Consider the following 58,202-nt stretch of genomic DNA (forward strand, 5'->3'; position numbering starts at 1 on the left):
TCTCGGAGTTAACCTGAATTTAAAAAGCATAAAAATGCAATCAGTGTATTTTAATTATCTTCTATCTATGAGAACCATTCAAAAAAAATTGCAGAAAAATTTGGTTGGCTGCGCGATGTTCACAGGACGTGGCGTAAAATTTCTCGTCGGATTGTACATGTTCATGCGTTCTGGCATTTGATACGGCTCATTGCACGTTCGACGGGCTCTTCCGTGGAGAGGGAAAGAGAGAGAGAGAGAGAGAGAGATAGAGCAGAAAGAGAGGGTAAAAGTTCCGCTTCTTGGCCGTGTGCCTGATTATCGCGTTGTAATTGAGCCGTTCGCGGAATTAACAGCGCATTAAGACGCTTTGGCTGTTTACGCCGGCACGGACACGACAGGGCTGTTATTACCGGCTCGCGAAGCACATCGGATCGTGTCCCGAAGACGACGTAAAATATATATCGAACGAGTCGATCCATCGACGATAACGTCGCCGAGAATTCCGCGGACAGATCCGTGGTTCCGTGGACCCGTCGTCGATCGTTTATAGTGAAAGGTAAACGATCATCAGGATCTCTGTAACCTTTTGTGGCGGTTTCCACGGGAATTACACGGTTTGACGATGTTTGCCGTCGTCTTCAGCATGCACAATGCCATGATTGATGGGAAAAAGTAAGAAAATCTACGTGGCAATTCGTAGATACTATACAACTGGGTTGGCAAGTAAAGTAAGTCCGGTATTTTAAGGTGAAATAAAGCTTTTTTAAGGAATGTACTTTAGTCGATCAAATATTTTCCATTTTGTGTGATGATCTTTCGCCATCCTTCTGGTAGCTTAATAAAGTTGTTGATTATTTTGATAAAGCTGGGACAGCTACATATTGAATAACAAAATTGGGCTTTACATTTCACCTTGAAATACCGAAATTACTTTCTTGCCAACCCAATAATAATTTTAACAACGCAGCTTCATCACGCTGCAATTAATGTTGACACATCATCTACTGCAGCTGTTCCACAATACATATTTCATAATTCTCAGGCTAAGAACGTCTCAAAATAAATTGTTCAGTAGCAATAGTAATTTAAATAAAGTGATCCAATAACTCCTCTTACGATTATTATTTCAACGAAAATTTTCAGGCAGCTGTTTTACCAGTAGCTGATGTGTTAACCTTATATTTAGGAAGGACAAAGTCACTGAACAACTCGGAAAGTTTCTAGGGAACAGAGGGCATACATTGTGTACATCATGCCTGTCCAACTCGACGTCCGCGAGTCACATTTGGCCCGTTGTCCCACTTTTTCATTCCACTGACGTTGGAGTATATGATATTTGTACTTCTGACGGTGTGACTCGCGACGAACAAGAAGTTGGACAGGCCTGGCGTACATAAACAAGTGTATTAATGTGTAAATGAGTGTATTAATCATGGAACAATTGATCTCGTTAACAAACATAGTATCCGATGAAAATACCAGATTCGGGCTTCCCGGGTGCCTAAGGAGGACAGAGCACAACAGAAGAAGAAGGAGGACAAGATGGGCGACGAGGAGGATTCATTTTAATCGACACACATAGGTACACGGTTAAATAATTTTCCTTTATAATAGGTATATGCCTTAAGTAACGGTGGTATAATTGTACATTCTGGGTCGACGAGTAGAAAAATGAATGAGAAATTAGTTCGGGCGGGTGGTAGATCCTCTTCTCTCGTTTCTTCAGCGTTTCTTCAATTCTCTATGTACATAGTCCTCTCGATATATTATGGTTGTGTATTGGCCAGTCACAGGACTCTGTGTGTAGTAGTCGGGAGACGAATGTGCATTCTCAGACAAAAGAGAACGAGTAAACATACAGGAGAGTCGTCGTGGACAAGACAAAGACAACGATTTCTGCGTGCAATTCGGGAGCGGTTTTGGAACGTTCGATTAATTGGCGATTTTCTCTTTTTTAAAAAAAGAAACGAACGGAAACAGATAACAGACAAAGTAGTAACGAGGAAGTTTCTTTCGGCTTTTTTGTGGCTTTTTGGTTGGTTTTGTTTTTTGGAGTCTCTTGCGTCGAGATGTTATCGGGTGGACGGATGGACGAGCCCTTCTCGAACGCCGAATCTCTCATGCCTCCACCTCTTCTTCCTTTACCTTCTTTTCCTCGCCCTTCTTTGACCAGTCCGGTTTCTTCTGCAAAATTCAGAGAATATGTATGAGAAAGTGGTACCTGATGAATTTTGTGGAGCGCAACGCGGCTCAAATTCGCACACGCAGGATTAGATAGGTCAGGGGAACACCTTCGCAAAGCGCACTAACGCACAGTGGATTTCGGTTGGCTGGAGGGGGCAGCGGCTCCCTTTTTTCGTTTTGGAACCCTTTATACCTTTACATCGGCCCTTTTCTTCCCATTGGGATTCATAGTTTCGCAATCATTAGTCCATCTTTGTGTTAATCGGTGATAATTCCCTATGGTGCCAATTAGATCAAAGTTTCCTCACTTTGAAGAGATGTTGAATATTTTTCAGAAAATCCATGAGCGTCACGTACATGATATTTTACATATGTACGTGTTCTTACATGTTTGAAGCAGTGTCAGGAATTTTTGTATAACCATTCCTATTAATAAATCTGAGCAACCTTCTGTAAACAAAATTAGTACCTCGACTAATTCTATACCTTTCTAGCTTAATATCACTGTATTTTAATTTAGTCAACAGAATTTTGATATGATAAGAATGTTTATAAGTATCATCAGTAACAAATTGAAAAGTTATGGCTTCTTTGAACTGAGTGGTAATAACTGTTTAGGATCGAAACTTTGACAGAAAAAAATTGTTCACAGGCAATAAACAAAACTGCAAGGTACTAATAATATGTATACATAATGCGTGAACCAAAGTGCATCTTGCTCCATCCACTGTCCCCAAAAATAAACAAATTGTGAACTCCAGTCGTAAATGAATCGACGCAAGTGTATTTCAGCGAAACCATAAGGTTCCATGGGGAGCTCATAGGGGGCCGCTGCCAGTGGGGGTTGCGCTAAAATTCGGACATGGTCGACCATGAAAAATCAGTGATCCCGACTAAAAATCTTCCGTTTCTGAATCTTCAAGAAATCTCTCCTAAAAAACCTCAATCTTTCGAGATTCTCCTGTCAAGTCATTTAAAACAGACTCTCCTTTGTGATCAGCCGATCTGAATCGATCTTCTCTCGGTGATCGTCATCCAGAAAGCCGTGCAAATGGTTAGTGAAAAAAAAGTTGGCGAGAGAAGAGTGCGAAAAAGTGTGAGAAGTCGCGGAAAAGTACGCGTCGCGAAAATACTTGGAAAAACTGAAGACAATCGCGTGAAATACCGGTGTGTATATCGATAGAGAGAGATAGAGAGCAAAAAAAGAATGGGAAAAAATCGTCAGATAGATGGAGTCGACGCGTCGTTAAGGGTAGCAAGCGTTTTCTATCTATCCTATCCGCATCGTTGCATCGTTCTTTCACACCATCCTGGCGATCTATGTGTTTTTCTAGCACACACGCACACTCTCCCCTAAAGAAGCATGCCGATCTACGAGTTGATCGTTTAAAGCTTTACCTTATCTTTTGACGCGTTCTGCGAACATAATGCAAGAGCAACATCATTAGTCAACAGATCAGACGTGGACAATTATTAGAGCGTACGTACTAATTAATAAACTTAACGATTAACAATCGCTAGTCGTTCGTAATCCATGCTCGATCCCCACCGGGCATGAGTTATGATCGACCGCGTGCGGTTGAACCGCGCATCGATCATTTGCATTCTTTCATTGGTGACGCGATGGAACACTGGACCAGCTATTATGTAATCATTATCAAGAGATTGGCAATTACATGGTTTTTAATCTGCACCTCGTTTTTTCGGTTCGTTTCTGCCCCGGTGTGAAAACGACTCATTGTCAATCTCAATGAGAAACAATTTAGTCTGATGAAAATGTGAATAATTGACCGATTGCGTTTTTGTAATTATACTGCGGACTATTGTGCGAATTCCAATTTTTCTAGATTATTTGATAAAAATAAACGTTAGACAGAACTTTCTCGTGTTGATATTCTAAAATTTCATGTGATAATAATAGAAAAGGATTTACATTACATGTGTTTCGTTGTATTTCACTAATTTGGAGGTTCTATGAATGCATAAAAATTCACAAACTACTTGTAATTAAATCTGGAAGCTGAATAAAATTCTCTTAGCAACATCATAGTTCTAAAATGTTGGCTGTCTGAAGTTTAACAAAACGAAGAATTTAGTTTCATTTTTACTAAAGTTTAACTCTTCGACAGTGGGCTCTTGGTCTAGATTTACAGTATGAAAATCGTCATTCAATTATATTCGAATTACATTTAGCAATAACGAGAAGACTAATGTGTCCTAAAGAAGTGACTACGAGAAATATCCAGTTAACAGGCTTGAAAAAATTGATAAATGAAGCTGTGAATAATCCTAATCATTATCAACTGCATAATTGTACAAAGAATCCACTAAGTGTCTAATTGCGACAGCGTTCGAAATGTTCGTAGCTTTGAAACGTATGAACCGCGTTAAATGTTTGTGACTGATTTTTGCGCCCAGCTGGAATCTGACAGCAACAACAAGCGCACGTTGACAGCGCAGTCTCGACAGGTACAACTGCTCACAGTTCACGAGGGATGATCGATGCGCGATTGCGAGTGCCTCAAGAAAACTCCAGACGGGACAACAATCCTACACATGTATAGCCTGGAAGCATGGCAGCCGAACGAATGGCGGCAAAAGGCAAGCTGCGAGTGAGCTTATCGCGGGCGTGTCTCGGAAAAGGGCGTCTGTTCGGCAAAAGTGTAGTACGCGGTCGTCTCGTTTTTATTGTGTCCGCGGAGGCTTTTCATCTTTTTTAATTGCGCGACCGAGAGAATCTGTCCTCTTTTTCTTCTATTGCGCGATGAGAGAGAGACAGACGAAAGAGCCTGGCGCGATCATTGACAATACACACAGCGAGAAGAGTGACCGAAATGAGTGCAGACACGAATCGAAGAGAAAATTAGAGACAGTGGCAGAAAGAGATAGATAGAAAGAGAGAAAGACAGAAAGAAAAGAAAGTAGAGACAGGTAGAAAGAAAGAGAGAGTAGAGAGAGAAGATAGTGTGTGTGTGAGTGTGTGTGAGTGTGTGTGCGTGTGAGAGAGAGAGAGAGAGAGAGAGAAAATAAAAGGCACTTGTGAGTAAAGCGCTTCTGCTATTACGTACGAGATGAGGAAGAAAGTCTGTGAGTCTTAAATATACTTTGTAAGCCATGCTCACCTTGTCATCGCTTCTTTTTATATTATCTTATATTTCTTTCTTTTTTTATATTATGTAATCGTTAATTTTTTTCGTAATCTTTTCCCGGTTTCTCTTTGTCAGTTCGAGCCGAGCATTGCCTGTCTATCGACGTTAATGCGAAGAGACACGGGGATGGACCACGGTGCCATCCCCCTGGCAGTCGTCACCACGAAAAAAATTTGTTGTAAAAACAAACTAGAGATCGCTGGGGAACAAAATTAGTGGAGCGGACGGAGCCATTCTCGATAGCAGTCGACGTGAGAAATCGTTAGTGCCCTGTTATCGCCAGCCCAGAATCGTAATGAGTCCCATATTCGATGAAGACCGTGTATTTACCAAATTACATATACGATGTATTATTAAATCTGTTGAAAGTCTTATAAATATAATATAATTATGAATACATTATATCTATATAAATATTTAGACAGAATTAAAGGTGCAAAGACTTAGAATGTCAAAAAAAGGAGATAAATTCAATTTTTTAATCAAAATTCGCAAAATCTATTTACGAAGAAAGCCCTTAAAAAACTGAACAATTTTTGATGGGACAGTTTCCTAAAATCTTGTATGTATCGAAACTTATAACGCTTCGAACTAAAGTACTACTGCATTACAACGTGTGCATTGGCGTAGGCACTGGAAATTCAAACCACTCTAGCGTCTAGAACGTTCGAAATTTTGAAAAACTTTTCGAACAAAAGTGACGCAGTTTTTCACGAACTTTTTAGCTGTATAAAAATTGACCACCACAAAAAGAGTAAGTAGGGCACACAAAATTAGTTTGCGCAGAATCTTTGAATGTAAAATGGTTGGACCACAGTGCGATTCACGAGCGACTCACAGTCGATCAGCTCGAGTATGGTTCCGCGTGAAAAAATCCAGAGGAAAACGAGAAAAAAACCACGTGTCCGATCGAGGCCAGAGGAAAATGGCTGTGGAGATGAGAAACGAGATGTGTGTGCTTGAGGAAAAAAACATCTGCCTCCATTTAACATGCACTTGCTTCGATCGTTTATTGACACAGATCTTTGCCTTCGATCCGAGAGGAAACTGAAATTCCTTTTGGCTTACAACCTATAGCAACGATCGTCCGTACAAATCATAGTAAAACCGAGTACGTTCTAGCTCGTAGAAGCCTCTGACAGGTCAAACGATAGACAACTATATCGAACAACGTGTAGCGATCGCGAAACCAAAAAAGGAAAAAAATAAAATAACGAAACGAGTGTCCCCGACGATCGCGTTCCACTATTGTGAATACAACATGGAAAACGACGGTGTGTTGTTCGGTCTGTTTACATTACGTTCGTGTGCCCGTTTTTCTGTTCTTTTTTCCGGCGTGTGAGGTCGGTAATATGAGTTCTCTTATAGTTTCATGTATCTTTTTGTGTGTGATTTTCTCGCATTTTTCGTTTTTGTCCGATCTTTTCGCTTTTATTGTAATCTTTCTTTTTTTTGAATCGTAAATCTACTTCTTCGTCTGCCACTCTGCCTTCTCGGACTTCTTGGGCTGTGGAGAACAACACAATTGCCTAGTCAACTATCGCTACTACTGGGGGCGAGGGCGGGGGTTGTACCAAAAAAGAGGCTCAAAAAATTACGGTCCCAATGTCTACTGGTATGTACAGGGGTTGGGGGAGGAAAAAACCTGCCGTTCGGGTTTTGATACACGAAGAAACAAAACCAGAGCCACAAAAACATAGTCTTTCTCAATGGCTGGAAAAAAACACTTGAGTACAGGCCCGCCCGTCGCACGGCGGGAAAATTCAAAATTTCCTGGAAATTTCTGAAAGTATTGTCCCTGATTTGTCAGCCCTGTCGGGAACGCAAGAGTTTCGTGCGTACCCCATACAGTTAAAAATTTGTTGAATGATCGCTAGAATTTCTCGAAAATCTAGCGTTTTGGAGGCTTGTCAAAAAGATAGAATTTGGCCCATCAAAATTGTAAAAACCGAGCCAGCCATCGACGGGTGGGACGATAAAAATCGATCTACTTGAAAAATTGAACAGCTTTCGACTGTCGATTTTATCGAAAACGATCGTCCTTACCTCCTTGTCCTCTTCTTCGAGGGTGAACTCCTTCTTCTTCACCTGTTTCAGCTGGTTACGGAAGTTGAACTCGGCTGCCTTCTTCTGCAGCTTGGCGAACTTGTTCTCGTACTTGGAGACTTTCTTCAACGTTGGCTTCATGCTGCAACATTCGTCGAATTAGTATGCAGTCTTTCGATATGTAAGGCAAAGTAAAACCTCGATGGTTGCACCAAGTTCGTAGACGAAATTCTCGATTTATTTGATCTTGAGTTTATTCGTTGTGAACGAGGTTCAACTATCGGGGTTATACTGTATATTGAGGTTTGTACTTTAGATAATAGACCGAGAATTATTTGGAAAAATTGTGGGGTACAAAGATCTATATTAATTCAATTCGTACATTTAGACTGGAGCTCCCGATTTCGAGTGGAACTCTCAAGAATCGATTCTGTCCTCGACTCGAGCCGATCCAACGTTAAAAAATTAATCGAATCGAAAGGTTTACTTACAATTTACCTCGGAGGTCGTTCACCTGGCTGTTCAAGTCCGAGATCTGCAGCGATCGAAATATCCATTAGTGTCACGCCTCGATCAGTCTCTATATAGGCGATTTTAATCATGCTTGAACTTTCCAGCGGATTTTCATCGCGGAAAGACGAGGATCTTGGTGGGGGTAGTATGATGGTGTTGGGGTAGTTCTAGGATGCGGGGAAAGGGTGGTAGACGGTCGAAACTCCGTCCATTGGAAACTCTTGACAGTTATCTACAGCGAGAGCGCGCTTTTAAATTGAATTAATCCGATCGGTGTGCCGAGTCTGTCGACTTAATCGAGGTTTCCAACGGTCTCGGAAGTTTCGCCGGCGATCTCTCAAAACCAGAGAGAACGTCCGCTCTTGTCGGAAGAAAAGGTGTGTGCTCTTCCTTGGAGACGTCTTTTTTCCCGGCAAACACACGCAAACAAGCGTCGACGTATCCTTTAATAGAAAAAACGCGCACACGCAGGATGCAGCACACAGCAAACACCGAAATGAGAGACGAAATAAAAAAAAAACACTGGAGAGAAAAAAAGAACGTAGAAAAGTAAAATCAAAATAAAAGAGTACGATATACAGGAAAGAAACGAAGAACAGAAACTATGGGGTGTTAACGAGAAAACGCGTGTCGCACACAAACGCACGCATACAAACACACGCGGTCGAAAACGAACGAGCAGCAATCGATTAGCGGACGAAAGAACGATAAAAGAGATGGATAAAGATAGACAGACAGAGATAGAAAGATATACAGATACAGAGAGAGAGAAAGAAAGAGAGAGAGAGAGTGTGTGTGTGAAAGAGAGAGAAAGAGAGAGTGAGCACGATGCACGGGCAGAGATTAGCATGCTACCTGCGTGCGGAAAGCAGGAGAGGGGCAATGGTGGTGGTGGTGGTGCACACGGATTCGCAGCGAATACAGAGATGTTCGGTTAGCAAGCCACTCTACGGGTCGAGATTGACAGTAAATTGGCTTGCTGATTAACTGCAATGCCAGGTAACGGCGATCGGATCGGGAACGGACGGGAAAAATGATCGCGACCGGCGATGGATGGGTTGGTCGCGACGGAAAATGGAGACAAAGTGGATGCGCGAGGTTCAAACAGATAGATAGTTGAGAAAGTCAAGATGATTGGCGGAAAGGACCACCGGTTAGGGCAATTTTACACGTTGCTGCACAACGTCCCACCCGCGGATACACGGAGGAACAACGAGAAGCTAGATACTTTATGATATTTGCTGTCTACGCGTTTTGAGAATGTCATCGATGCGGATCGAGAATTATAGGCGTGAATAGGAAGAGATTTTTCGAATTTTCTTTACTCAAGCTCTGGCAGCCCTGCTACTGGCTCCCTTGATCAATTAACGTCGTTTGACTTGGTTTGACTGCATTGGCTGATCGATCACTTGAAATGGTTTGATGCTTCGATAACCAATTGGATGTTCTTACACAATCAAGATTTTTATATGCTGAACTTGTTTTGATATGTTTTTAAGACATTTCTTTCCATAGACTCTCCCCAATACAATGATGTTCCAATCTTCACACCATCTTGTGTGTAAAGAGTGTACATCAGCCTCAGAGTTTGAAACTGAAAAAAATCGATCTATGAACGAATTTTACTCTTCACTCGCTCCTTCACGTAGAATTATTATTCCCGTTGTACCATAACTTCCACGCTATCCCGTATGCAAACAGTGTACACCAGTATCAAACATCTTCAAACCACGACAAACATAGTGACTGCACTGCCAAAACATCGACAGAAAAATTTCCCAAAAATCTCAACGTCCTCACGTCCATAAGCCAGGCCCAACTTCAATCCGAGTCGTGAAAATCTTGAATAATCTTTTTCCAATGGAGATCAACATCTTCTCCTGTTTCATGACATTTCTCCCTCGACTCGAAAAAACAACTCTTTAACCCGTTGCAGCCAATGTCCAGCCTCAGACAGCCGTTTTTAATAAACAGTTTCAATAAACAAACACCATCCCTTCAAGAACTAAAACAGATTTTCAAATGATTTTTGACTTTAATCGCATAGCTGTTCGAACCGGAGCAAAATTTCACCGGGAACGCAATGCAGGGCTTTTAGAGGCGTGGACGGGTCAAAGTGCAAAATATCGTTCTCGCGATCAATCTGCAGGGATCTGACGGTATCGGTGTGCATCGATCGCAAGAAACCGAGGTCCGGTGCCCGGCGAACATCGCTGTCACCGTTTAACGTCGACAGGCGTGTCCGAGCCAGCGAAACGGAATAACGTGAATTAATGCTCGACGATACGTCAGCCCTGGGGGCCACGGGTGCCCCGGGATCATGGTCGCCGAGGGTTCTGCCCCCCTTTCTACAAAGGTCTCTCGAACGGATTGATTTCCCAGTGTCTGAGGGATAGCTTCCTCAAAGGCAAAACTTCCTTCGGGAAGCCACTTGTCGGATTCTCTCCCTCGATGCGAGAACCTCGGGACCCTCCCCTAGATCTACACCCCAACCACTCGATCGTAGATAGATCGGAGATGATGGAGGATAGTGGGGGAGAACCCAAGGATCGGCAGCGAGAGCGGAAATTGATAGACGTACGCGTTTTAAAGTGAGACTAACATTGGACGCAGGGATTGAAAAGAACGTTTTATTCCTTCGTTTTATCGAAAAAATTATGGTCGAGCTTTTCCCGAATTGCATTTATATTTAGACACTCTTCAACTCTTAGAGAATGAATATTTTCTGTGCAAAATGAGATTATACGCTGAAGAGCTTCAGCTCAGATAATACAAGTGTTCAAATTCATTGTTCACTGTTTTCTCTGTAAAGCTAGATCAAACGTTGCAGAGGTGAATACAAGAGTTGAATAGCTTTATTAACGATTTTCTCAAATTCTCTTCAAGTTTTGTAGTAAATAATATCACAAATGGATATAACATTCGGAACATGAATTTGTAAGAATTTACAAATAGAAAATCATAACGTACTATGGGAAGGTGGTATAGTTCTTTCGATCCCTGGTTGGAGAACGACAGGGATACAGACAGGATCAGCATTGACAGGACACGAATCTCATTCTGGCCAATCAGGGGGTGGGCTGGTCACGATCAGCTCTTTGTCCACAGAGGGTGAAGAGAAAGAAAAAAAGAAAATAGTAAAACTTCCACTACATTCTCGTTCCTGGACCGATGGCAGTCTGCTCCCACCAGAGACGAGTCTGCTGAATTAATTCCCGAATATCGAACAGTGCTTGATAAACCCCGATAGAATAATAATCCTTCTTGCCTAGATAGAAATGTAACCGAGCACTGTGTCGAATAGAGAATCAATTAACAACGCCTGTCTCATTAAAGGAACAGACTACCGCCAGAAATAATCCGCTATTTACAGGCCCAATTGAACACCATGACAAGAGAGAGGACACTGACAGTCGGTGGTGCGTGCGAATCGGTGCAAAATCAATTTCGCTCGTTCCCATTTCGACACCGTAGACGCGTGTACGTGTTCGCTTTCACGTCTCTTCCACGGGGACACAGGGTGGTACGTATATATCTATGGGGTTTTCAAAGGCGTGGGTGGTGCACAGAGGGGGTTGAAGAACGAAGATGTCTTTCCTGTCCGCGTTACTGTGGTTTGGGTTTCGGTGCGATGGAATAATGTACAGGGGTCGGACGAACGAGAGACGAAACAAAACAGAAAACAAAGAGACAGAGACAGACAGAGTGAGAGAGAGAGAGAGAAAGAGAAAAAAGAAGATAGAAAGAAAACAGAAAGAAAACAGATAGAAACATGGGGAGAAAAAACTGGGGGTTTAACGGGGGTGTGGCTCGGAGAATTTCACAGCATGGCACTTCGGTCTCGTGATCTCGTTTCGATCCGGGTCTCCAGGCAGTCCACCTTCGTGAGAGTTAACAGTGGAACAGAAGAGATAGAAAAGCGTGGAGTAAAGGGGGGCGGGGACGGGTGACAATTTCTATATAGATTTTTTCTGTACAGTTTTCAAACACGTGAATCAAAAGAACTGCCGGGTCGAGGCCCTGTCGAATCTGCAAAAAAAAATCAAGGGGGGCTGGGGGCAGGGGGCAGCAACAGATCCAAAAGGCGGGTCTACGTATCTACTATATGTATATATAAATTTTTTTTTCTCTTTTTATAGCGAGACTCGACTTCTTTTTAGTGAGAACCGCCCACACTTTTGCTACGTACTCACGTGGAAAGTTTTTCAGCGCCTCCCCACACCGGTCGGCCCCTGCTTTGAATATTTTCTCTCTCGGTGCGTGACGATTCTCGAATTCGTCGAACGCGCAACAACCTGTTACTTTTTTTTTTGCTTTTCTTTCTTACGGTTTTTTTTTTGCTTTTTTTACCCCTTTCGCTTATTCTTCCCCTTTCTTTTGCCGGTCTTTCGTGGAGTCGGAATAAAAGAACGCGACGAGGGTCTACTACCGGTGTTCGCGCGTTAGTTCTCCGCTGTTTTCCCTTCCCTCGCGGGGAATATGAAGTGCCATACTCTTCCGTCGCGCGAGTCCGACCCGATCGATCGGACTTTCTGATCTCGATTCGACTCGCGATCGGCCCGAGACGAAGTTAATAGAGAGATACTGCGAGATGGCTTCGCTGTAGCGTGAACAATCGTTCCATGCTGTTAATCTCGACGTCAGCTGCGCAAGTGAAGAGAGAAGTCCTCGCGAGATTGTTAATTCGATTCGATCGCGATGTTACTTTAAACTAAAAATGTATCAAAAAGAATTTTATCATGGTCATTCGATCGGGACGTCATACCAAAAACGATTCTTGCGAAGTGTCCAAAAAATTGTTTGCGAAAAAACAACGAACTCTAATGTGTGTGACCGGGGCTTTAAATCAGCAACAATTTTTGTAGCTTAATTTAAAAATTGTTTCTAATTAAAGGATGAATTAGAAAAGGTTTCGATCGAAACTTTCAAAAAATTGATTGTGATAAAACATTTAACTTTATATAAAAACAATTTTGATAGCTCATTGGAAAAGTAATTTATAATAGAACGGGGCTTTAAAATAACATCGAGGCTTATAATAACTTATAATAATAAGTTTCGTTTTTTGGAAAAGATACAATAAGAGTCGTCACAACTCGTTCAAAAATGAAAAATAATTGACGTTTGATAATTAAACAGAAACAATAAGAATCTTTGTGATTTGTCCAAAAAATCATGTGTGATCAGAAAACCTTGGAGAAATAATGGAGTCTTCAAGTAAACTTTAAATTGTCGAAACGCACAATTTCCAATTGATCTGACTTGTCCCAAAAGACGTTTTATAAATGAAAATGCAATCTTTGCAATTCGCCGGAAAAATTCTTGTGATTGAAAATATGAAAAATCGATGACAATCTACCTTTTAAATGAAAACCGTCGATGCTTCCGTTACCATTTAACGTCTCCCGTAAGATCCCTCGACGTCTGACAGAAGAAAGTAGAATAGAACTCGTTTACGCAAGTTTCACGGGTTCTGCGGATTCTACGGCAAGAATCTCGACGTATTAGTAGGTGTTGCAAGCCGTACATGCATGGTTAGGTGCAAGAAGCAGCAGATTTATCAATCTATCGTCGCAATCAAGCTGGCAAGCCGCAACGGGGTGGGCGGGTGGTAAAGATAGATAGATGCAGAGTGCAGATACAGAGGCAGAGATGTGTACAGAGACAGAGAAAGGTAGAAAGATATAGAGACAGAGAAATAGATAAAAGAGAGACGTGAAAGGCGCACAGAAGGGCGACAGAGAGATAAACAGAGAGAGAGAGAGAGAGAGAGAGAGAGAGAGAGAGAGAGAGAGTGCAAGAGAATAAGAGAGAAAGAGATAGGCGGTGAAACGAGCAGAGAAAAACACGAAGAAGACGTGAAATGTACAGTAGTAGACGGTGGCGATCGATTCGATGCGACTGTTCGTCGGCTTCCTTTTTTCCTTGTCTTTTATTTTTCGGTCCACCTCTATCCCGAGACAATCTGTTTCGTTATTCCTCGTATTTTTTTTCTTTTATTTTTTCCATTTTTCAGTCCCCCGTTCGTCGTCCGATTTTGCACCGCACACCCACGCACGCACACGCGACACACACGCGCGGCAATCTCACGCGCACGTTTTTTCATCAATTTTGCTATTTTTTCTTTTCTTTTGTTTGCTACACATTTGATGACACGCGTGAGATAAAGGAGGGGGCCGTGCGTGTCTCCCGGACCCCTCCCCCTCGGTGTGTACATTGATTCTGCTCCCATGACTGTTCGTTTGTCACTTGATTTTTCGTAGTTCTCTTTTTTTTCTTGTCTTTTCTCGTACACAAAAAATTGTCAAGACGAGAGAAAAAAATGGGGCGGTGGTAATTGTGGTCCATGACGGTAATGGCGGTTGATGGTAATGAAGAAGATGAAAATGACGACGGTGGTAATGAATGGTGAATATGAGGTGGTGAAGGCGAATTTAGACTTTTCAATTTGGATGTGCAGCCCCCGGATAATTTATCCACGACGAAACGTGTAAAGAGTATTTTTAATTGAAAATGATCAGTGAACTAAGAGTGGGATCAATTTCTGATGAATTGTTTGATAACTTTGTCCGAGACCTGGTCAAAGAAACGAATTGTGTTCATCTGTTCAGCGTGGATGATTGATCCGCGACGCACGTTCAAAGTGAATAAATGCAAGTTCGCCTGGGGTGTATCGGTGGTGAGAGAAAAACAAAATGGAAAAAAAGAAAATCGCAAAATCATACGAGTCCAGGTGATGTTTCATATAGAATAGAAATCTCTGTATCGTCTGGGGGTGTGGGGGGACAATCGCACCCTTCTCATTTCACGATTCGTTTTCTCCGTCGAGAACGCGTTATGCGGTCCGCAAAATAAAACGCATACTCTTTGTGAATATCTGATACACCGGTTGCAATCTGTCGCGTTACCGAAAACGATCTCGCCGAAAAAGTAACAAAGAGAGAGAGAAACAAGTCGAGAAGACGGAAAAAGAAAGAGTTAAAGAAAGTAGACGGACACGGGAGACGATCCAGCGATCTAGAGACGGATCGGTTGGATCGACTCGGACCTTACGAACGTCTGCTCCATAAGCTTGCCCAGCCCTGGCATTCGAAACTGAAGCGTCTAAACGATACTGCTCGTCTGGCGCGTTAGTACAAAGCTCGGAAAGCCCGACAATTCGGCGTTATACTGTTAGAGACAGTGGAAGAAAAGAGACAGAGACAGACAGAGAGAGAGAGAGAGAGAGAGAGAGAGAGAGAGCGAGAGAGAGAAAGACAGAAGATATTATATGAGAGATAGACATTTGTAGAGATAGATCGTAGTGTTTGCGTTTGGGAGACTGACGTACATCTATATATGCGAGAAGAGACAGAGAGAGAGAGAAAGAGAGAGAGAGAGAGAGAGAGAGAGACAGCAGAAAGTAGAAAGAAAGACAGAGAAGGCGGTCGACGGAAGATCGTCGTGAAAAAAATAGAAAAAAATTCAGTCGAAAAGATGAGAGCGATATGGCGAGAAAGATAGAGCAAAATAAGAGAGAAAGAGCGACGGGAAAGAAAAGTGTTTGCATTGCGGCACTTCATATCCACGCGAAAAAAGACAAAAATTGCTGGCCGCGTCTGTCTAAACATATGTATGTGCCCATAATTATGGAAGTGGTCTAAGTCAGAATTAAAAGTAAAATAAGTTTATCCGTTAATTTACATCACATTATTTTAAACTAAATTAAGTCAATGTAATTTTTACGATATTGTGAAAAATGAACCATTAGATAGTGCTTGTTAATTCAACATTATACGGAATTCATTTAATATTAATATATCCTTTTCCTTTAAATATTTCTCGAAACAAGAAATATATGACTTGGACTAAATTCATAATTATGGGCACATATGGATCCTCTCGATGATCCGCGCGAAACACGCATCGGTTTTGTACCCTCGGAGGATGAGATTCTCGAAAGAAACAAACAAAAAAAGTATTAGCTAGAAGAATGGATATTGGTGGCGGGTCACCGAATCACAGGACTGACCAAGATTATACAGTAGAAACAGGAACGAGCCTGAGCGTCGTTCCGTGGGAACAGAAGGGAAACGAAAGAGAAACAAAACGCGCGATGTTGTTCCCTTTTGCCGCGTGTGGTCCTTTTGTGTTTCTGTGCTCCCGAAAGAGCAAACCAAAAGAAAGACATATAGAGAGAGAGAGAAAGAAAGAAAGAGAGACAAATAGAGAGTGTGAGTGAGACAGGGGAAGAAAAACGGCGCGGCGCGCGCGGTCTCATTTCTTCCTTCTTTTTTTGCATTTCCATTTCTCTTGTTCGATTTCTGGTCTCGCTGAAAAGCCACTCAACGTGTTCTCCAAGAGAAACATCGTGAAAGAGAGAAAGAACTTAGAGAGATACTAGTATTATATGTACAGAAAGAGAGAGGGTTTTTCGGTGGATCGCGGGGGGCGACGCGGGGGTTGCAAAATATAATTGCGCGGAAAAATAATTTCGCAATTGTTCGGAACCCTTCTCGCGTCGCTCGCCCGTTTCTCACCGGTGTTTGATCTTTTCGGTTGTTTTTAATTCTTTTTTTCAAGGGGGCGGGTGGTGGGGTAGGGCTTCGCTCTTTTTTGTTTGTTTTCTTATTGTCTCCTGTACCTCGTAGTCCCTTTTCCGAACTTCACGCTCCAAATCCCACTTCTGACCCTCACAAAGGTAGACGCGGTCGTAATACATTTGGCAAATCTCCTTCAAATCGTCTACAAAGAACATGGAGTGTCTCTCAGATTTCTTCCATCCACGGCTCGTTGTCATCACTAAATAGCCAGGAGGCGAGGGGAACGAGAGAGAGGGAGAAAGAAAGGGAGAGAGAGGGAGAGAGAGTTCTCGAATCGAAAAAATCCTCAGAGCGAAAAACAAAAAATTATGTACCTTGGAGAAAATTGTAAAAATTGTTCACAGAACACCGAGGATATTCTGCAGCTGCTCTTTGGAAATCTACTTGACGTTATTGGTTCGAGATCCCCCTCTCCTTCTCTCAGCCCTCCCTCCCGATCCGCTGATAAAAGACGCGGGAAATTCGAATCGACGCGAACGTGACCTGCTCTGAAATCTCTCCTTTCCGGTCAAATGGAAATTGTCCTATCGGCCTCCATCTGTGTCGGGCACGATACAGTCCCTGCCGTCGCTCCCTCGAGACTTTCATCCCCTAGGATCCCGTGGATCCTCTGGAAAAATCCTAAATCACTCTTAAAAATGTTCAATCTCGCTGAAAAGTTTCGAGAGAGCGTCGGATCGGAAGAAACATCGGCCAACAATCGCAACGCACACGGTCGACGACAATGCGGCGGTTAGAAACGAGCTCCAAAAAACGTCAAAAAAAGATAAACGAATCCACGCGGGAGACCGGTTATATAAATAGGAGAGAGACACGGTTAGGCTTTTTCATTTTTTGGTTTCTCGTCAGGCGAGCCGCTCGTATTTACCTCGAATTCTTTCATTCTAATTTGCCTCTCGAGGTCATACTTATCGCCCTCGAGCGCTTGTAGTCTGTTCCAATATGCCGAACAGATCGTCTGGAGCTCGGCTAGAAGAACAAAAGTTTCTCACAGAAGAGAGAGCAGGTTGGGGGCGGAGGATTAACAAGGCGGAGGACGGTGGTAGTTGTCCTTTCACCGGTTACCATACATCTTACTCGGTTTCGCTATCGCTTGCTATAGTTTCCGTCGGCGAATCGGTACTTTTATCGTGTGAACGTATTTTGGAGGTACCAGTCTGTAATACGGCGAATTAGCTTGCCGATTTGCGCGAGACTCTTATCGGTGTTCATATTGAATTTCGTTCTCTTTAAGGTTATAGCGCTGACTGCTTGGCCTGGTGCTATCATGCCGACTAGAATGAATCGGGTTGAAATCGATAATATGTGCTTCAAGAATTCACTTTTTAGTTTATGACTTTCATTTGTAAATTTGTTTGTAGATCTTTGTCGATATTACACTTTTTTGACTCTGTCCGGTGTACTTGCGAATCTATTGATTTTTTGCAAATATAGTTTCGCAATTTCATTGCGGGATTTATGATCCATCACTGTCAAAAACACTGTTCTCGATAACTACTCCCATTATTCATTAATGTCATTCATAATTCAGTTCACTGATAATAACTATTAAGCACGGCCGAAATAGGATCAAGCTCGCTAATAATGTCTATCGATAACGAAACCAATTTTTAGTCACTTATGATCGTTATCTCCGTAACAAAACCGTTTAAAATCTCAGAGATTTGAGAGTGAAATCTCAAAGAGTGAAAATATCAGAGAAGAATTTCGTGACTTATTAAAACTGCTGAGAGAAGAAGGAAATGTCTATACAGCAGACAATTTTTATTTTGCATAAGAACCCAGAGTCCAGTGATAAATATCCTCAACTCAAACTACGGAACAAGTTTCTGTCACTGATCTATTTTATAAAAATTTCTGGAGGCAATAATTACTTTTACTTCCCGATAAAAGTTGATATTGTTCTTTCTACATGTAATTGAATTTTGCAAGAAAATGAGAAAATCGGCGAGCAATCAACGCGTTAGCGCTCCAGCGACCGTGCGATAAATTACAGGAAGATGACCCAGATTGAATTTGCAACGTTTTCACCGTAAATCGCAGAAATTTCGAGCCGGCGCGGCGTTGTAAAATTCGAAATAGAGATCCTCAAATGACGCGTGAATAGCAATAAATTCTGTCGGTTGCTGGAGCGTGAAGATTATTTTGTATCGAAAGGTTGATCGCGGATAGAGGAAGAATCAAGGAATAAAGAGAAAGAAAAAGAGAGAGAGAGTGTGTGTGAGAGAGTGAGAGAGATTCTCGTGTTTGGAAGCAAGAAGCACGAAGCTGACAACTGCGTGAACGTTAACCTGACACGAAGAAGGATAAATAGTAGGCGTGTGCGAGCTCCCGAAGTTTCGAGTCGAATCGGGTCTGAATGCCGAAAATTTATCAACCAGGTCGAGATTCTGAAAGTTTGCAAAGTTGGAGTATCCGAAAAATTAAAATGCAAAATTAGATTACATATTTTTGGGATCCTGAAACTTGACTGCAGGCTTCGGGTACGCAAATGTTGGAAACTTTCGGGATCCCTAGCCGGCTCGACCACGATTTCCAGTAGCCAAACTTTATTAATTTTCAGGAAACATCCCGACCCGAGCCCGAAATTTCGAGTACCCGCACACCCCTAATAAATAGTGGATGTGGACGTGTTCACGTTTGTGGACTATTTGCCTACGCGCAAAGAAATGAAAAAGAATAAAAAGAAGAGGTTTGGAGCGAACGAAAGATTGTTGTTCTACCACAAATCGCTCACGGAAAAGGATCTAGGTATTTATCAGCGTTATGTATTATGATACAGTATTATTTCGTTATCTACTTTGGCTGCGGTTCTACGATTCGCGGGCGTGCCTGCTTTCTTTTTCAAATTTAGTCTATGTATATTGTGTGTGTTTGTCGCTCTTCGTTGGCGCGTGTGTTTTCTCTTTTTATTTTTGATTTTGGTTCATTTCTGTTCTCGCTAAGAAACTGTACGCACGCTCTACGAAAAAAAGACGTTTCTACGCTACGCAGTCAGACACGATAGTGGCCATACGCTACGTTAGAGTATCAGTTTGCGTAAAATATTAAGTGTGTGATTCAGCCTCGATGCCTAAGTTCAACGTACGTTAACATTAAACAGCCGAAACCTCTCAAAATCTCTGGTCACAAACGGTACAAAAGTAAACAAAAAACTACGATAACAGTCGGAAGAAAATCATTGTTACTCAGCGCCTTGCTCTAGCAACAAAATCTCCTTGCGTAAGTAATCAGAAAAAAGAATACGCACACAGTTCCCAAAGGAATGTGTGTGGGTATGTTGGAAAAAACAACAAAAATTATCTAACAGAGAGAAAGAGAGATAGAGAAAGATAGATAGATAGAGAGTAAGATAGAGTGAGAGAGAAAGTGAGAAAGAGAAAAAACAGAAGAAAAAATATGGTATTCTGCTCTGTTTTCTCTTTTTATAAATGTTAATTGCAACGTCGTCGTTTTGTGCATCGAAAAACATGTCGACCTCGAAATCCTTCTTGGCGACTTCGTACTCAAGGTCGTACTTCTGCCCCTCGAGAACGATGATCCTCTTATGATACTGGGTCAGAACGGACTTCACGTTAGCTGTCAAAATTCGAAGTCACCTTTGAAAAGAATTCGTTCGTTTGGCGGCACGCTTAGCTCTCTACTTCTTTTAATTTGTTCTTTTGTCGGATTTGTTCTGTTCCCTTCCCAGTGACACGCGGACTATTTCTGTTAAACGATTCGTTGAGAACGGGGGTTAGAACGGTGTAGAAAACGGATCTCGTTGAAATCGATTAAAATGATCGATACTCTTTGCTCTCGCCGATCAGAATGCACCAGCAACCATTGACCCCGATGATGACATTGATTTTATTCTGTGATAAGTTTTCAGACACGAAATATATCTAATATGTGTACTCACATATAGAATATGATAATGTTTATTCATGTATTAACACTTGTACAATTTAATATTAACATAGACAAGATTCATATGAAATAGTTTTCATTGGCATGGAGGTATTTTAAGTGCTTGTTATAACGAGTACACCTCTGTTGTAACTGTGTTATATTAATAATAATGAGGAAGGCTGATTGTCTAGTATGTACGTCATTGTGTCTGAATACCTTTGGCGTGGATTACACAAGTCGCAAGAAATTTGAGAATGAATTTAAAATAAACAGCGTTCACGTCTACAAACTGTTTAGCTGTATGTCTGCTATTATATAATTTCAATAATGAACGCACGACTTTTCGAAGTTTACTGAATTTCCTTCAAATTTTGTAAAGTAACTTCAACAGCGAAACATTTAAATCGACACGAGTCACATAATGTAGTAAAGTAAAGTGGTACGTAAAAGGTGATTATAGAAGAACTACATCAAAATTCTATTCATAAAACATACTTGTAGTTAGAAAAATTGTATTTTGCACCTGCATAAAATGGCAATAAATATTTGTACGAATAGAAGTATGGTTCCAGAGGAATTTAGTAATTTATACCATAAAGAAACGTTCAATGTGAAGATGTGTGCAATTTCGAAAGTACGTTTGTCACCATCATTGTCGATAAATGTTGGTGAATGCTTGTTGGCGAGGACAGCGACGTTTTCAGCGAGATCCGTGGCAACAGGGTTCGCAAAGTGGAAGAACATGGTGCGCAAGCTGAATCGAAAGAGTAACGCCGGATCCAGCTGGATCCTGGATCCAGGAGCAGGGGATCGACGCAAGTCGCGGCACGCGCATCGAACACGCGCGGGATTGATATTGCGCAGGTACATAGAAAGCAAACGAGATCGCTGCGAAAACTGCGGATGTCCGCCGCGAGACCAACTTAGATCGCCAACAGGAAGTCCAAAATTAAAAAGTAAACAAAAGAAAATACATAGAAATAGAGCGCTACAAGTTGGGGGATATTGCTCCGTTAAATCAAATGAACAGCGTATGGTGACAACTTGGTGAGAACACAGTAAGTTAATTAATTATCACAAGTACGCTGCTGAAAATAATCGACGGCTCTGCTTGTTCTGCGAGAAATCACCAGCGACAAAGATAGTGAGATAGTGGGTGGTAATTGACGACGAGATATAGCATTAAACGAAGAGAGCAAATCACGTAGATCGCGCGCAACAAGAAAAACGAGCGAACAGAAAGTTGTGCGAAAAAAAATAGAGACAAACAGAGATAGATAGAGAGTGAGAGGTAGAGATAGATAGAGAGACAGAGAGAAAGACAGAGTAGCCGTGTTATGTCAGATAGTGAGTGAACCAAAAAAAAAAATATAAAATAAATAATAGTATGTTTGTCAATAATTAAAACGGAGAGACGAAATGCGAAGCTCGCGACACTTGCCCGGGTTGCGCAGACGCGATATAGAATGGAAATGATCGTATAGAATCATTGTTTTGGCGAGGACCGCGAATTTTCGACTGTGACGAAGATGACACGTTGATTAAACGAACTTTCTACGCCATTGCTCGAAGATATTTCAACGTTCGCAGCGGCCGCAGGCCAAACAAGAAATTAAAGCAGACTTCTGTTTCGCTCGAGTTACTGGTACCGTTGTTAATTAAATCATACTTCAGACATGCAATTTTTTTGGCAGAGAAGGATTCATTGCTGGTACGAACAGTAGACGAAACATTTCCGAGCGGTGGCGCAGCAACTGGTAATTGTGTTTTAAATGGTGTGCTGCGAGTAGCCTACGGATGTTTGCACGAATTTCATCTTCTATCAATTGTTCTATTCTTCACACTGACCGCAAAAAATATTTCTCATTACGTTACGACTTCCTCGGGGTCTGAGGAAAATAACAATCAAATACAGTTTCAACTGTATCGCCAAATAAAAGTATAAATTAATTAAACCAACATTCTGCATTGCAACGTATGCTCATTCTGCAATAGAACTTTATATACACTAAGAAACTGAGCGTAAAGCGTCGAGAAAATGGCGTTGAATTTAACTGAAAATTCTGCCATGGTGCTATCGGTCCCTTGATAAATTTTTTATTAATCCTTAGAGGAGATCTGGTTCACTGTGAGCGCACAAACTCCGCAAATTACTGGCAGTAATGAAAACTAAAAAATAAACAGTGTACGTGTGTGGCACAAAAAACGTCGATATCTCTGGTTGCGAGGGTACGGATAAAAAAAGAAACGCGTCGTCACCGTGGCAACATAAATACGCTACCGTCGTATAAAAATAATGACAATGTTACGGTTGCGTAACAGCGAGGGTCGCCATCCGTTTGCCAAAACGCATCCGAGGATGCACGTTGGCCTCTCTGTTCGTCAATCGAACGTGAATTCGCAACCGACCGGGCAAGCGCGTTCCATTGCTCAAGTGCAACAACATTGAGCATCGGTGTTGTGTTAAAACTGGTGATGTGTGCGTGTATATGTACGCCTGTGTTTGTCTATGTATGCATGTGTTCGTGTACGTATGCACGTGTGTGTAAGTGTGCGCTGTGTCATTGTGGAAGTGTGTACGTGTTTGTGAATGCCTCGTTATTCGCACGTCTCGTTACGTTTCTCGCAACCGTTCGTTCTCAAGTACCTCGAAGTCCTTCTTCTTAACAACATATTCGAGGTCGAATTTTTGATCCTCCAATGCTGTGATCCTATTGTGGTACTCGCGCAGCACGCGCTTCACGGTCTCTGTGTGGATCAAGGTGAAAAAGATCGGACAGAATTCATCATTTCTCATTCAAGCACGATGGGGGAACGATACCGTTCTCTTTGTTTGGCCTCGGTGCGCGTCCTGTAACGCCGCTGACACGGCTAACCCACTGTCTACAGGATGGCCAATAACATGTGTGACACCGGAAACGGATGGTCTCACGCTCGGAAAAAGCAGAGTGAAATTTTTCACTTTGGTGTCCCGCTTTTCGCGAATATAGATCCCTTGGATGTGGTTTCGAATTTTATAGGTACGATCATTCATTTTTCAAAGATACCTGTTTTCGACATATGATTCTTTAAAAACAATCATGCTGTAGTTTGCTTCGAAAAGGATTTTTACACATTTTATCACGTGTCTGGCTATTGCTAGATGCTTCCACCTAATTTTATCGTCTAAATTTTCACAGTTTGCAACATATGATCCCGTAAAGACAATTATATAAGATATACTGAAGATATACTGTACTGTTGTGATCTTTTAAAAGGATTTTTAATTCGATGGTATGTCTGAACAATGTTAGATACTACCACTTGATCCTACCTTCTCAATATCAATTGCTATAAAATACTTAGTAGAAATATTGCGTTACGTTACGGACATCCTGTGAAAGTATTTTGAATTTTGTTATGCGTCTGACTATTGCTCGACACTTCTACTTGATGCTAGAATTGGTTTTACTGTCTTGAAACGATTCATTGGCCTTAAAGCAGTTAAAAGTATTTCTAATTAAATTCGTAAAATCATATGCACATAGATACTGGGACTCAATTATTTTTTAAACAATGTTGCACCTCTCAAAAATTTTACTCTGCATTTTCGGTTCGATTCTGGACGTGGAAACTCCTCTTCCTCGGTTGTACTATGTATTATTGAACATCCTGCATACCATGCCTTCGGAATTATATTTAAGAGGAACTATTCAAGATATTTATTTTTACTTTTATATGGATTTGTAGAAATTCTTTAGTAGCTCGAACACGTTCAAATTTAAAGAATAAAAATTGAAATTTTCGATATTAGATTGGTAACAATGAACCAAAAATAATTCATCTACTCACATAAAAAAAAGAATAGTATTGAATATATTTGTATTGAACACTTAAACGAGAAATGATCAATCAAACTATGAGACTAAAACAATTTTTTTCAATCACCAAATTCTCCCTGCTTGACCACACATGTTAGCACTTGTGTAGCATCCTGTAGCAAGTACAGGTGCCCACCTCGAGATCGATATCTCATCGAGTTCGCTATCAAATAAAATTCCGAGGCATCTGTATCGTCCACCGTGTCCATGCCATCCTTCCCTTAAAGCTAGCGTCGAGTCCGTGTAGTCTTCTTTGACGGTAATGTGTGCTGGCACACTCTATGGATCATTGTCGTGTTCACGAAACGTATGTTAACGAACGAGTTTAGGCGATCGAACCTGGGGGTCCGACGGCGTGTGTCTCATCAATGAGTTTTCTCCGAGAGGAGACACTGTGCGTCCGCAACGATGATGGATCGAAACCACCGGGGATACACGATTAATTATACCACGATCGCTAACCACGAACGAACAGAAATCCCACGGCACGATTCGCTTCTCACATGTCTCTCGGAAAAAACGCCCGGGGAAATATTCGCTCGGAAAAAATATGATCCTGATTCGAGCGAAAGCCTGCGGCGAGTTAATTTCGGCCCTGACGTAGTCGAACGTCGACTGGACGAGCACGGTGGCCGCTCGATTAGCGTCAGCCCTTTAACTATGCACTGCAAACTGTACACGTTGTCCATTCACCCTCCACAACTGTGTAACTTTGCAAGTACATATTTACTGTTTGCACTTCTCAAATCTTGGTTCATTTTTCCGATTTTTTGACTGTGGACACATTATGTATTTTTCAGTCTCTTTTCATTTTGTGTACATCTAGCTCATATATGAATAAAGATTGTACGGTGGAGAGTGCGAAGTGTACCCTACTGTTTGAAAATTTATCAATGCTGTCGAGATCATTTTTCAATTAATAATGTAAATTTTTCAATAGAAATATAAGCAGATTTTTATATATTCGCAGAGTTCTGACAAAACCGAGTGACTTTCGTTTCATCCATTTTCCAAAGTCTCTTCTAGTTCCGAAGTTACAGCTGCCCAAAGTCCACACGCTACACGCGGCATTGGCGTAGACACGCGAGCGCTACTATATCGAGCGTGTACGCTTCAAACCACTGTAACTCCTAACCTACGCAACATTTTTAAAAACTGTTGAAACAAAAGTTGCTCAGTCTTAAACGAACTACAGGCCAGCATAAAAATCTGCCCAAATTGTGACTAAAAAGGCAAGTTTGTCCAAGCAAGAACTCGTCTCCAGTCAACAGGAAATAGTCTGTTGAGTAGAATTAGTGCTTCTCAAGTCAGCCAGCGTGCTCGTGGCCTAGAGGGAGCGCGGTTTACGGTGCTCGCGAGTACGTTGAATAGAGTGTAAGTACCTTCGCTCGCGTTGTCGGTGTCCTTGGCCTTTCCACAGCGTTCTTCGATGATGCGCCTCCTTTCCGCGGCTTTTCTTTCCTGCTCCTTCTTCAATTCCTCGGCGGCTTTCTTACGCAGCAACAACTATGGGCAGAGAAGAAAGGCAGGGCGCCATTGTCAGAGGCCGTCGGTCGCATAAAAGGCGGAATCCTCGCGTGGCGCGAGAGGACCTCCAGGAAATCGCGGGGATTCGAGCCGGGCCGTAAACCGCCCGGTAAACTCTCTCCTGCGGACTCGGCTAAGCCCCGGGAACGCTTTCTTCCCTTTTGGAATACCATGCAAAGGACGGGGAACGTAAGCTTGTCCCGAGAACTCGACGCGGACCAGGATACCCGCGGCGAGAACGATTCGAAAACCGGCGGAAGTCTCGCGCGTTGAAGTGTGACAAGGTAATAGAGAAATACGGAGCTTTGAACGGTGTTGCGCAGCGAAATGAAGATCTAAGGCGGCGATAAAACGCGCCCGGTAAGGACCAGACCGGGAAACTTCCTACCAAGAAGCTGGAACAATGGCGCCGAGTGGAAATTCCCGGGGAAAATGCTCGCGAGGAATTTGGTCTGCTTCGGGAATGACCTTGATCCAAATTGAAAGATAAGGGAAAGGAATGATTCGCCGCCAAGTTCCAACCCCGTTTGGTCCATTTTAACTGTCAAGTCACATGCAAAAGACCTGGAAAGTGTTTTATAGGTTCCTGATACCGAAATATACACTTGCGATTTTAAATTGTGTTCAATTCTATCATTTGTCTGACTACTGCTGGTTACTTCTACTTATCTTGATAAAATGTGTAACCCCGACAGAAAATCGAATTTTTGAGTTCCTATCTCGTTTTGGCTACTTAATCATGGGTAAAAATTCTAAAAAGTATTTTACAAACTCCTGCTATCAAAATACATCATCTCCAATTTTTTGTTAGTCTTTTCGTTAAAAATTCTGGTCGTGAAAAACTGCAAACTTATTTGGTTAGAGATGTATCGGAGAGCTAGAGGAGATTCGTAAGGGGATTGTGCGATGATGAACGCAACGGAACGTTTGTAACGTGACGACGAATTGGTAATGAATGTGGTGTAAACTCACCCTAAGTTTCTTCTTCCTGTCAGGGGTCATGAAACCCTTCTTCGCCTTCTTGGCTTTGGAAGCCTCTTCGAGGCGGGCGCGGACCTCCGCCCTCTTTCTGTCGGTCTCCGCCTGTTTCCTCTTCTTTTCCTACATTTTCCGTGCGAAACTCCCTTAAAACATCTTATCTGACAACGACACGGAACGGTAGAATAGTTCGCAACGGCGCGAAATTTGAATTCTCAAAGCGGCCGTGAAATTCATGTGAAAAGTTGGAGAAAAGAGAATCTTTAATCCCTTTTAAAAATCCACGGACAACGGAATCTAGTCTTTCGCACTCCGGTGGTAGTGTACAGTCACTCACGAAACGCTATACACATGGCAAATATCAAACTATCAAAAAATATGAATATTTAAAAAAATATCATTCGTTTACTAAAAATGATAAAGACCTCGTCGAAAATAAAATATAATTCTATGTTCACGATTGATCTATGATTGCTAGGAGAGCAATTTTTAGAGTCCGTCTAATCCTAATTAATATTTTCAGATAAGATAGACTCAACAGATTTGACAAGTGTATAAAAATTTTGGTGACCGACTGTAAAGTGCATTTACCACAAGTCAAAAATTTACCGAGTAAAGATTTTCAATATTGACGTACAAAAAGTATTCTAAAATATTTTGCTTTGTGAATTGTTTGAGTTGGAGGCTTCTTTGAATGCAAAGGACTAAATAGTGCCGAAAGCATCGTACGCAGGCCCATGACGGGATCTTTTCGCGAAGAACCGACGCGGATAACCGTTTCGATTAGCATGGCTCGACAAGTTATTGAAAAAGTTTCGCGAGTGATCGTCCTGTTCTGCTTGACTTTAAGGTTCACCGATAGTTTCCCCTCTTACGTACATCCTCGAGACGTTTCCTCTGTAAAGAAAAAGAGACGTAGATCGTGAGTAAAACTTCTTCTTGCGGACGGAACGCGGAACAACCTTCGGACCGGAAATGGGCACGATTCTCGAACAATTTCACTATTTCATCTAATACAGTAACCCACTGACATATTGTGCATTACTTTGTATACGTATTCATATATTTTTGCACTATAATATTTTGTTCTTGACCTTAAGATTCTCAAGTTTGTTCAACTAAAAATGGTCAAGTATATTTCGCATCTGTTATTCATTGCTCACTATCCGTTAAAACGAAAATAATATTCGAACACAAAATTAATTTTATTTGTAATGTTAAAATTTGTATGTTCGTTCGACAGGAAGTGTTCAATTAATTCTGAATTTATTGTTCATAGCTCATAAGAAAAGTGAATCGTGTGCCAAGGAAAGTGTTCCGAGTTCCGTGTAGAAAATTGCGCGAAGCGTTTTATAAAGCAGTGTGTGTGTCGCGTGATTTGCAGCGAAGTGCAATTTTCAATCACGACGAACGAGCCCGATGTGCGACTTGCAAATAAATTGTGAATGTCTAACGGCATGTAACAATTGGCTGATACTCGTGCTGTGAACCCGAAAGAGCCCGAACGAATCCCACGTGCTAATTACAAAGGCGCCAAAGCGTGAGGAGCATGCTGCGGACATAAACAACACAAAGGACGCTTCACACCGCAAAGGACACAGAAATATTTCGTCTTTCATGCGACTGTAGTGTCTACGTTACCCCAGGTTTCTCTGGTTATCTAGGTTGCTCGTGCTTGGAGCTCTATTCTACTACTACACTGGCTAACTATGAGTCAGTCGTGGCCAAATTAGGATACAGGGAAGGACACGTTGTTTGTCAGTGTCGGACGGACCGCCATAAGTCGTGCAATTCGTTCGCATAAATTTCCGTTTCACTATTCAGAGAACAATTAAGCATCGTAAACACGGTCTTCATTACTTTTATCCAAAGTGTTGTTTTCTAGAACCACTGCTGAAAAATGATTTTTTTTCTATCCCCAGCAAAACTGTTATAATTTTGAACAAAATATATGGAACTAAAGCAACTTGTATGCACTGTTTGGTTTTTAATTTGTTCGAATAGCTTGTATAGTAATTGAGAAAATTGTCTCTAAAGTTAAGGGTTCTCATCCCTGTATGTTTTACTTTTGACTGTTTGCTTTGCAGATACTTCGAAGCAAAATTGTAATGTACAATGAAATAATTATCGCATTGATCACAATTAAAGCGATGAGTAGATTTGTTGTATTGAATGTTAACTATGAAATCATTATTGCGTAACTATGGACACAATGCACGTCCACGTGAATTTGAGCGACGCTCTAAATAGTTTCATTAGGTAGTCTGATAATTCAATCGTCGATTGCTGTCTGTAGTTGTTAATTAGCGGCGGACATATTCCAGCTATCATTGTAGATCAGCAACAATTAACGACTGCGAAACACAACTTGTAATCTATTACATTTTAATCGGCATCGGTAGTGTGTAATCAGATCACGTTCTACCCGGGCCTGCTTTAAAGCGGCGTTTCCGCTGAAACACTGAGCCAAAATTATGCCTCGATTGTCCTTGTAATTGAATTCAGAATCACTTCCGATGAAGATCAAATTATACGGTAATTTTATTTAAATATACCATACACGAACAGACTGAAAATATCTAAACAAAGACAGCAGTAAAAGATAATATCATTTAACATCAACTGCATGGGAATATCTATAAAAAAGACAACAATGAAAGATATTGGGCTGGAACGAAAGTTCGTAGCGCCTTTAAATTAAAATTCAGATATTTATTCATAGGTTTATTCATTACCATAAGTTGCCTCCAAAATGGCTAAAAGTGATAGAACAGAACGATAAATATATTATTGAGTAAATCTGTGTATAAACATCTTTATTTTACCATTGAATTTCAATGCGGAGTTGGGCATAAATTTTATTTAAATAAAATTTTAAATAAATTTTTATTTATCTTTTTAAATAAAATTTTATATAAGTAAAATTCTTGCCCAACTCTGTTTCAATGTAACAAACGTTACGAACTTTCGTTGCAATCACATTTTAAGTGCACAAATCAATTACATGAAAATACCTATACAAAGACAACAGTGAAAACCAATATTTATTTTACTCAAATATGAACTTTTGCTTTTGATTGAAATTTTTTCGTGAAATATATGTACAAATGAATTCAACATCTGCGATTTATATAAATTGCGAATTAAAATCTGGATTTTTTTAGAATCGAATGCCAATTGTGTGATCGAATTTGATTTACAAAATACGAATGTGCAAGTTCCCTGAACAGTGGACAAGAGTAATGTCAGTTTCCACGTTATAGAATTCCAACATTTTTGTATTCTGACGGCACAGAACAAATGTTCCCTGTATAATTTTTCATTGAAACTTGGTTCACGACGAAAACGAACATTTCTCGAAGACGTGACTTATGTCGTTCCGAGGGAACGTTCCCGCGAAACAGAGGGAACGTTACGGGAAATACGTTCTCCCCCGCGAAGTATAAAAACTTTCTCGCATGAAATGAACTTCCGGCGGGAGATGCGCGAAAGGAAGTGTGATGGGATTCTAATATTTTCGTACGCCGGGAGCAATATCTTCTCCGGCGACTCGAACACATGGAAACCGGATGTTAAACCGGGAATGTGGAGCATGTCGGGTTGATATTAACCCTCGCCATACGGTGTCGGGTCCCTTGAGACCCAACCATAACGTTACACAAAGGTCCAAATCTGTCTAACGCAATTTCATCAATGTTTTAACAGTTATATTGAATCTACAATAATTTAGCTATCGATTCCATCAATTGTATACATTGATTTCTCTGAATTAACACATTTAATCAAATTCAAGCGTGATGCAAAAAATGTTGCTAGAAAGACAATTAAATTGATCACATATACAGAGTGTCCGAGGTCATTTGAAGCAACATTTTCATTTGCAAAAATGTGGGCTTCGGCAATCACATGTTTTGGTTTTTTTCCTGTAGATGGGTACATAGATCCGATGGGTAACTGTTCGAAAGAAGTCTGTCAATGTGAAGTGCGCGTGGTGTTTACGAGTCTCTATTGTCCTATTTCTTCCTTCAGAAACTTTCTAAAAGAAGGACGGACGATGTTCGGTGGTCATGTGTTACCATAAATACTAGTCTTACAGCGTTTCCTCTCGTGTCCTGTTTTTTGTCTAACCATCCCGTTGTTCGACATGCATAATGCTCTCCCTAAACTCCTCAAAAAAATCTTGCCTAAAATCAGTGTCGTTCGAACCGCGGTAAAGAGAACGTCTCTAAAGACGTTCGCGGTTGTGATCTACCACCAGAAGTGCAGTTCATTGACTTGACCGTACGTCCCTTGGCTTTCGGCACTGGCGTACACCTGAAGTCAGCTGTGCAGTTCGTCTTCGAATGGCCCAGTGACACACATTTCAAGCAGCAACTGCATTTATGGCGGAATAAGTGAGTTTTTAATTGAATCAATTTCTGTGTGTGCTCCTTCTCTTGTTCACTGCTTCACCGCGGTACGACACCAACGCTACCGTCAATAAAACCTACCGCCTGGCTAAACATTCACTCAAGGGACCAAAAATTTCCGACTTTTTGGAATGTAATATTATACAATTTGACAAAAAATAATAAGATTTTAGATTCTAGTGCTAGGAATCCAAGTTTCAGGGTGCGGGGTTACTCGTTTAAATATTATTTCAAACGCGTTTGACAGGTTAGAACGCTGACATATTGATTTCCTCGCACTGGAATTTAAAGTTTTATCATTCCTTTCGTCAAATTGTATAACATTGCATTCAGAAAAGTTGAAAATGTTTGATCCTCTGAGTGAAAGTTTAACCGTGTTTTTTGTGAACAACTCCTTAACAAAGCCGAGGCGGACATTTTTGCAAATGAAAATGTCGCTTCAAATGACCTCAGGAACCGCCCCTTTCAAGGAACTCAAACATTTTTGGGACACCTTGTATGCGTATGAACACGTTAATTCCCTGCTTACACACAAGTATCATGTTCTGTTTAATTTAATTGTATTACTCCTTAAATGATGATATAGATTTGAAATCTTGATGCTAGACACTTTGGGGTAATTGTATACATAGAATACAACAGGTCCTCAATGACCCAGTCACGGCTCATAACAAAAATTAAAGTCTGACCAATTTAATTATCTTGCATCTTCAGTAATAAAAAATTTTAGTCTTAGTGATGCTGGATACCGCGGAATGATTACACAATTTGCAATGGGTCCTCAATGACCCAGCCACAGCACATGAATAAAAATTAAAGTCTATCCAATTTAATTGTCTTACTACTTTTGTAATACAAATTTTTGATGTCGATGTTAGACGTTTTGGAATTATCACACAGAATGAAACGGGTCTGTGAAGACCCAGCCTACCATCGTGACCGTACCGCGAGGGTTAATGGGGCGCTTTTACAGCAATGTAACTAAAAAGGAGCCGGGAAAGTTTCAAAAGAGAAAGGAACCGGGCAGATAGAGTGTACGGCTATCCCACGGCGGTAAATAATGTTGAAATAAGAACGTGAGTGGCCCGATAAATCAAGGACGAAGTCCACCCCGCGGAGGCAACCGACGTGTCGGTCGTAATACTTCCGGGTCTATCTCTTACTCTGCCTTGCCTCGTACGAAATTTTACGTTTATGCCCGTGGTGGAAAAATATACGCCGGGTTCCCCTGAAACCGAAACATGTTATCGGCTATCGGTACGCTCGATAACTCTCCCCCCCTTTATCCGGCGCGAAATTGTTTCCAACAAATTACGAGCGCGTCGATTCTGCGTCCCGAATATCGAATGTCACGAGCGATTGCGATAAAAATACCAGAGGAGCAATCAAATTGAGAATAATATTTAAATTGTTTAATAAAATCTCTCTCTCTCTCTCTTGCAGGTAGGTGTATCACGAAATATTGTTGCTGCCGGACTATTTTTTGCTCTCTCTCTGAATCCAATTGGCAGCGCATCATCGCTTTCGCTAATGTTCGGAACTGGTCCGTGGCTTTTATTTCTTTTGACTATGAGAATATTTTTACAGCAATTTAGATTTTAATATTATAAAATAGCCATTGTGAGGCGGTTTTTAATAAAACGTTCGCTCCCAGGCGGATTTCATAAAGAACTATATTCAAGTTTTAGCCAGTCTTTTAATCAGAGAAAAACTTTAAATTTCTTTCTTTAAAAGTCTTTAAATTTCATTACTTGAAAATAGAATTTCCATTGTCGTCAAGACACAAATTATTAAGGCTCATCTACACTGCGTATTTCTTTGTACTAATGATTGCTAATATATAATATATGTATATGTATAGAATAAATTGATCACTATTTAAATGTCTACAAACGTTCATAATGTTATAACAGAATATATACTCATATCTGGGAATGTCTGGCGCAATTGAAGCAGTAAAAATATGTATATTTAAAAAGTTGATTTTTCTTCAAGACGAAATTCAAGCCTGTAAGACGTATACATATGTATGTACAAAAAGTCTGTAAGAATTGCTTATTTTTAAGCTATATAAACCTATATTTTTTTCTTGAGATCAACGATGCAGTTTTAGAAAGATTTTTATCGAGCATTAGAATAATCCTGAACATTAGCGCACGAAGCGAACCTTGCCATTTTCTTAGAATAAAACTGTCCCACATGAAACTAACGTTGGCAAACACAACTCAACCGGAAGCCAGGCATTAATTCTTCGAAACCGGAAGTCACGGGCGTCGCGTGTCCCCGGAGGTAAGATTATTATTCGAAGGAAACATCGAAGTAGCCGAATGGAGAACGATATCGGTGGATTCCCGTGGTTCCTCCGCCGGGATGGAGCCGTATCACGGGTAATCCGGCATTCCATAAGAAATGACGAGATAAGGATGATGGTATGGGGGCGTGCGGGGGAATTCTGTAGCCGGGGATTTCGTGTGGCGGTTCCCCGTGGAAAAAGGAAATATGGCGGGGGATGCCACGAGGATAAACTTCTACGGTCTCCTCATTATTCGGGGCACAGAAAATGGTACATCAAATGATAAAGAAGACAAAAATAGGGAAAAAAACTACTGGCACACTGCGTGTGGTTCATCGTGGACTGACAGCTTTTTTCGCGCTGTCGTGTCGCGTCAAGTTTCCACTTTGAACGCTACAAAAAACAATGAAAAACAGGGCGCTCCCGGTCGATTCAGAGACCCGACACGATCGTTCTCGGTGTTTATCGCAGAACCGGAAGTCCTAATTCCGTCTAAGGGTCGGTCGTCCAACAAAAAGTACAACATCCGGGAGGGAAAATTCAAAAATCTCCCGGACAAAATTCGCCGACCGAAAAACGTCGATTGTGCGTGAGGATTTCAACGCTAAACTTGCCACCGTGAAATCATTGCTCTTTTCCACGATTATATGAATTTGTTCGAGGAAAATGATAGACTACATTGTCTCATTTAAGCATCTATTACAATTAGACTGCAAATTTTTATTCCAAAAAGCCATATATAGCAACAAAAAAGGATATTTCTTTCATTTTTACCACAAATTAAAATTCCCATTTTTTCTTATTCTCATAAAATGAACCCCTTGCATTCGACTTCTTCTTCCAAGATATCACTAAAAATTATTACACTATAATTCAAAACAATTTCTACACATTATTAAGTGTTAAATTCATGTCCTGATTTTCAAATATGTAAAAGTATGTAATAACTTCAAGTTGAATTTCACTAAAAAATGAACTTGCTAGGTTTTTGGACCCTAACAAAATAGAAAAATGGTCATACGTAACGAAAATATTGTAGCTCTTAGCAGTCGAGGGGTAACTCCGAGTCACCACTAAAAATTGCTGTACTATTATTCACAACTTTGTTTACATTACTAAATATGGTGGTATCTAATCAATTACTACACGTTTAAGTATCGCATGAGGTATTATATCAATTTCATATCCATAAAATGTAAAAATATCAAATACTATGGAATTATTCTAGGTCGGGGAAGAAATGTTTAATTTTTAAGTTAAAATAGCTCCGACTGCAAAGGGCCAGATTAGGTAAAATGTCCAAATTGTCGAGTCAAAACAGCTACTAATGCGAAGGGTGAAGTACAAACATTGAATTTTGTATAAAACTCCACAGCTTGATTACAATGAACATTTTAGAAGATTTAAATAAATTTCCATTTTATAAGACGACATCAATCGGTTACTTTTTATCGGTAAATTTAGAGTTGTTATCCTCTTGCTCGAGTCTAGATTCAACAGGGGGTAGTTCTAAGTGTGTTGTCGAGGGGGTCTCACAAGCATAAAGCACAAACGATGCATACCTTTCGTTACAATTAATTACACTGCAGAGTCCAAACGATCCATTGTTCGTCATTCCAACGTCAAGTCAAGATCCAAGATGTGGCCGATGATGCGACGAGACATAAAAGGGTGGAGAGGGAAAGAGAAAAAATAACAAATTAAACCGCGCCCTATCGAACGTGAATTTTATCGAATCGACCCGGTGATTCATCCTCCAGAAATTTTAGGAATTAATTTACATCGAGGAATCTGCGAAACTTCAAAAATCCAGAACACGTGGAGCGCGGAACGAGAAATAGTTGTTACTGAGAATATTCGTCCAATTAAAACATCCTGCCAGAAGCTGCGTGGAATAAATTTTTAATAGCTAATGCATTTCAAAAATAAATACCTCGTTTGCGGACGAATAACACAATGGTTTTTGTAGAATTTTAAATGTTTTTGCAGCGAAATGAGATATTAATTTTACTCGGGCGGCGAGGACTCGAGAAAATTAAAACGATCATTTTTCGCATGTTGGATTACGAATTTTTTATGCTTTGGGAAATTGTTTTGTGTTTCTAGAGAACTTCAGGACGTGAATTTTTCTCAAATGAAAAATTATTCTTCGTAACAAAATCGGCGAAATTTCAAGGAAAATTGAAACCATAGCTTCCTGAATATCTGATTATAAATTTCTGTCATTTTAAACGACAGTTTACGTAATCTTCGAAGCAGCTTTCCTCTTACGATGTGAAAATTATTCTCCACGAGAAAATGAAAAATAAATGAAATTTGATCGAGGGCTCAAGAAAATGTGTAATATTGAATCCGTAAGCTCCTATTACTTCGAAGGCTAGTTTTGCTTCAGTGGAGGATCCAAGAGTGTTACTAAAAGTTTCTTTTTGGATTGTCGTCGCTTTTTCTTGGAACGGTTGTTCCTGCTTCGCGGATCTCCGCGTTTAAATGAACATCCGCGGTCTATTTATAATATTTAGCGAAGCTTTACCTTATTTCCAGAGTAAAGCCCATCCCGAAGGAAAACATGGGTTCACGTAAACGTTCGCGGGAAAATAATGAATTAACTCGTGTTCCTATTAAAGGAGATGTTTCCAGTACCCACCTAACCTCATCGTCCGCCATCTTGTCTGCTACACTCGTCTACCTAAAAATAAAGCAGAGAAAACGAGATGTATCGTGTACAAAATAACAATAACCAAGTGTTGCGTCACTGAACACAGATAGCGATTTGTTTTCTTGACACACACTACGTGTGAACGCTGTCTTTACACGACGGTGCCTGGGTCCGTTTTGACCCATATTTTATATGACTTTATAATTGTTCGACTATTTTGTGCGACTCTTAGAAAAAATTAGCGATTATACCAAAATCTCCACTATTCGAATTTTTAATCAATTTTAAATCAATAGTGTAAAAAAGAATTGTCTACACCCTCACAATATAAAAGCAGCTTCCCAATTCGTTTCTCAATTCGATCATCTCCAATGATTAGACTGCGGATATGTATTTATGCGAAATAAAAATTGTTTGCATTAATTCCAAGACATAGGAACGAAATAGGAATTTCTTTCTTTTTTTTTTAGTAGTTTTAGAGTAAATCTTTAATTTGTTAAATCTTTCTACTGTTTGAAATTACGCCCATCAATTTTTATAATAAATGCAAAAATACTTTTATTGTTTCACTAAGTTTCGAGTGACGCAAAGAAAAATTGATTTCTATTATGCAATTAACCAGTTTAGAGAGAAACAAATATCTGAATGGAACCAGGCATCGTCAGTGTCTATCTCCTAAAGATTAACCCTTTGAGATCGAACAGTAGTGAAACAATAGAAAAATTAAACCTATTGATTCATTTTACTATTTATTCCACAGTCTAGCTATGAGCTGAATAAAAAGAAACCTCGCTACAAAAGATGATGTAAATATTTTTAAAAATGCTCTTTCTCAAAGGGTGAACCATAATCGCTGGCAAAGGGGGGTTGTGTCATCGAGGAACGGTTGCGTCATTCGTGCAAATTTTTCGGTCAGTGACAGGCGTCACTGTTGCGATAAATCGCGGGTGCGGCGCGTAAATTCTCGGCGCTTACTCGCTCACACCGACGCCGACGACGGTATAGAGTATCCGGTGCTCGAAAATAGCCAGGCGTCGGCCCCCGCGTCCCCACCTTCGGAAATTTGGTCGACGACGACGTCGATGCGTCGGCCGATCCAAATTTGGATGCAACGACCCGATAGACGCTCGCGACCCGAAGTCGGAACCCGAGGGGCGGGTCGGAACCTGGAGAGAACGAGACGATAAGGGAGCCGGAAGCGCCTCGGATAACCTGGAGCTGTTCCCTTATCCGTGGAACGATATCTCGAAATAAATTCGATGGCTGGCGAGGCCCACACGACCCGAGAACTTCGGAACGAATCCCTGGAGCCTCGGCTGGAGAACAATTTTCAGAAACCATGAAAGGAAACGCTCTGAACTTTTCGCAATGATTATAAGAATTATTATACATCTTTATAAATCTTGAAATTATATAAAGTCTGTCCGGTTGAATTAATATTTCCATAAGTACGTGTAACACGATCATTAAATTCTGTTGTTCAAGAACTGTTTCAAGTTTAATAACATTCTAATAAAGAATGTAATGTAAAATTCTGAAGATTATTGAAAGATACTCACAACTAAAAAATTTATAATTTTGACACAACAAACTATGAAATTGTACAAAGTGCGGCTCCAGACTTCTTATAAAAAAAAGAACATAACGCGTACACAACAATTTAAAGTCTGCTTTCAATATAATTGTAGTACTTCTCCAACGTACAGTTTTCATACCAAAGAGTATGGCTAACTCTGCTAAATTTAATCTGATTTTTGTTAGAGTAACAAGTATATTATCTTGGCCATTGATCTTGCTCATCCAATAATTTCAAAAAATATTCGAATCTCGACCATTGTAGAACAATTTCGAGATGAATGGCTAGAGAATTGTTCCGGCACAGAAGGATTTCGCAAGACCATGAAAGGAAACGGTGGAACGCCGGCGGTGGAAATAACTGTTTAAATATAGAAAGTGGGATACGAATGTTTTTCGAAGCAGAAACAATAATCGCGGGTTACGAGGTTAATTAGAGTGTGCAGATTGCGACGCTAGTCCAGAGAGAGGAAGAGCCTCGTTGGTGAAACAAAGTTATGAATTATTGAAGAAACGCTTCTCGGTGGATCGGGTTACATTTAGACCTCGCGGGAATCTGTTTCTCTGGCTGGACCACTAGTTCTGAGTCAGCTACAATGTTTCAAAATAGCTTGCAAATTTATTGCATTTGCCGATTGTGTAAATGGCCCGTGTGCAATTGGAAAAGACAACCGAAGAACTTCCATTGAAATCCTTTTTCTAATCTGGAAGATTTTGATTGTACACTGTCATAGATGTGAAAGTTTTTTGGGAATAATTATGTAGGCATGTACATGTTTAGATCTTCTAATAATGGTGACAGCTTGGATGAGCACAATGTAGATGATTTCTGTGAGGATCTTACAAACAGTGATGTTCATTTCGTTGATTTGTAAAATTGTATGTACGGGGAAATTAAGCAAAAGTGTAATTTTTTTGCTGAAGTATTACTAGTGGACTTTTAAGTGATATTGACGTGGAACCATTTTATCGGAGTGTTTTGAAGTCCTCTGATATAGCCAGCAATAATGGCGACCGATTAGGGATGGAAAAGCTCATGATTTACATAAATGAAGAGTGCCTTCTAACCCTTGAAGAGGCTAAAAAAGCTTTCCAAAATATTGAAATGAAAATTCTCTTGAACTAAGACGTACCTAAATCAACTACCAATTATACCTCGATAACTTCATGCAGTATCAGTAGACAACAATTACGATTTAAACAAGCTCTGAAAGCTGTAATCAGCAATTCAGAAAGATAGAATAATTCCCAAGGAAATTGACAGTTCGAATGATCATGCAACTAGGTTACATCTAGGTCATCCGTGTCGAGTGTAGAATCGTCTGGTTGCTAGAAAATAGGGAAACATCGAGTCGAGAGAATTTCATCGGATCAGAGTCGAGCGTCGCCTTTTATATTCATAATGGACGATCGCTTTCGCTAAGTATAGCCTCCCTCTCGCTCGAGCCATTCCAAGACTCGACTCCGGGACGTGTGTCCCGTCTCCGATGTCAAAGAAGATCCCGACACCGTAAAAATAGAAAACACGTCTCTCGAGTCTCTCTACCGCTCTATACGATCTTGCTGGCGAACGATCTCCGCCTAGGATCATAGTCGCTTCATGATCTACGTGCTCGATCGCCTAGAAACCGATAAGAAGAGCAAGAGAAGCTTGCCAGGTGATGGTCCCCGAATTTCGAAGAAGAATCAGAGTCGAGGATCGAAGACGGACATACGATGCGCCTTAAAAAAGATAGACGTCGATTCAGAAGCGTCTGAACGAGCTATAATTGTCGGCGAGGTAGCGGCAGAGGCGGCGAATACTGGCACAAGGCTGTTCGCGTGTATCCGCGTGCTCTATTGAACAGATCATGTTCGCCAAATTTTCCTCATTGCGAAAATAAGCGAGCTGGACATCACTGCAAAGGGATTGTTTACACATCCAGGCGGTGAACAATGTTTTCAATTGGACACAGAAGGCTGGAAAGGGCCAGAGCAAGCGGGGGCACTATTTGCCTCGTGGGGCATCGTTTGGCCCCGAAGAAAGAGCGAGGAAATCTATTCTCAAGCTACAGTATTCGATCTCACCGATATTAATTTTCAGTAAAGCATATTTCTAAAGCAAGCATGGTACCAATAGCCTCATAGGGCACTGTCTGACCGTGTCAGGCACCGTCTGATTTCATGGGAAGAGCAACGAATTTAGGACACGCCCATTTACAGCACTCTACACAAAGAGAAAGCAAAATGAAGAGTTTAGAGTTTCATTTTCAAACGTCGTTGGCTCCGGAACTATTTGTCACTGGAGAAAACGGCTCCCAGGTGCAAAGATCGCTCCAGGGGCCACATCACGAAGTCCAGTCACTCTTAAGGGCCGACGACACGCGGAAATCGCGCACGAACGTCTCAAAGGGTCACAGAATCCGCGGAGGAGAATATGAAGGTTTTTTCGGAACACTGGTGACCTTGAGTCGGGTCCCTAAGTTCGTGAAGCACAGCTATCTCACTGGTATGCACTCTAGACGACGAAACGGGAGGTTGTTGGAGGTGTCCGGGTCCTCTTCGGAGGTTTATCGCGATGATGAAGCCGATCGTTCCAGCCGCGAATTGAGCTTACCTTGAGAAAGAACTGTGCTGGCTTCGACTAGCCTAACCGCCGATACAATGATGACTGATATTGGATCTTGGACAGCTGCTTCGATGTCGTGCACCACCATCGTGGGCTGTTCACGTGATGTCGGCCGACCAATGGCAGGAGGCCGTCGGTCGTAAGCATTTTTAGGCGAGAGCTTTGCCCGCTCCGCCTGCTGCCAAAAATAATCGGAAACTGAAAACGGAGCCGGGCCCGCTTCGTTCGCTCGTTCGCTCGCCTGTTGCCTTCCAACATGTTCGATTAACCCTAGATTACTATGCTATCGTGCCTGGAAATTCTGGTGAAAATTAAAAATCCGAATTCGATTGCAGTCTCTCTAATTCACGACAAAAATCCTGTATCTTACGATGAAATAGGATACACGAAATGCTAAAGCTGTCTTTCACGCTGAATCTATTAATTGGAACATATAGAGGATCATCTGATGTTAACCCTTGAACAATGTACCATTTTTGCAACTATGCAATCGTTTGGGATCGTTCTCAGACTTATTTATGAATTTTTTAAACATGTTTTTGATGATACTCCTGGCCAAACTAGAATAGTCAATAGAACAGGATCAAATGAAGAAGCAATGTCGTTTATATTTGGTTCCAGGTTTTTAGAGTAGACACACCTGAGTATAATTGACCTATAGTATAAGATCTTAGAGGATTAATTTCCATTTTTAATGCCGTGTCGTTACTCCTATAATTAAAAGACCATGACGACGGGCGCCGATTCATTGGTAAGGGATACGGTGGCTCGTTCTCGAAGCTGATTCTATTAGTCAGCGATTTAGAAGTGACAGAAGTCGAGGCAGAGCGAGAATGTTATTAGCGGATCGCGTTCTGGATTTCGCGATGCAGCTGTTTGGCACAGAACACGGCAACGCTGACGGAAACTTTGCAGGCTGAAAACGCAACGTTCCCGATTGTGGCCGATGTAATATCTCCGGCGATTTTCTAGCGTTATCTCTGTCCCGCAGCGGTGGTTGATACCGTGAAAAAGGGCATCGTAAATTTTTCTATTGGTTCGTTCTCGCGCGCCGATAGGAAGTAAATTATTCTTGTATACGTGGAACCGCTCGCCTGGATATGTATATTTTTAAATCGCAGTGAAACGCGAGGTTTCAAACGTTGGAAGTGGTAAAAGGTAAGGATTGAGTTTCAAGGATCGAGAAAATTATTTCGTGATCTATAAAAAGTGTCGTATCTATTTGAAGACGCGGTTTCGCCTGTGAATCGTGTACCGTCGCAGCGGTGCGTGGATTTAGAGGTTCTTCGGGGTTGGGAGTCAGTAAAGTAGGGAACGGTGGGTTAAGTAGAATCACCAACGTAATCACAAATTGTATCCCATATTCGTAACAGTAACTTTACCCAAATGTAACTCTCTTCTCTAAATAAAATTTGTGCAGAGGCCTTATGCATTTATCATCTCGAAATCATTTTAAGCATTTGTAGTAGAAATAGAGTATATAATATACTCGATTCTCGCTAGCTGGTGTGATAGAAAAATACATAAGGTGATCGGTCTACTCCCGTACCTCATCTGTGGTATGATAGAATAGTCGACCATTGGTTGGACAAGCAGATTGCTTCGATAAATAATACCATATGTTGGATACAAAAATAGACATAACTAAGACACCGACGAGGTACTCGTCGGTGACATTAGTAACAAATCAATCGGTAAAATGCAAACCTGTGAACACTTTAGATGAATTCAAGAGCACAAGAGCACTAATTGCACTATCTTCAGCTTATTAAAATTATTAAGAGAAACAGTATGTATTTATTTAATGTCTCTTTCTTACAACTAACTTAAAGCATTTTTATTTGTCTGTGGAAATATGCTAAAAACTTTGTCTGTGCTAGTATTACCGAAGTAGGTACATTTAACTGCATTCGATTCACCAAAGATGGCAGGAGCTGCTAATACCGAAATTGTTAACGTCAAGACAAGTATCAACCACGAATGATTAAACATCGACATAACCATTATAAAATAAATACTTGAACCACGATAACATGATTCCTTCAATGGGATTCGAAAGGTTACACCGGTTTGCTTCACGAAACGAAATCACTTTACTTCAGAGAACAGTCGAATGATAACAGTTTATGCTACAAGATTGCAGAACAGATGCAAAACCGAGTGAAATGGGGGTTGTTCACGCATCGGTGCTTCATCAGCTGAACTTATAATCAAGTTAGGTGAACTGCTGCAAGACTGCTTACAGACTAGATTAAAACGATGAACACCGGCATTGATTATTCAGAGAATTTTTAGTCAGGATTCTTGGTCGATTCACTAGAAATCCAATCATAACCATCCGTGAAACTGTCTGCACAATGATGATACAATAAAGTATAGGAAAGTCTCTTCTTATTTAATTCTCATTTGTTACGTTTACTTAAACGAATAAATACAAGCACGATTCGAAAACTTTTTTACCTCGTCTCATGGATACTTGTCCCAGACGAACATAAGCTTGAAAATTGAAGAGGCTAGGTAATGATCAGATGCTTTAGACGATTTTCCAAACTTAATTCTTTCGAGAACGATTTTTAAAACAAAAGATGTTTCAGAAATACATATTTTGTATACGTTGACGATGCAAATGGGTTAAAATAGCTCTAAGAGCATGGGTTTAATAGTGTGTAGACAGCATAGGTTTAATCATTCATGATAAAACTGTCTATATCAAATGCAAACATTGCAATGTGTAGCTTCATGTTCTATTATTATGTTACATTTAGAAAATTGGATATTAATAATAACAACACCTAGGATGGTTGAGTACTGGTCTTAAATGACTGACTCTTTGCACAATTGTCCTATTTAGAACTCATAAAAATTATTAACACAAATAACAGTGGTTCATGCAGCTGATGTAACTTGAAAATAATTAAGGCAATTTTCATTTTGTAGAACTGACTGACTCAGAGGAGGGTTCAATCGAAATTTCTCCGTGAACGAAAGAAAAGAAGCCACCCCTACGGTCCGAGGGTTAAATCTTCCGGCAGCCGGTTCCGACGTTAATGTGAAGGTTATTAAAAATAACTTACACGATACAGGTATGTGTCCCGAGGGGTGGGCTGACTGGTTTTGGGGGTGGAATAGGTGCTAGGAGGGATTAGCGGGGCAGCTCCGAACCAAGGGTGATTAACCCGGCGTCCCTGTTGCCACGACGACGATCCCGTGACGTCACGGGACAAGCCGGGGTTTATGGGTGACCCACATTCCAAAAATAGCCATCACCGACCTACCGCCCCCCTTCACCCGTGTCGCTTTTACCACCCCCTCCTCCGAACCACTGTCGCCCGCTGAACCACCGACCCCGTCGACGTGCCCTACCAATCCCCCTCAAAACCACCCCCGTCCAGACTATATCACTCCCGTTCGGCTCACTCTTTTTCTTCTTTCTTCGTTCCTGTCCATATCATGCACTCCTCCTTGTTTTCCTTCTCGTACCTGCTGCGAAACTGCGAACGATACAGTTCGCAGATATCCTGTCCATCTACGGGCTAATATCTCAAAAACAACCCCCCTGTTACACTTGGTCATATCAACCCTTTCCTCTTTGGATATTTTGTAGGCTCGTCACATACTAAGAAATCAATATTTTTGGTCCTAATTTTATTTTTCGGCAACTGCCCACTGGTCATATTAACCCTTTGCTCTCTAAATAAAGCTAAAAATTAATTTACCATCCAATCTAACGCTTTGATTCGGCGAAATTGTTCCGGCGGTTGGTCTAATATATATTTTAGAAATCCTGGTGAGAAGATGCATGATCGCCTCCATCTCAGCATTTCTATATTGTTAAACGAATTGAAAGAATGCATCTGTCCCCCGGTGCAGCTCGATGCGTCCGGGATAAACCGTGACGAAGATGTATGGATAGAAGAGTAGAGGCTCCGTACGAAACTGGATCAGATGTATATACTATTTCCAAGAGCTGCAATAAGGATAATGCGATATTCCTTCCGTCCTAAATGACGTCCTGTCCCTTTCTTCTAGGAACGTCCACCCTGGAAAACCGGTTGATGGGTTTTTCAGGAACAATTGAATTTCTGGGATCAGTCTGGCGTGTCTAGACGCGACCCGGTTTGGCTAACGCGACGAGATCTTGTCGTACCTGTACCTACATAGCGTACGTTTGTTCGTCAAAATTTATTAGCCAACCGCATTGCGACTCAGTCGTCGGTCTAAAGTCGTTTCAAGTTTACCTACCTCCCTCCAGGGAACAGGCGAGTACAGTTCACCGGAAATGTTCAAGTTCTGTGTAAACTATGCTGCAACCACCTCGAGTCGGTTCCCGTTCGAAAAAAAGGAGGCTTCCGATCTAATCCGTCTTACCAACGAGAATCGGTCCTTCCCAATCCTTCTTTCGGTTACGAAATTCCAGTGCTTGGAATGTAAAGCATGTTTGATGGATTCTTCAGACGCAGTCTCAGTATAGACCAAATTAATCTTCAGACATTCCTTCGATTCATTCGATCGATTCAGTAATTTTCATTGCATAGAGATATTTGAGACATTTAATAACAGTGTAGGGTTTACACCAAATACAGCTTCAAACGTTTGAAATCTAGGGACTTTAGTTTCTAGAATTAATCGTTGCTTTCACACCGAAGCTATTCAAGTGATTCGTTAATTTTAATCGCGTGTAGACACGAACATGCAATGTCAATTCAGGATTGATCAAACAGTTAGAATGAAAGTAGTTGGAATAAAAATTGAATCAATTGAGAGGTTGAATAGATTGAGAGGTGAAATAAGAAGACTAAATAGTAAAATTAATTGTTTGATATACAAGGCGTGCATTAAGATGCTAAAATGGATGGATGGGTGATGAATACAGTGAAGAATCGCTGGAAGGACATGCTAGAAATGCAAACTGTATTTCCATAAATAATTCCAGAATGATGCAAGACGATCTAAGAGCCGCTTTCTTTATTTTCTCATTGTGCATTCTACGAGACGACTATCTTTGCGATTTCCGCCGGATATCGTAGAGTATGTTACGTCTTTCCCGGTAGTCATGGCGACCGGTCAATGCACCGTATGACTTCATATCGCGAAAAGCGCGGTAGATAATACTGCGAAGGGAGTGCGCCCCTATTTCTCCGTTCTCTAGCCACCGGTCAATTCGCGCGTCAATTTCTTATGAGTCTCGTTCGACTGACAACACTCGTCGTTGACGGCCTATGCACCGTCACCTGACGCTATGTATCTTACTATACAGCGGTGCATCGAAGACCAAACGCACCCCTCGTTACTTGCAGTCGCAATCCTCGCTTATTTTACATTTCCTCCGTTGACGTCAGCGAATCGCCGCGCATCCTCAACTGGCATTTTAATAGCAATTTGCCAAAAATCAATGCGATTGGCAGTTTATGAACAATTTTTTTTTCTAAAGTCCACCGAGCAGCATCTTTAAGAACGCAACGCCTGAGAAGACAGGCTGCCACTAATTGTAAGCCATTTTTATAGCTTCCATAACAAAACAAGTTCTACAACATATGTAGTTTCAAATGAGACACTCGTTTAAGAAAAATGGTTCATCAATTTTTCCAGATAAAATTCCTAAACAAGCACATACATATATAATATAACTTCAAATTGTCAACCATACTTAACCCTTATAAACACCTTCTTCGCAAACAAGCTGCTACTCAGCCATTTCGAAAGATTTCTCAATGAAAAAATTACTGCATCTTGCAGAGTATATGTACCTTCAAGCAAGGCATGTATTGAAAACAAAACTCCCCCAGTTTTTCTACAAAAAATTCGTGAAGAATCACATGTTTCCGGATTGTCAACTAAACGCAACCCTTCGAGAAGGCTTCAGTTAAGAATCATAAAACGTTAAAAAAACAATGAAACAGTCAGAAGCAGGTGAAGCAATATGACCATTGGAAGAACCAAACAGTTGTTATAATCGCGGATCAATCCCACTAGCAAAAGGATCGCAAAATGGCGAGGAGAAGAGCCCCGGTACGTTCGTAGGGTGATTAAACACGGGTGCAGGAGGTGGTGAACGAGCCGGTGGGAGTGTTCAGCCCTCGTCGGGGATAACAATATTAAATCCCACTCCTTTTTTTCAATGAATCGAGCCATCAAGCACGGGGGCAAGTATCCACTGGGAACCGACGAGGTGCTTCGACCTCGCGACCCAGTTTCCGCTCCCGTGACGTCATACACGACGTCATTGCCCGGGCGAAACTAGGTCGGGCGGACCCAGCCGGGCCGCTTGAAGACGCTTTCGAAAGTTTATTGAGAAATTCCCTGGTCGGGCTAGAACCTATTCACGCTACCAGCTCCCTCCCATCTCTTTTACCCCCTCACACGCTTTCGGACTTTCCCGCCGAGATAACGGGATGCGATCCCGACGATCCGGACCGATAAGATCGGAATAGAGTCTCCTAGATTACACCGTAATCGCGGACGCTCGTCATTGACCTACCCCAAGGATCTCGAAATTCGCACCGTGGGGTTGGACAATCTTTCCCGAACGTCCCTGCTACCCTTATCTCCCGAGGTCATTGTCGCACACCTTCCGGTTCAGACGAATTTTTATGTTATTTCGTCTGTTGTTCATGTTTCATTTTGTGGTAGATATTGACAAAAGGAGACCCAGCTCCGATGACCTTCATCTTCACATATGTTGTCAAGGTCAACATTCCGACCAAATTTCTCCCCATATATAATACATACATGTACCCGTCGCTCGATCTTAGTTTCGGAGATAATTGTACAAAACTATCGTTTTTAGATTACAAGTACACTTTATCCTCCTACAAGCTGTCATTGAACGGCAATTAAAATGTACAGAATCATATACAGGATCTTGAAGAGAAGGTATAGTCCAAGTTGGTTGGTGGTTAAGTAGGGTTGGGAGGGGGGCGGCTTCACCTAACACTGACGCTTACAATGTTCCACACTTCACAACCCAAACCTTTTTTTAGTTTAAAGACGTGCGCAAAAAATACGTTTAGTATATCCCCGAGGGGGGTAGTGTGGGACTCGGGAGACAGAGGTGTTCGGTGTCACCAATACTCGCTAAGAAAACCGCACGTCTAGGACTGAGAGCCCTTTTCTCTTTCTCTTCAGTACTATTCGTATTTCTCCTGACTGCCTCTTTTCCATGGCTCAGTCCACTCCTGTTCTTTGCTTAAATCCAGAACTAACACAAACCTAATACAGACCTAACGTTCATACGCAAAACATAGAAAGATTATGGAGAGAAATGCGTGACAATTCTCCACGTTTTGGTACTCGAAAATAGCATTACAGTCGTTAGATTGCGGAATTTTTATTGAAAAGGCTTTATACTTTCGATAAACGTATTGATGTATTTTTTAAAATAATGAGCACAACGTATCCAATAAACAATTAATTCATAATATTAATATTTTATTTTTGAGTAACCTGCATTATACAACTTGCAGAATGTACTTAATCTCGATTTATTTAAAGTTTTTTTGCAAATATCTTGGAAACTACGATCGAACGACGGGTATATGTATAGGGAAAAGTGGTTCAGGAGCCCCCGATTTGTTAACACTATTTGTTAACCAATTTGTTAATATTTACCCAATTTGTTAACACTATTTCTACCAAAAGACACCTTTCAAAATTTTAAACAATGATTGATTGACACTGCATTACAGGGAATTTATTCGATAAATCTGCTTCTATGAATGTACAGGATGCAACCGAAGAGGAGGTAATTCTACATAAAAATAGATTCTACATAAAAATAAGTAAGAAAAATAGTGATAAAATAAAGGCAACAACCCCATTCAAATCACGTCAATATTATTATTATTATTACTACTACAAGGGTAGTAGTATTCTTGGCAGAAGGAAAGAAGTCATATGAAAGAAGCATTCTTAAAATAAGTATGCACAGATAATTCTTGCTCAGTTGTTTAAGTAACAATAACATCACAAGCTTGAAATCGACTAAAACAACTAAGATTAGCAGACTATTGATTGTTGCAAACTAAGATCGTAAAGTATAAAATAAGCCAAAATAATGAAAGAAGAAAAGCGTTCAGAGAAGATTTCGCTTTTAAATGAGCCCTGATCAGTGATTGTAGCGTTGGTTCGGTGATTTTGGATAGACAAAATGTATCGAAAAAGGAAATATACAAGACGTTGATGGAACCAGAAGCAGTAGCAAATTTAGCATGATTATCGACATCCTCATTTCTACGCAACTCTATGTGGGGAAGATTCCAGAAAAATTTTGTAAAAACAAGGATTATTTTTATTAAACTGTAAGAATTTCAAATATCAGAAAATGTCGAGATCACAACGAATGGAATTTCGAAACGTGTTCGGGCTATTTTGGAAGACGGAAGTCTGCCCCTTCCGGGAGGTAGCATTCGAAACGCCTGAATAGTTGGGATCACATTGAATAACGTTGACGTATTGTGAACACAGGAGCTGCGCGAGTAGGCTGCATGTGGGGGTCACTTAAATAATAATACAATCAGTTCCATCTGTCGAGACATAGGAATTTTTGGAGAATTGTTTAGTTGAGAGTTGTTTAGTAGTAAAGTTCGAGCGGCATCATATCAACGCACCCTCATAAGGGGAACGAATAATCGGGACAGCACGCAGCAAAATGGCCGATAGTTTCCCTGCCGCGCGGAATCCGCGAACAGTGCATAAATCCATTCAGTTTTTCAGCAATTTTAATATTCACCGTTCCACGGGGCGATAAATTTCCATCGCTCGGAAGCGGAAGCTCGAAGAAGGAATGCTCTCGAATGAATGATTAATAAGTCCAAGGTGGGAAGGGGTGGCGAAAGCATAAGTGTCCCGGCGGTATTCCACGCTGTGTCGAGGCGCATTCGCTTAGCCTGGAAAACAGTCGTAGAATTCGCCGTGGCCCCCAACAATTAAACGAGACATCGGTGCCTGGCGTGGTTCGTCGATGACGAGGACGAGGTTTTCGAAAAAGTCAAGAAATGTGTCTGGAACATGAAAGCCGAACGAACGGTTGGCAAATCTCATGAATGGCCGCGTAATGTGAATGAAGCTCCAGTGACCCAGTTTCGTTGACCGCCCCCTGCATCCCCCGGCTGTTCCTCCACCCTTCGACCAACCCTCTTCTTCCTCGTCCTCCTGCACCCCCTCGATTTCCCACCACTGCATCCGCGTGGGCGTTACGTCAGGGACAGGTTATCGACTGCACCACCGAGAATATTAATTCGCGGCATCGATTGAAAATTCTAGCGATAACGCGAGCGCTGCTGGGACCGGGCCTACATCATCACCGGGGACCTGGAAGACATGCTGCAACCCCTTTGGCCATGTTTTTGGGGATCCGGGGCCGTTCGGCAGCCTCCCGGGTCCATTCAGATACCTAGTTACTAATTATAATGTTCGCGATGTTGGAAAGGCAACTTCGCTTTTTATTAACTTTCTGGTGAGTTTCTGGGATAGGAAGTGTAAATAGTACTCCCTCTGTCCCATAATAATAGTAGCAAGTGGATATTTAAACGGGAATTATTGGCGAATGTTTCACGACATCTGTTATTTGTTTTGACACATCTTTCAATTTTTAGGTTAACCTAATTATTACGAATTATAACTGTTTTTCTGATTTCATCCGCTGATCGAAATCAATTGTTTTATTTTAGTTGAATATCAACCCATTGTAAAAGTAAGATGAAAAAAACAAGTTATGCTGGAAGCAACGAAGAACGATGGCTCCAATAATTTTAAGCTCTCGCATATGGGCAAAGCAAAGCTTCGTAGCCAAGGGATCCTACCTACAAGTTTAACATGCAGTAACGAAATTATTGAAAAATCCAGAAACTATCTGAACGCTCAAAATAAAAATTAGGAGTAATATTTTTAATTTATTGTTTAATGTTATCTACTTTTTGTATAACAAATGTTGCGTTCTATATTTATTTTCTTTTCTACTATTATGATGGGTCAAATTAAATGCATCAGCTGCTACTATTATTATGGAACAGAGGGAGTATAAAATTATTTATGTCGTCGGTTTGATGTTTCTGATCACCTGCACCCATTCTGAAGTCTTCTAGGTCCATTCCGATCTCTGGTTGATAATTGCTGCGGTGGAAAGCAGCTATTCTTTTTTGTTATTCGTACTTTGTTATACATATAGTACAAGATCAATTTTGGTCAGAATAATGCACATCGTCGCATTTATGAGAAAAATGAGTAGGTAAAACTTGAGACAGTAACGGATGAAAAGACTGCAAGCTCCTTGTTTAATTAAGTACAATTATGCAAGATCCTCCAGTACGTAGTACAAAAGAAATTTTTTACGTCTGGATCCAAACAGACTTGTCATTGCAGATCATGGACTGTTACGTGTAATCAACATCTGTAATGGTTCGAAATTTGAGATAGATTTGGAAACATAAAAGTGAATCGTGGTGAGTGCATTATAAAATTCAAATGAGCGTCCAGAAGGTTTGAAAATTTGAAAGTGGATCATGGTGTGCGCATTATAAAATTCAAATGAACGTTGAGCATAGAATAAAACTCGGAGAAAAAACTTTCACGAATCGTAATCTATCATTGGTAGAGGTGACAAGTGGGCGCAGACTGCAGAGAATGTAAAGCCATGGTACGAAAGTTGGCGTGATAGTGCATCGATAGAAAGGATCGTTGTGTACATTATTAGTTACGATCCTGATAATAATCAATAGAAACGCAACGATAATTCATCTGAACTTGAAAGATTGAACGTGTAATGTTGATTCGTGTGAAAAACACTTCTGAAATACTTATTGGCTTGACACCAAGTTGAAATCAAAAAAAGAGGCAAGGAATCCTGAACACGTCAGGGTTTTTCTTAATAATTAATGTAATTTCAATGTTTTGTAAAATTTCGATTGAATTTTTGGCTTTTTCTTTATTTAAGCGAGTAGAGAAATAGAAAAGAATGACGAGAATCCTGAGAGTTTGCTTTAAAAACAGTGTTATTTCAGGATAGGCGTAATTTTCGGCCGCGTTATACGAATTTTCGTGTAATTCAAGTACCGTGTTATTCGAGGGTTGCCTGTATTTAACCTTCGTGCACTGTACAGATCAATTTGGCCCAAAAGCAAACCTCCGCTTTCAATTATGTTTCTTGTTACAGACACATATAAATTACTGTAGTACTAGTTTGTACACAGAATTAGGGTAACATTGCAAAAATCACCTAAATGTGTGGTACACCACGATTACCCCTATAGCGTATATCTTCTGGTCAGACTCTTAACAAACATTTTAAATAAAATATTCTGAATACGTATCACACATCATTTTTGTCAAAATGAATCAAAATCCGCAGTCTCTGTTACAAAAATTTCAAGCTCACCTTCTCATACATAGTGATTCAGCAAAATCGTCAATTCCCGATCACTTTCACGTGCCTCAGCTCACGGAAGCAAAGACAGGTGGTTGGCGAGGAGGCAGAAAAAGCTGAGGATAAAGATCGAAGCAGAAGGATCGCGCGATCGATGCGCGATCAAAAGCGTGAATAAAATTCGGCGTGGTGGTAGAAAAAAGCAGAGCTCAGGGTGATACGATCTGCCTAATGAAAGTGAGGGGCTCGAGCCGAGACACGGGACCAATTAAAAATCACGTCGGCCGGCCTGGCTCTGATCCGCGACCTAAAATCTGACCTAAAAAAACGAGCCCCGGAGGCCGCGGGCTTGCGAAAAGGAAGAGAGCCGCAGTGAGAACCAGAGCCGCATCCGTAGAACCGGAGGATCCAGTTTTGCGAAGGACGAAAACTTGGAGCTCTCGGCATTTCATCGGGCACCGGTGAAGCTGATGGCGTCGGTCTGGGAGAGGGGACGGACGGGGTCAGGCGCTCGAATGACGTCAGGGGACGACGCAGGGCGTCGAACCCTCGTTGGCAAGCGAGCGAAGGGGTGCATCGACCTGAAACCTCCAGTAGCCTGCTGCCTGGATAGATCTCTCTGTCCTACTCGCTCTTGAGAGCACGCCTTCCAGCATCCCCAGAATCAGGAAGGGGAACAGGATTGCGCTGAGACGCAGGACACCCGACGACTTCTTCAATCGGCGATGACGTGATCCGCTCGCTAATTATTCAGAATATTTACGAAATTTCGTAGAAGCTTTTGTGGGCTCGGCACTGGTCTCTTGGGGTCCCTGAAAATCCCTGGGGCTTTCCGAACGACCCTGATGGTCCCTGAAAATCCTGAGAGGCCCCTGTAGTTCCTTGGAGGCCTCTAAAGGCTTATGGAGCCCTCTGTAGATCCCTTGGAGGTTCTTCGAGGTCCGTGAATGTTCTCGGTACCTGGTCCTAGATATTAGGCCCATTTCTCGTATTTGGCTGGGCCTGTTGATTTTTAATCTCATTGTAGGCGAAAATTCCTTGTGATTTATTTGAAAAATTGTGTATATCATAAATGAGAAGTTCAAATTCAAAACAGTAGAACTCTTAAAGAATTAAAAAACATTATTTTCATGTCATTAACACCATTAACAAAGGAAAGTGAATGTCTATATGACTTTCTGTATCTTGAAATTAATGCAGAGAATTTTTATATTGCATAAAAGTCCGCAGTCTAGACGCCACTAGTGAATATAATGTATATCAGTGGAATTGTAAACTATTGAGTATAGCTTGACGTAGTACCAGAAAGAGTGGATTCTTCGCACACGAAGCTATTACAATTTTATTCAGAAAATCGATGGAACGGTATACATTGATTTTTGAAAGACCTTTCCAGTTTTTATTTAGCAGAACTCGAAAGATGATTAATAGTTTTGGACCATCACTTCGTTGCAGCCACAAGCATTTTCATATTTTGATTAGAAATTTCCTTTTGTGTCTAGAAAAACAGTTCTTTTGTTAGAGCAGAATTGAAAGGGAAAAGATTTGATTTCAGAGGCTTCCTCCTACAGGCCTCAGAGCTAGCTCCGAGGCATTCCAGCTTGAAATGTTGATGAGTAGCATTGTCCCCAGGTGTGAGGAACGTTGCCCGAAAGATTGGTCACCGAAAAGAAACGTCGGTTTATCCCACCAATTTCAGTTCTCAGTCTGCAAAAACCCTTGAATTTCGGATCTAACAAATTGTTCAGCTCTTTCAGTGAACAATCAACAATATACAAAGTACATATAAGATCTTCAAGCGAAGCAGTGTTACTAAAAGATTTGGTTTTCTTTTGAGTGAAAGGGGAATCAAGAATCTCTCAATAAAATATTTTCCATAATATACATTCATAGTATGTATATAGAGTATATGAATTATTTGTACAAGGTCTGTCATTTAGTTCATTAATTCATTAATCATTTAGTTTAAGTAGTTCGGATTTATTTAGTTTAAATCTATTTCTGGAAGAGTATTTCACCTGAAGAAGACTACTTGCAAGAGGATCCCATCTAAAAATGTGTTTAGTAAAGCAATTAAAAACAAAGAATCCCCGGACAGTTTGAACACACTTAGCATTCGACCACAGATCGTATTTTGTTGAACGGTTACGATGATCCGGAGGGAGCTACTTTGAAAAGATAGGTGAAACTTCCGCAGCAGTAAGAGCCACTGTATGCACAGTGCAGGTCCAGGTGATTGTTGAAGACTGGAATAAAGGACTCCAAAAGTGTATAGTACTTGAACAAAGCTACTTTGACGAGGACTCCATCTAAACACGCGTTAAGTGAAGAATAAAATAGTTACAAACAAGGATTCTCCGAACACAGCTTGAACACAAATTTGACTAGACCTGGTATTTTGCTAGATAATCGCGAATGATCCGGGGACAGCTACGTCGAAGAGATACGTCAGACTCTCTCGCAGCAGGAAGGGTCACCGCACAGAGTGCAGCAGGGGAGAAAACTGGGTGAATGAGGTTGCTAGAGACGAGCATCAGCTCGGCGGGGATAGGTGGTGGATAGGGGGGTGGATGGCTGGTGGTGGTGCTGGTTCTGTCGCCGCCGCCACCGTGGCTGCTTCTCCGGCGAGTTATTTTTGGAATGGTCGAATTAGGCATTCAGGACAAGCATCGGGCTAGGTGTGTGTACGCTCGGCGAGGTTCTGTTCCGCTCTCTGGCCACGGGACGGGACGGGGTGTTCTCTCGCGTAAGAAACGTCCGATTGAATCACAATACCCGGTCGATACGACCTTAATCTTTATTCGGTGACGAGGAGTTAAAAGCGGATGACTACAAGGTAACCGGTTATCGATTGGAAAATATTTAGGAAGGTCGCCGGCGTCACTGACCTTCATCTCCCGAAGGGGAATCCTCCGTACGAAAATGGACGACTACGATGACGGCTCTCTGTATTTTCTCCACGCCGCGCCGCTAACTTCAAGCCGCGCTAATTTATTCCGATCCAGATAGGGGGCGACCTACCACAACCGACGACGGGATCTACGTACACGAGCATCGTCGTTCAGACAACCTCTTCAGCACCGAATCATCCCACCAGCGCCGGCCAAGCAGCCCTAATTCCTTTCGTCAAAAAAAGGGAGGGACACATACACAGACCGATCCCGCACGCCTAAATGGGCGTTCAGATAAACAAAGTTGTCTTCGGGTCTTGAAGAAATTCTGTTCCAACTTATAGGCTTTGTTTAGGCAAATAGAGCAGAGCCTCTCACATCCTCTAATTTTTATTTACCACGTTTTTATTAGCTCGCTTTCTTGTTTGTGTGTTCGGTGGCAAATTTTGCAATTGATTTTAAACTAACTTCCCGATGAGCTAGAGGCTTGAAATTTTATACATAGCTCAGAACTGGATGACAATGCATTATTCAAAAAAAAATTTTTTAAAAAGTCTATCCGTTTCGGAGAAATAATAATTAAATATTTACCTGTTCACCCCCCCCCCCCCCCCGCGAAACCTACGTCATCGCGTTCAGCGATCGCCACGCAGCGGCGTTTGTTTTCGATATGACGCGTCGCAATACCGTCTGAAATTTACTACATGTGTCAGATCATTGGATGGGTTAAGAATAGAAAAGCTTGATTGCTCAAAACTCACTGGCAAGACACCGTGCAATGAAGATGCAATGAAGGAGATGGAAAGAATGCGACAACTAGGACCTCCACCACCATTGAGCTCCCATTTGCTGTAAATTATTATTTCTGCTGACATAATAGTCACACACACATCGAAGAAAACATTACCATGAAATGATGAACGTGTTCCAATCATTATAACCGTGAAATAAGTATTAGTGCAAGGGGTTAATACAATTATTCGCTCGAAGTTTGGTTTGCTCAAAGTCGCGAAGTCCTCTATTATCCGGTTGGCCATCAAATTTGTACATACAAAACTAAAAAGCATTTTTAAAAACGTGGTATTTTTTAAAAATTTATTTTTATTTAAATAATTATTATACTTCAAATTTCCTTCAATTACTAAACTTGAAATTTCCGTCGATTTAAACTTGAAATTTCCCTCAATTAAAAGTTGAAATTTTCCTTAATTTAAACTTGACATTTTCCTTGAATTAAAAACTTGAAATTTCCCTGAATTTAAACTTGAAAATTTCCTTAATTTAAACCTGAAATATCCTTCAATTTGAAGTTGAAATTTCCCTCAATTTAAACTTGAAATTTCCTCGAATTCAAAACTTGAAATTTCCCTCAATTAAAAGTTGTATAATTTTCCTCAATTTAAACCTGAATAATTTGATCACAATTGTGAAAAAAATATATGATATAAAGGAGGTAAGTTTGAGTATTTTCGTTTCTTTTTATCCGAATATCTTATTTCTCTTCATTATTAGATCCAGTTGAAACTTATACATGGCAATTGTCTTTTACAGATTTTTCTAGATATTTATAATCTTCCTCATGAATTTTCAATATACATACAGTGAGCTAATTTCAGTTTGGATGAAACGTGAATGACTATGGGTCACAATGGCCATAACTCCCGGAGAATTTTTATTTTGCATAAAGATCCGCAGTGCAGTCATAACAAACACATGACTAGACTGCGGATTTTCGTGCAAAGTCGAAATTGACTAACGAGTTGAAAATAGTACGACAGTGTTTCTAAATTCTTTAAATATTTCCACTGTTTTATGTTCTAGCTATTTATTTTTCTCCTAAATACATTAAATCCGCAGTCTACACACGACGTATCTAAAACGTCAAAACTTTGTACATCGCAAGGTTACCAACACCACAAACATTTTTCTTTCTCAAAATCCATAAATGGTCCTAGAAAAACACTGTTCCGAAGTTTACTCCTCTCCCGAACAGTGAACGGAAAATCGTATTTTATCAGGACCCTCATTAAACAATAGTCTCCGCCACGTTTAGGCTGTTTCAACACATAGCTCCGCGCCGTACAGATTCGAGATTCAAGAATCCCTTGCATACTCTTGGCATCCTTCTTCCAAGCAGTTTTTTAGCAAGCTGGAGAGAGCGAGAGAATATCAGCTCTGAAAAAGGGGTTCGGGGGTGCGAGAGGCAGCGACACGGTGGTAAGAAGGGGTTGCGCGAGAGGGATGTTCGATGGGCCACGTGGTGCGGCGTGCGCGGGACAATCAATGCAGTGACGTCACTGTCCGTCGGACCAATCCCGGAGCAGCTCCATTCAAACCTGGCAGCCTCGGCCACCGAGTGGAAACTCGTCGCCGAGTTTCATCGGACTTTAGCCCGACTGCAGTTCGGCCTCGATCACTGAGACGCGCGAATTCGGGACTGGACCCGCTCCCCAGCAATTCTTCTTCTATGCGACAGTTTCGTCGATTCCTCACTGAAAACGTCCGAGTTTCTCACGGGTCCGATCACGAACATTTTATCAATCGTCTCCGGGATGCAGTCGAGCTAAAGCGTCGCGCAAAATTCTTTCTCATTTAAATCTGTCATTCGAAAGGTTTCCCGCGATAGAGACATCGGTTAAACTCAAGAAGATTCTACTAGAAGAAGCATAGAGGTCCATCGGATGGATTTAACGGGACGAAGTGCTGTTCCAAAAGTCTGTTCAGAGTGGGAGTAACGAGACCCAGCGAGACGTTGCAACGCTTCATCCCCTGTAAGTAGCTAGCATTACCGTCCCGAGGGTAGTTCTTTCATTCCCGACAAGGAAATAGCCGTAGATAGTGAGACTAGTGAGGTACCGGAGTCTTTTGGTGTCCTTCAATGTTTTTCGGGGTTCAGGTGATATATCAGATTTCACTCGCAGTCATTTCGAAGCATTCAAGTTCTGTCTATGTGTAGCATTGAATTCATTCTAACAATTGATTCTCATAAATTCACTCGTCAATAATTCCTAATCACTGAAGCTTGTTGTTACTTAATTGGCATATGCAGAGTTCATACTGAGTGAGCTACACCAGGTATTTCAGTAGATAGAGGTTAAAACGATCTACATGCACAGACAGGTAGAAGGAAGTTATCCTCCTTTCCCTTCTTAACTAAATATTCACCGAGTTTGTTGACTGTCTTGTAACACAATGAAGGAGCACCAAAGGAGCTTTGTTTTGGGAGATAGGGCTAGCTCCCACATTTTTGTACCACCTCTGTGCTAACTTACGAGCTCTCAACGCTAAATACTAGCTAGTACCAGATTAGGGAAAATAGTTCGGTCATAAGAAACGGTAATCAAGCTGTCAGATTCTGCGGCAAGGTTTCCTGCAACACACAGCGAACGAGCACGTGGTGCGGGCGAACCCAAACACACGCCCACGCAAAATTCCCGATAGACAGGCCGTCGACTAGAGAAAATCGCGCGCGGTTTTCACTTTCACCGAAGCCACGGAACGACTTTTCCCTCCGTTCTGTCCTCGTGAAGGAATAAAAAGATAAATACGTATATATATTAGTTGTTCCTCTCTCTCTTTTTTTTCAACGGGCATTTTTTAACGAACACAAAGGAGATCCTAAAGGTCATTTTCGCCGGTAAACACGTTCTCTCTCCCCCCGGAACTTTTCCGCAACGAGGGTCGGCCGCGGCCTGAAAT

General features: G+C 41.2%; 1 protein-coding gene across 19 annotated transcripts; it reads right to left on the reverse strand.

Moving 5' to 3' along the window:
- Positions 1–1,388: 1,388 nt before the first annotated feature.
- Wupa (troponin wings up A) lies at positions 1,389–40,362 on the reverse strand. 19 transcript variants are annotated; one of them, XM_076447514.1, is made up of 10 exons: positions 40,242–40,343; positions 36,064–36,100; positions 27,592–27,609; positions 26,707–26,835; positions 25,590–25,713; positions 16,498–16,598; positions 7,853–7,896; positions 7,362–7,503; positions 3,565–3,582; positions 1,389–2,166 (listed from the first exon to the last, which is right to left on the reverse strand). In XM_076447514.1, exons 2-10 carry the CDS (start codon positions 36,076–36,078, stop codon positions 2,101–2,103), a joined length of 657 nt encoding a protein of 218 aa, XP_076303629.1. In that variant the 5' UTR covers positions 36,079–36,100; positions 40,242–40,343; the 3' UTR covers positions 1,389–2,100. The 19 variants fall into 19 exon arrangements, with proteins under 19 accessions (XP_076303629.1, XP_076303628.1, XP_076303627.1 ...); XM_076447513.1 differs by lacking the exon at positions 16,498–16,598 and adding an exon at positions 17,325–17,425; XM_076447512.1 differs by lacking the exon at positions 16,498–16,598 and adding an exon at positions 22,995–23,095 and having other exon boundaries at positions 40,242–40,342.
- Between the last annotated feature and the right edge of the window lie 17,840 nt (positions 40,363–58,202).

This window comes from Lasioglossum baleicum, chromosome 3 (genome assembly GCF_051020765.1).
Source record: "Lasioglossum baleicum chromosome 3, iyLasBale1, whole genome shotgun sequence".
Classification (NCBI taxonomy): domain Eukaryota; kingdom Metazoa; phylum Arthropoda; class Insecta; order Hymenoptera; family Halictidae; genus Lasioglossum; species Lasioglossum baleicum.

Bases quoted from the DNA above. Each gene is read 5' to 3' on its own strand.
- Wupa (XM_076447509.1), bottom strand. The intron at 25,714-26,706 runs GTGAGTTTACAC...CTCTGCCCATAG, and splicing joins ACAGGAAGAAGAAACTTAGG to TTGTTGCTGCGTAAGAAAGC. The intron at 20,036-25,589 runs GTACTTACACTC...GAATTTTGACAG, and splicing joins CACCGACAACGCGAGCGAAG to CTAACGTGAAGTCCGTTCTG.